Consider the following 72,089-nt stretch of genomic DNA (forward strand, 5'->3'; position numbering starts at 1 on the left):
TTGGCTTACTGAGTCGAGGGAGTATTTGATAAAATTTGCTGTGCAATATTTTTTAATTCATGAAGTATTAAATTTCTCTGTAATAAATAATACCATGCAATTTTCCCAGAGTGAATAGTCTGCAGTCTGTGACCCACATCTCAGTGCAATGAACTGCTTAACTCAGGCTGTTGTTTTATTCAGTGCACTGTCAACAGACGGGTGAGGAGGAGGCGGAGAGGCGGGTTTGACACTCACCGGTCAGTGTGATTGGATGCTGCATTCGACTCCTCTTCCTGATTGGTTACTCGCGCTGTCAGTCCGTATCTGTTATCGCTGCTTCCCGCGCCATTCGACGTGCACGCGCAGGACAAGGCAGGCACGTAACCGTTGGGAGACTGTCTGGAGTCTGTCTGAAATTGATAAAATTGGAGATGGAGTTTTGCGTCTGTTTGAACGTTTACAGGGAAGCCGCCCGCTGGAAATGGGATTTTTTTGCTCTCCTCCTCAAACGCCTTCGCCCAGGAGACGCCAGGCTCAACCAAAAATATTTTTAGATATCCGCCGTGAAAGTTTTTTCTTCTGCAGTCTATCAGCAGACAGCTCTTTATGTACAGGTAGGTAAGGCAGACGCCGGAGTGCAAGTTAGCTAGCATACCGTTAATACTGCGGCGTTACACATTAGCCAAAATATGTGTGTTTGTGAATGATAGCCGCGCGTTTTTCCTTAAAATGGACGGTTTGCTAGCTTAAATTTTAAATTATCCTGCTCTACCGCAACAAACTGTAACTCGCCCTGCTTATCCCTGACATAAAAATTATGAATACGCTTGTCGCGTTGTGTGTTTGTTGTCTAATTAGGAGAATTTCAAACAGTAGCTATCTTGTTTCGGAGGCTTGACCTCATTCACACTTCTTCAGGAGGTTGCGCAGGTGACGCACCTTTGCTGACGTGAGGTTGTTGATTAACCCCACGCGCTCTAAAGCTACCTGTTACTCAGCAGATACCTGAGGGGACCCCTGTCTTTAGTAGACTTCCCAGTTCTGCCTTAAACCATTTCACCTTTGCATTTTTACAGTTGAAAGAAATCATACACACGTGCAGCTAATTAATATATGTAAATTAATTAATTGTGCCCTGAGGTAAGCTACAATTTACCGTATATGATATGTTTATGTGCCCTTTTCTGTCCTTGTTAAAGCTCTGCGGGGAAGCAGCCATCAGCCCTGGAGTTCAAGAGGAGTGCACCATCCTGAATGCAGTCTGCACCAGCTCAGAGGTTAGTTGCAGTACACTTGTGGGTTCAGACTGGGGTTGTCTTTTCAATTTTAAAGGGTTTGAGTGATGAAGGGAGGATTGTTTAATGATGCTGCGTAGATTGCGCATGCTTGACAGACCATTGCATTTACTGTTTTTGCCACGATTAAGAAAATATTTTTTTCCCTTGAACACTTGTTTTTATTTTTTTCCTTTCAGTGTTTAATGATGATGATTCTGATAGTGTCTGATTGCAGGGCAAAACTTCCTTCAACATACTCTGACAACAGCTGTATTTATAGCTATTACAATCTTTGTTATGTATTTAAAACATGTTGCTGCAGTGTTACCTTAAATGAAAATTCCTTGGTGTTTTGTGCATTGTTTTCTACTTGGCCTCTTTTAACAAGCCTGGCTTTTTTTGATATAGTTTGAAATGTTGCTTACATCACTGGAATTCATTGTGAGCAGTGTTGGTCTGCTCTTATTTAAGAGTTTAAATCATACTTTTTCCCATCCAAAATACTGAGATATTGTTCTCAGTAAGAATCAATACATATTGATTAATCTCCATTATATTTGAAAGTCAAAGTTATATTTGACAGCCCCAGCGTACCTGATCGGCCACTGCTTCAGACCCGTCTAGACGCTTTCACCCTGTCACTGCAGTAGTCTGCAGACAGTGCAGTCATATGACATGGGGGGAGCCTGCCTCCCTCCTCCTAGTGTCTGCTCTTTTTGGCCAAGATGGCTGGCTATAGCATTGTTGTTGTAAACCATGACGTATATAAGTTGATGTGATCAGAAAAAAACACATAAAGCATGGCAGTGCATTGTACGTGAATGAAGCAGACCACAGCTGCTTGAGTCCATTGTACACATAATCAACAGCGAATTTTAACTCTTATAGGGTTTTCGGGTCTAATTTTTTTTGTTTGTAATGGTTGGATGAATGCTTGATCAATAGTTGCATACTTTTGGTCTACACATCCCAGGAAAAAAATTATTGAAATGCTTTTATGCAATACTTGGCTTGACTGACATTCATTCCTGTCTTGTTTCTGTATCGCTTCATACCTGTTTCTTACTAGATCGGGTGGTAGCCATTTTGTCTGAATCATCACTCTGAGGGTATTCCAAAAAATGCTGTGAGCAGCTTACTGCATCTACACATTATGTAAATTCTAGCAGGGACTTATGATGATTGAATTCATGTTGTTTTATAATTGTTATACATGCAGTATTCCCAGAAAGACGGCATTTTATTAAATATGTGCTCCGTTTTGTACAGTAGATAATAACCCCGTTTGAAAGAAAAGAAAATACAGCCCTTTATGTTATAACAGATTTTTGCCTAATATGTATTGGTTTTGTATATTAGTTGCATTCTGGATTAAATAATAGTCCGTCGCTGAATTTGCAAAATCCATCAAATTATGATACGTTGTGTCACAACAAAATATAGGTTACTGTAGTGTGTGACATTTAAGGCACTGATATCAGATTTGACAGCCTTGTTGCTCTTAACCCAGTTTTGGGATGTGATAATAGGAATGGAAACTTCTATCATTACATCTACGGCAGTAGTCAGTGTGATAAGCCTCTTATTTTCAGTGGATATTCCAGATTTGGTTAAGCACTCTTTCCCTTAAAGTAATGAATACAATTTATATATTTTTTAAAGTTTTAAAATATCACATGTATTGCGCCAAGCAATACAGATCATATTTTCTTTAAGGAAAGCAGCTGCATAACTCAATTTTTTTGAGCTGGAGAGGGTAAAGATAATATTAGCTTAGGCTTCCCAAAGTGCCCCCGGCCTCACACTGACTTTACAAGTTACTTTCACTCAGTGAGTCTGTGATGTTTATCTGTTTGCTGTATCAGTGACCAGCCTGGACAGATCTCTTCATTATCACCTACTTAGTGCATACTTGTCTTCTCTCAGACAGCTTCTTCACACTTGTAATTGTTTTTGAGCGCCTGTTGATTTTTTGTCTTTAGTTTGTAGGGTTTTTACATTTTTCTATTTGTTTTACTGAGGTGTTCAGCAAAATATAGAATATGAAAATGTCTTTGCAGGCATGTCCAGAACCTGATCCAGCACATGAAAACTGATCCAAAACGTACTGAAGAAGGTAAGAAAACAAGGCAATAAAGTCTTTTGGTCAAGGCTATTTGTTGGCTTATTATTTTTTTTTTTACAGTTGTAATTGTTTTTCAAAATTGTCATTTTTCGAGAATATACTATTTGAAACCATAGAATAACTATTATGCATCACAGTCATAGCTTTAAAAAAATGTTTTTAAATCTTTGTAGTACTGATCACAACACTTTGTGAGCCCTCTGAATGCAGCATGTATGAAGCAATGCGTCTTCAGATATCTTGTAAGATTATATATAAATACTGCACAATTTGCAAAGAAAAGTGTTCAACCAAGGTGTAAATTTTATTCATTTTTGTAACAGTAAAGTAATGATAACAATTTGAATTATTTCATGTTTAAAACTTTTAAGTGATTTATCTCCTTTTGCAATATCGCAGTATTTATTTAAATATTTTAAGTTTACTAACACGAAAAAAGCTTTTCGTTATTAGCTCAATGTGCGTATTTATAAGCAAAACAAATCATATTTTAACTAAAGAAGTAGACTTTTAGTGTTCCTTAATTTTTGTCTTTGACAGCACCTTATGCTTTTTGCCAAGGTATACTGTTGTCTTACGTTTGTTTTTTTTTCCTCTACAGGTGATCTCTGGATTCTTGCAGGCTGTCATAACTTCATGTCTTAGACACCCAAATGGTAAGATCTGTGTTGACCTGTTCTTTAAAGCACACTTGGGCATGTTAAAAGTTGAGAAAAGTAATTTGAGGAATGCTTTAAGGTGCTGCAGTGAGAGACTGTGATTGCCTGAGGGAAATATTAGTCTGCTGCACACACTAGTATTTACAGAGGCTGAGCTCTGGGCTGCAACGCCAGTTCTACATGATGTGATGGTAAAAAATGGTTAATCACATTCAACGCTGTCATTTACTCGTCAGCTGCATCATTTTTTATTAACATACATTTGTGATCTCTTCATAAGATAATCATGGATATGGATCTCGTAACTTTCACTTGAGGCTTAGCTGGAAAATGCTGATGCAAGATGGGCTCTGCTTCTTCATCCTGTGTTTCTATTGGCTCATTGTCTCCACCCACAGTGTAGTCACGAGGTCTAACATCATGATGATGTCTGGTGAAAACAGGCTTTCATCTGGGCTCTAATGCTGCCTGAGCTGTAATGAAAAGATTTCTTGGGTTATTTCTGTGCACATACAGAGTAAAATTTGAGCATTTTTCAAAGCATTGTTCTGTACCACAGCAGCACCTGCCATTGTCTGTTTTAAACGCAGGGTTGTTTATCTCAGCAACCTCTGCTGCGTAATGACGCAGTTTCCTTTGACATTGGTGTGGCATATTTTAAATCAAGGCCTTCGCTGTATTTTAAGGAGTCTGCTGGCAGAGTGCCAAAACATGGATCCATTTGCTTCCCTTCTAAGAGCACAACTGCACAGCTGTGACCCTTAGCCGGTCCTAGCATCGATAACTCAAAGCCAGCAGCGTCCATTTTAGGTTTAAGCAGTGGCGAAAGAGATGATCTAAAGTGTGAAAAAAGAGATCTGAACTCTTAGCGAAAAATACTGTTGGGAAACGGCACAGCTTGTGCATCGCAATAAATGGTTTATTGTGGATATTTAATTGATAGAAAATAAACCAAGAAGATGTGTGAATGAAAAATGTCTGTATTTAATGACACTTTATATTGTTGGCACAATTTTTGATAAATGCTCCGCGGTTCCTTTTAATTAGGATGAGCATTTTTATTTGCCAATTGCGAAATGTTTAATTTTATTTTATAATTTTTAAAGTGATCTTACTTCAGATGCGAATTGTCTAACTTACTTTTAAAGGTACATGGATAAAATATAACATGAAAGCCATTAATTAATTTAATTTGTATAAATTTTAGAAACATAATATTTACCGTGTAGAGCAACATTATTTGCTATTAAAATTTTTGTGCAATTTATTAAGTAAATTTACCTGCAAATAATAATGAAAACTATAACTTATCAGAAACGCATGTAATTGAGCTCTGCAGATGAATTTTAAAAATGAATTGCAACGATTAGGTAATATTATGATAGGTTTTATTTTGAGGTTTGAACTATTGCCATGCTGGATAATAATTAAAAATGGTAAGTTCTTTACGTAGTTTCATTATGTTTTATGTAATTTAAAAAAAAAATTAACTAGAATGTATTAATTTAAAAAATAGTGAGACGGACATTTTAAATATTAGTTGAGACAAATTTATTTTATCTAACTTAAGCAATAAGAAAATATGATAAACATTATGCAGCGTTTATGTGACCTTTTTTTCCCGGTCATGTTAAACATTTTTTTTTGTAAATTATTTAATTTTCCAGTGTTGTCAAGTTGTGCTCCATGCCATTTTATTTATTAAAAGTGAAATCCTTATTTATTCATTAAAGATCTAACTAATAAAATGTTTTTTTCAGTTTTTGTATTGAACACCTAAAGAGAATTAATGCAGTTAAAGCAGATCATATTACATATTACATCATACTGTAGATCATATTACATTAGTTCAACTTTCTAAAAATGAATAATTTAATCTCTTTGATAAGGTTGCATAGGACGTTAATGCACTTAACATTTAAAGTCCACCCATGACGTTACTCAGGAGTACAGTATACAGTGGTATAGAGCCTGACCCATTGAGAGGTCTAGGTGACCTTTAGCATGGTGAATACTTGTTTTGTGCTCTGTTAAGACCTTGTGTGAAAGCCAGACTGTGTTCTGATGCCACGTTAACACAACAGTGGCTGTCACTAACATATTAAGCTGGGCCTTTCTCTTGCCCTAAAAATAGAGAAAAAAGAATAAAGCAGTTGTGCTCATCCACGTGTTGCAGGGGCAGGTCAGAAATAACAAACTAATTTAGATTTTTGATTTAATTGGTGTCTGTTCACACTCAACCCTGTTGACCTTTTGTAGTTGAACAACTCAAGGAAAAGTTAACTTTGCCTTGGTGCTGGTTTCAGACTCATAGATTGAATATTTTCTAGTAGTAATCATAGTAACGAAACAGTTTTAGCTGTTGTTGGATTTCTAATTGAATGTCTGATTACATTACATAGATATTAACATTGAAACTTTAGTCAACCGCAAACACTTTGATAAGATGATATTTTTGTTGTTAAAGACTAACGCTGCTGCCGATCAGTTACAGCTGAGCATGTTTCCTTTATTTCTGTATTCATGATGCACTAATATTAGGATAACGACATGAGTGACTTGTTTATCGGGTGGATTTTACAAACTATCTTGTTCTCTACTCAAACACAGTTTCTGAGGTATGAAATTGATCTTTGGTGAACAGTAAGATCTTTGCCTGCAGATAGCAGACCTTTGTTTATCATTAACAAAACCACAACACACCACTCACTGACTGAGCAGAGATTTTGAATCTCAGGTGCAGCCTCAACATCAATACAAACTTCACGTTTTAGCTACTCTTTAGAAGAGGGTAACCATCCTGAATCAGGCTGTGTTTATACTGCAAATGACAGATGTTAAAGTGCTTATTTTTGGGCCTTTTGAACGGTAAGTAAATAACTTTATTTATTTGGCTGCTGTATTGTGAGAATGTCGTATTTGTTTTTCACTGTTTGTGGCACAGCAAGTCTAGAGATGGAGATGTGCACATGCTCCTTGTCTGTTCCCACCCAGTTGTGTTGCATTTACAGCTTCAGCAATACTTCCTGTTTTAATTTGACTGTAAATCCACCACTGACTTTTCAATGGAGCGTGATCGTCTATTACACCCTCATAAACGGTACAAAGAAGGCTGTAGGCCTGGGTGACCACTGTTTGACTGCAGTGCAAATCTGCATGCCCACTTAAGCTCAACAGCAGCCTGAACAAGCACTTACTTTCTGGAAAGAAACTTTTGGCCTGAGATGAACTTCTGCTATTTTACTCTTCTCCCAAATCCTCAGCACATACCGCTGGGTCCAGGCCTGGAAATGAAGAGAAGTCCAGTTTCAGAGAATCATTTTCTAATAAAACAGTCAAACAGTTACATATAAGCAGTATGCACATTGCAGGGCTTCTTTAAGAACTTGTTTTTAGAAGGGGAAAAACCCCTTCAGACAAAGGACAATAGCGGAAATTAGTGCACTTACTCTTGGTTAGCATGAATCAGTTATCCACTGCATACTGATATTAATATAGTTCAAATTTCAGTGAGCTGTATACTATTTTAAAGTACATAGTGTTCTTGAAACTCAATTTTTTCTCTACAAATGTAGTATTTTAGAGCTTGTAAATCATATCTAGTTTTACAAAGACAAAATTTGTTTATGGATTGAAAAGAAATTATTTGAAACGTGGTAAAATAATCGTTTTATGCTATTCTGAAAATCAAGTTTGATTTATAATGGAACACTGTATGTGATTTTGTTGTCTGCTCAGAAATAGAATATTCCTCTGATAAAGGTTTTCGAATGAAAACGTAAAATACAGCACATACTTAAAGTTAGGAAAACAGAAAAGAAACTTTTAAGTTCTGCATGTGCTGTCTGAATGGTTTTGTTGAATATAACATTGCAGCAACAGTTGCAAAAAGTGTTAAAATCTCCACTTGTTGTCTCATAAATTTGGACAACCAGCTTTGTTGATGACTATTAGATTTGTGTTTAAATAATGTCTATACAAGCGGTTTGATTGTAAGTTATTCTTTCCATGGTTCACATTTCTCTGTTTTTATGTAAAACAGTTCTGTTATGTTCCAAAGTATAACAATTCCCCCAGTTGAGGAGCTTTACTGAAACTTTTCTTACAAGTTGGATATGTGAGTCTTCAGGGTGTGCTTGCATTTTTCCCTAATTGGGGCTTATTTTAACACACCTGGAATACCTGCTTTCTTTTTGCCATTTGACCTTTTTGTGAATTAAGACAGCAAGGCATAGTTTGAGCTCGTCAACCTCGCGGTACATCATAGCGAAGGGAGGCTGCACCATGACTAATTAGTAAATCTCACTCCTCTCTTAGGTGAAAAAAAATGATTTCCTTTGCAGGGAGGTTGGGGGCTGATGAGTAAATACCCACCTGCACATAGTTGCAGTAACCTAATAAGTCTCCCTGGACTTTGAAAGTGAATATTTCATTTTTCACTGATCTCTAACAGCTTTCCTGCATGTCTTATACTCCACTCTCCATAAGCCATGTAAGATGGGTAAAGGGGAAACTCAGACTGCAGGGTCTCTTTCCTGTCACACAATGGCGTGGAAAGGTCAGGCCTAATGAAGTCGGGGGTGTGACCCTAAGTATTCAGTGACTTTGCATGGGCCCCCATCCTACCGCTGCAACCATGCCAGTTAATCCCTTTTTGATCCTAATTGATAGGCATTAACATGATCCTTATCCAGGAGCTGTGTTTTGTCTTCCACAGCCCTCCTCTCTGGGTGTCAGTGACACAAAGTGTGAAAGCGTTAAACCAAATGTGAAATTGATATTTTTCATGTTTGTGTGCTGTGTATCTAAACACTCACACAAAAGTGGTCGATGCTCAGTGTTTGCCCTCTGAGGCTCTTAACAGGACTTAGCACATGACCTCTAGAATCCGACTGTGATGTGAATGGTACCAGCCCATTTCCACTTTGTTTACCTCTCACTCCTTTCATCTTCATCATGAGGTGATTACTGCCTGAACTGTGAACTAATTGCCCTCTTTAAAATGTTTGCACTGACTTTAAGTCTGGGCCCTTGCTTTTTTTTTGGGAAAGCAAGCCACTGCATGACTTCTAAAGGGGAGATTTTGTACCAACTCCCAAGAACTTTCCCTGAGTAACTGTTTAAAAGTATTTGTTTACAGTCTATTTCTAGGGGAACCTGAAGATAAAACAATGTGTGGCCCCACTTCTCCCACTGATCGCAATACTGCAATCACTATTTCACTGTTGTTGATGAAATGAATGTAAATTACTTAGCAGTGTTACCAGGCAGATGCTGACAAAGATTTTTTATTGCTTATTATTAATATTGCAGTTGTGCTAGTTATGTTGTTTAATTTAAGCTATTAAAGGTCACTTAACAGTCTAGGACCTTTTATTTTGCAACATTTAAACTCCACTCCTTAATGACCGTCTATCGATTATGGTTTGTTTTGTATTTTAACTAAAACCAGCAAATGCCTGAGTTTTTAACAACAAAAAATATGTTTTTTGTTTATTTTGACAGATTCTCTCGTCATGAAGTATTTGAAACTTGGACAGTCCAAGTGATGAGTAAATGACACCAATGCAAGAGATAGTCAAACATTACAATTTTTTAAAATTAATGTGATATAAACTCTTCATATTTGCGCCATCATTTTATGTAGAAATTGTTTAATTTAAAGGGGAAAAATACTCTTTTACTCTCTACTTTTTATTAATCCTTTTATGATTTTGAAAACAACCTTGGTATTGAACCTAGACAGACTTTGGAGTATACACAGTTCAGGAGTTTGATTTTTTAAACTTTAACTTAAAGAAAGAAAAAAAAAATAAATGAGAGATGGACCTTTTTTTCATGTTTGACACCTACAAGAAGTGACTCAAGAGTGGATTGGTTTTATTTCTACTTCCTTACTGTAGGTACAGTATGTGCAATATTACTGTAAGGCAAATTGTAGCTTTTATATTTTTATGTCATGGCTGTCAGAGTTGAAACATTAATCAAAATTAATTAAGGTCTATGAGTAGTGCATATGTTTTTTTAAATCACATGCTTTATCTTAGTGTGAGGCAATTAATCGAGTTTAATTTTCAATCATGATTTTAGCTTCCAAAGGTCATGAAAACAGGAGAATCATGATTGAATGACTTCTGTGCTACATGCAGTTTTGTCCACAGCATTTGTCATGTGAGAAAAGTTCATTTTTTTGTTGTTAGACTTTGGCCATAAAAATATATTTTTTGTCGATAAATTGTTATAGTATATATCAGAACTTTTGCCAATTTTTAGGGATTCAGGTTAATGTTTTTTTTTTTTTTTTGCCGATATCTGATATGCCCAAAATAGTTTAGGACAATGCTGATATAAGTACTAATATATGAACGTTAGTCAGACCAAAAACTTTACTCTTTAAAACACACAATTTAAAGTTTGAGAATGAACAAATGAACAAATTTCAGTCCCTAAAACACACTCTTACGTGTAAGAAATGTCAAGGAGTAAAGTAGAAGACTTCAGCTGACATAGGTCTGTTGGTCTAGCCTAAAACTCCACAAACTTTTTTGTTCCTATGGCCAGTTTTATGGCTGATATAGACTGATTTTTATATCTAAGTAATCAGTTGTAGATATGTTGATTTTTAATATGGCTAATATGATAATTCACTTTTAAAGCTAACATCTGCAGATGCCAATATCACATCACTAGTATTGTGCGTCCCAACTATTTGAGTTTTTACTGATTTATTTTTATTTTTATTTTTTGCATTATTTCAGTGGTTAAGAGTGTCAAATCCGAGTAAGTGCACATGTTGCTGATGTTGTGAAATCAATGAGTAATTTTGTTTTACAGTTGTGGTCCCAATACCATTCAGGAATAATCGGGATGAGAATTTTTGCCATAATCGAGCAGCCCTACTTTAATGTCCCCTTCAGGACACCCTGTTCAAACCACTGCGATGTCGCCCTGTAAGGTCAGTGGTGGAAAATAAGTCCACCTGTGCTTCTTTGAATCTACATCCACACTATTGATATTTATTGTTTTAAAACTTAGACAGCTCAGTGGACAAGTCAAAAGTCATTTTCACCATGTGATATTTAACATATACCTTTTTACTGTTCCCTTAATTTATTCACAATACACAACAAAGTGGTTTTTCATGGTTTTGTTTATGTCCTAATTTCTGATCTACCCAATGTTCCTTATTTTCTTCTAAATGAATAGCAGGTTTGTATCAAAACCAGAAGTCCATTACCCTTAGCTCAAGACAGTAAGAAAATGCAAAATGAAACACCTAGGCAATAGTTTGATACCCACAAAAAATAGGGCTGGGTGATATGGACCAAAACAATAATACCTTGATTTTAAAGGGGTTGCAATATATTATTGGCATATCTGTAACAGCAGATATCAGCAGAAACAGAGAGTCATCACTGTTGGCGGATATGAACATTTCTGCTGTCATTTACAACTGATATATCATCTGTAAATTAATGCTGCACAGATAATCTAATTTCAGTTGGAGTCCCAATGTCAGGCTGTGCAATTACATAATTGCATATAAGGCTGTAATTGTTTTATTTAATTAGTGCTTAAAAGGTTTACAAAAAAATGCCTGTGGAAAGGTCTTTAAGTTTACAATAGTGCCACTATTTCACTTTGTAGAAGTCCTTCTATTTCCAAAAAAAGGAAAACCTTTTTTTTTAAATATTAAGTTACTTTGAAAACAGTACTGTAAAAATGTATTTTTTTTGCCACTTAATATTTGTATGTTTTGAGGTGAGAAATACAAAGCTATCATTTCTGTGCATTTTCCTTGATAATCAAGCAAGTAGACACCATTTGTGCTATATTGTAATGGCCATCACAGATCGCAGTATTGTCCAGTATAATCTCAAGTGCACATGTTTACCAAATCATGCAGCACTACTGTGAGTAACTGTAAATATCCTCCTATACTAACTGTAAATATTGGCTTTATGTACAAAAAGGTTTGTGGAGTTTTAGGCAGGGAAACCAGACTCAGGTCAGTTGAAGCCTTTTCTATTGTTCATCATCTTTCCTTAAATGTTTAAGTTTGATTTTAGGAATACAGTTTGAGTTCCCAACCTCATTTATATATCAGTATCAATGTCTGTATCTGCTGAGTTATTTTGTAAATATTAGTATATTGGCAAAATTCAATACTAAACTCCCAACCACTGTCTAAACTTAATACAGTTAGCAGCATTTTTGTATATTGATGCTGTCAAAATTCTCTGTTCCATTAAATTCCATGTGTTAAAAACGATAATGTCCCCATTCGTTATATGATCAGTGGTGTAATCGAGTACAGAAACTTAAAGATCTTCAGTCATTTTAACCAAAAGATAGAGAGAGAGAGAGAAAAAACTGTATTTATAGCACAAATACGTTGGAAAAGTTTTCACATGGTTCTGTGGTGCAACACATTTATATTTAAATATAAGCCAAATACCAATACCAATCAAAAAAACACCAATAAATACAGACATTTGGTATTTAAAAGTCTCAAAATTAATGACAACCTCAATATACTTAGATGTTACAATGCTTTCTTGTATAATTCAGTGTGCAGGAGATCGCCTGCAATATTTGATAATAAGAAACAGAAATGAGAGACAGAAATGTCGAGGACTTCTAGTTTTGCTGCTGTGTTATCAAACAGATAACAATATCATCTGATTTTTACTTTTGCAAATGCTCCTAAATGATATAAAATATTAAATTCCCAGTTAGACTGAACATTGTAAATTAAGCATGTCACTATTAGTGGCTCTTGCTGAAAAAATTCTGTTTAGTGAGCACCTATTTTTTTCCATCATCAACAATATAAACTATATCAACATAAATGATACTACATTGCATTTGAAGATGTACCAATATATGATTAAAACTCAATATATTTCCCAGCCCTACAACACAGCACCTAAAACCAGGGAGAACTAATGTCTGTTCCTAGATGAACCTTACAGTGGCAGTGACGGAAAATATAAAATATAAATGTTAAGGTCTCCTACAAAGGAAAAGTGAAACTCTATAATAAAGGAACTTTTCTAATATAAACCGAGCACAATAGTTGAGCCAGAGAGCCAATGATTGAAACTCCTTTATTCTGTTTACATATCTTAGTCTTTGCATGAAATTTGCCAATTTACAAACTAATTTGATGCTTTCTTTTGCATCTGATTTTAAGGTTTTGTCTGTATTTGCGTTGATCTTCTGAAATGGTTTTTAAACTATTAATTGTTGTTGGGTAATGACTTTTTATGGAGTGATTACTGTAGGCAAACACTGACTAGACAGCTGCTGGAAATGGCAATTATTTACAAGTGAGATACCAGGGCTTTGAATTTACAATAATCTTACAGTACAGTAACTACTATTACAATATTTTTTGTACAACTGTCAAAAATAAAGATAAAAATTACTTCTTAAATGATTTTAATCAAAATAGTGAAATAGTTTTACTGTTCCTATGGCATATGGCATTATCCGGTCATATTCAAACAGTTAAGCAAAGGAAAAAACAAAAGTGTGACTGGAGACTATTAATTTAAGATTGACGGGGTGTTTTGAAAACAAATAAAGTAATACAAAACATATTTTTTTGTGACATCTGTTCTGTTAGTATTTTCGGTCAGGTATAACCTCGAAATGATGCTCAGACAGTAACTTTTATGGTTTTCTGTGTGATCGGGTCTGTTTTCTCTAAATTTCCTTTTTTATCAAAAACATCTTTTATTTGGACAGCATATGTGCATTTTCCCCCCATAGTATTCTCAAACCTGTACAATTAAGAGGCCTATCTCACCATTGTGCTCAGCAGTGTGCAACAGCCCACTTTAGCTGGAAAATGCCAGGTGTCGTGTTGGTTCTTGTTGGTTTCACACGGCGACTCGAGTCCCTCCCAGGAATGCCGCTCTCAGGTCTCCATAGGATTGAATGTTATTTCCAGCTTGTTTGTTGCAGTGAATAATGAGTTCTCTGGAAGGCCTGATGACATTATTTGGAGATTGCTGTGAAAAAATAACTAATTATGGAGCTAAGAAACTACAGATTGGGACTATGCTTGTGTACTTCACTTGACTGCCACCACCTGCCCTCTATATGTCACACTCGCTTCACTCATCCAGCAGTTGTGCCAGTTATGTGCATCCCCCAGCAGACACAATGAATCACTAGAGGGTTGGACTTGATAATGCTTCTGTTATTCAGATTTTAAACTAAAAACCAATAGTAGACAACTTATAGGATTTAGAGTTTTGTTGAAGAAAGACTCAGTAATAGTAAGAGAAGAACTCCCCTCAGTGCTGCTGTTTCACTCAAAAAGTAGGAAAGTTTGGAAGTCAGAGCATTGGAGAGAAAGTTCTGAAAATACTGCATTTATTTCCAAGCATGTAGTAGTACATGTGGACCACTGGACAATATTTGTCAGATGTGGCTCGACCTGCTGGTGAAAGTGTTTTGGCTTTCCTGCATTTCTTCTAAGATGTTTTGGGAATCAACATTTGGCAGGGGAGGAACCTGATGTGTAACACATGATGTGTAGCAACACTGTATGAAGAGGTTGCCTCAACTCTAGCTGGGGTTGTGCATCTTCTTTTACTCAACACTACCTGCTGGAAAAATAAATCAAATTTCATGAATATAAAACACGTTTCTGTTTGTTTGTAGTTCATTCAAACAAGAAAAGCTGCTTATTTACTTTACTTTTCACCTTTGCGCTGTTTAAACAAACTCAAATATGTTAAAGGGATTTTCTAAAATAAAAACAGTTACAACATTTCTGACCCACCATGTGCATAAGACTTCCACACACATTTGAATTTGTACAGTTTACCAGTAAATTGCCGTCTTGCAGCATTTTAGCATTTAACCTTGGTATTTTTCTGTTCTCTGCTGGTGCACTTGTTTTTTTTTTTTTTTTTGTTTCTGTTTTTTTTTCGAAGCCAGGATCTACAAAATCGAAAATATGTTTCAGGTAACCAAGAAAGGCAATGGCAGTTGCATCAATTTTTGTTTGTTTGTTTTTTCTTGAGAGGTTTAAATTTTATTGAGTTGATGCAAGTGAGCAGAATCAGTACAAAAGACACCAAATACAACTGACAACAGTTCGTCCAAACTTTGTTTATACATGTCAACCCCTGGTTGAAATTCAAGTCAATACAATAAGCCTTCAGCTTTATGGAGCTGTTTTTGACTCGTCTCAAAGGTTTGGAACTTGCTCTCTTATTGAAACTTCAGTTTTTTTCTCAAAAAGCAGAGAGAAGGTCTAAAGCACCTCACCTGCTGCAGTTTACTCTCTCCATAGTGTCTCTAAATGAAGTGCTTCTCCTGGAGTTGACATGGCTGAAAAAAGTCAGATGTAAAATATTTCTTGGATGTTGCTGCATCACAGCAAGCATGAGAGGAGCTTGTTTTCATGTCTTTTGAGACAGTGAAGCCTTCAGTAATTGCTCCTGTTTTCAGGATTTAGCTGTCAGGAATCAAACCAGACTGTCATCCGTATTGAGCTTGTTAATTTATGCAATTTAACTGTTACTGGCCGCTAAGATGTAAATCCTTTATTATATGGCCACAGGTCTTAGCTGATATGTTTGGTGCATGCTTCTTGCTTGCATTCTCTTTTACTCTGTGTTTTTATTTAGGAATAAAACAAATGGAAAAATACATTTAGGGCCTGTGTTTGATTTAAAAAAAGAAAATGAAACAAAAATGCCAGTAGGCAGATGGTTAAAAATTGTTACCTGTGGAAAATCAAAATTTCCAAGGTAAGTGCTTCACTAAATGTATGTGAAAGTCTCAGCTGGGTTACTGTATCTTCAACACCAAGGTAAAATTTGATTAAATATTGAAATTAAATAAATTTCCGTTCTTGAAATCAGTTTAATATAATTTTTCATCAAATTAAGGCTACTCTCAGAAATACCTAAGGTGCATGGTTTTACCTTGGTTCCACCAATAATTAGGTTTTATCTTATGATTCATTTAAGCATCAATTTGTTTCATGACTATTAATCAGGTTTTATTGTATCCACCATTTGCACTCAAACTAGTTTGATAGATTTATCTGAAACTTTGTTCACACATTTGAAGCTGAGTTCTTTCTTGTGGCTGATTTTTTTTTTTATTTGTGCAGCTTATAGCTAGGCAGAGTTTAAAAGAGGACTGAGAGTAGGTTCATGTTCCAGGCATTACTATTATGATTGTTGGTTTAAAACATTTGTTAATTAACATGAACATTTTCACAGTAACTTTTTAAAACAAGAATAGGACTACATGAAATTTATCCTTGAGACTTTTAGCTGTTACATCATGTGTGCAAACTTGAGTTTTTGGGTGGTTTTCTGCTTGTACACAGAGCTCTACACATCATCGGTGCTTGGCTAATGCCAGTCAAGAGCTGAATTCAGATTTGCAGCTTTGTTAGTTTTCATAACAAAGCTGGTAGTCCCACATGGGCAGGCTACTCAATCCAACTTCACTTCTCAATGCTGCACATTCACCTTTCTCCTGACAAAACCATTCAAGATCAAGGGCAGCATCACCTTTGCCACTAATGAGGCTGTTTATTTACCAAATTTCCTTGTGGACTGCGAGAAGAAAAACAAGCCATGCATAGCAGAGCATATAATCAGCATTAGCAGAATAGAGCTCCAAAATCCCAAATTTCTACACTTAGTAGCAGTTTAAAACCATGTAGTTTACCTGAAGAGCAGACACTTCCAAACCTTTCATAAAGGCAGCTGAAATTAACACTTTATTTTAACTGCAGCAAGGTCATAAAGGCTTTTAAGAGGAAGTCATCTAAAAAAGGAAGAATTTAAGATTAAATGTGCATCCAATGTCAATTTCAATAACCTATTAGGACCAAATATGAAGTACAGATGCTAAATTCAACCATTAGTTTGACAGTCATGTTCTCTTTTATCATAACACTGGGTTGCTTTTCTGCTGTGCCAATGCACTGGTTATACTAAAGATACTGCAGACAAAGTAGGTACAAACTCTTCACTACAGTAAATAAATGACTGGGTAGGAATCTCAATCCTAAAGTAGCCTCATCACAATTGCAAACAAGGTTACAAGTACTAGTAATATTACATGAAATACCAGTTTGCTGCATTTTTCAGCTAAAAAAGAAGTCTAATAATTTTGTGGGGCTTTTCAAGGCAACATGAGCTGCAATTAGACCAAATAATCTGTGCCCAAACAGCAGCTGCCTTGGCTTAAAAAAAAAAAAAAAAAAAAAATCATGACGCTGTGAGCAAAACACTGACACGGAGCTTTGGCAAAGACAACTAGGCACAAAATGATACCCACAATAGGGTTATGGCAGATGTACAATTTGCAGACTTTATAAAGTTGCATGTGGTGTTAATTAGTGTCAACTTGATACGTTACTACATTAAATTTATAATACTTTTGGCTACCTAATACAGTGGTTTTAATACGAACACATTGTCTTATTTTCAAATTGCATTAAACTCCAGGCTATCCAACATTTGTTGTTTTCTTGTCCTTTAAGCTCACAAATCTATCCGTCTGGTCGGTGGAAGTACAACAGAGATTAGTTCAGACTGATGGAGAGCCTCTAGGCTTTGATAGCTTGTGATAATAATGATGTATGTGTTGCACAGTTTTCTATTTGGTGCACAGCAAAAATCCATTTCTGGTTAAATCTGTCAATAGTTTGCAGACCTGCTCATCAGAGCCCACGCACACCGCTTTATTTGCTGATTTAGATTGGGTTCCAATCTCTGCGTAAATGTGCGAGGCTTTACTGTATGTTTGCTTATCTGTCCAGCCATCCCATCTATTCAAACAGCAGCCCTTTCATTTAAGGCTGGGTGCTGGCTAGGCTTATTTCTCCATCTTTTTTTTTCATGGGACCTTTTCTGTTATTTTGGGACCAGATGGTGAGGGGCACGGAAGCGCCTCTTTTGTCCGGGCGCCCCAGTGAAAGGAGGCTGTCCTCCCTAATGTAATCAGTGGCACCGGAAGGGTCCATTTTGGGCTGTGAAAGAAGACAATCGGGTCTGGACACGTCTAGATTACAGAATTGCAGAGTTCATCTCCCTAGCCTGCCCCCTTTGACCAAACCCCTGGCATGGAGGATCCTCAGCTTTGATCAGCGGAGGGTGGAGGTGCTGATCCGACCTCACGGGGGCCAAAGGCCACCCTCCTCCTTGCCCTGTTTACCCTGCACTTGGCTGCTGCTGACACCTCCTTCCGGAAAGAACCAGGGGGTGCTGGGTTTGGTTTGGGCACTTGGGGGGGCGGGGGGATACCATGACCTGTCTAGACACCGTTACTTGTTGCCCTGGTGTTGCCAAGGGGACATGATGTGCTTTGACCTCAGATGTAGTTGGTTAGAAGCCACTCAGGTCATCCCAGGAAGTCCTTTTTTTTTCTATTTTAATTTTAAGATTGGGGGTGGGGAAATGAGGCGGGGTACGGATGTGACCCACATAATACACAATCTGCTTTGAGGGACACAAGCATGAATTTGATGGCGAAACTCCCTTTTTTTAACTCAATGAATTGTGTGACATTTTCTGTCAGCTTACAGGACGTCTGGATGGGTAGAGAGAAAACAAAAATAATCTGAGGCAACAAACATTTTCTTGACAATTTTAAAATCTGGTTTGGTTGACCTCTTCTGATCCATGGATGACCTTTTTCAAGGACTGATTTTGAATTTGTTTTACCAAAGAAGCAATGCTGTTTTTTGTACATGATTTTTTTTTTGTATTTGTTTGCTTTTTGTTGTTTTGCGTATTGAGGAGAATCCATTTCAAATGAGCAGTAAGTAATGCCTGAATTTTATCTGCTTTAGTTTGTCAAATATGAGATTGTTTAGGCAATTTGTCTGTCAAAGTAGTAAAAAAAATAAGAGATTTTTGATAGATTCCTTGACATTGCTGAGCAGTCTTTGTCAACATGAGATGTTTCATGCTGCTTATACTTTTTATTTCCCTTCTTTTTTATTTTTGGCCTTGTTAAACCAAACACCAAGGACAGATTTTAACCTTGGGTTGACATACATTCAGTTTTTAATCTTTTTATCCTTCTATTCAATGATTTATATCTTTTCATTTCCTAAAAAACTGTACTTAAGTCCCCAAGAATACTGTAAAGCCCTTATAAACAAGCTTTTTCTTTTAAGTCAAATTTGTAGTTCGAGTAAGTACAGGTTTGAAGGTGGAAATTTGAAAATACATTCCCGTAACCCCAAATTTAAGTCGTAATATTGGTAAAGAAAATAAGCTGACACTTGCGCCTACAGTTTATATTTAAGCCTGTACTTTCTATAGGAAGTGATTTAGATTAAAAACATAAAGGGTTGTAGATGTTATGGACAAAATTATTTTTTACAAGGTTTTCCAAGAGGAAAAGGCTGATTTTGTCTCTTATCGTCCAGAAATATTTAGAAAAATTTGCTATGTGTTTATTTTTGAGTCATGTTCGGTCATGTTTGCATTGACATGTTGTTGGTATCGTTCTTATTTATCTCATGTCGTAATTTGCCCTCTGCCTAGACTCTCCTGTTTTGGCCTGAACCACAACAGGGCAAAATATATGAGTTGGCTTTGATGTTTAGGCTGCTCCTCAGGAGTGGGTGTAGCGATTTCACCATCATGGCCGCCGCTCCCAACCCCGCCCTCTCGCCTGCCACTCAGGAACAGTTAAAATGGCAGCATGCAGCAAAATGAGTGAGAGGGAGAAAGAGAGAGACGCCCACTACTGCAAGCTAAGGCATGGTCGACTGAGCTGCAGCTCGCCTTGTATGCCAACTCAAACCCAGATGATTATTTTTGGTGTATTTGTCCGTCTGAAAACAATGTAACATCTGAGCAAGTCTAGACAGGTAGACGCTGTTGAAATCAGTGAAGAGTTAAATGCTTTTGTCACCACTTTATTCAAAATCAGCAGCTCTAAATAATACACTATTTCAGCCACATTTGGCCTACATAAAGAACTAAATATCGCCAAATGTTTCCATGTTACTTACTTTTATCTTAAGAAAGGAAATATATCCAAACATTGTAAGCGAAACCTTGGCTGCAGTATTTTCATCGTAAAGTGCAGCCAAGCAGAAAGCATAACATGCAAAATAACCTTTTTTAGTTTAGTATGACCCTTACTACAGTACATTACCCATGCTTTTACTCTTCACCTCAGTCTTTGGCGTGCGGCCATTTTATTCTCAAATTTTCACTTCCAGTCCAGCACAATGGGAGCAGGCCCTCTCTGGTTATCTCAGAATCTTCTTCTCTATAGTTAATAACATATAAAGTCTTGTTTTTTGGTTCATATACTGCCTTTTTATCTCTGTGGTAATATGTCGTAGTTGGGCTTTCACTATTGGGCACAGCATCATTTGTATCCAGAAGGGGTACAGTACAGTGCTTCAGTACTATATTCATTTTTAATGTACAAAGAACAAAGTGCTGTGATCAGTGCCCATTGGAAGCCTTTGCTCTTTGTCAAACAGCTCTATGCATGCGCTTATTATGTCATCTAACTAATACCAATTAAAGGCTGTAAGCTAAACCAACCCAATGCTATTTCAATGAGCCGGAGATTTTAAATGGATCACAGGGCAATACATGTGTGTATCCAGCCTCAGTAAACAGTCTGAAATTAAGTATCACACCCATTCATTTTAAATCCTTGCAGGTCTGGCTTCTTCTTCTTAACAACTCCATTGCAAGGCAGTCCACATCCAAACTGCAGGGAGGAGAATTTTAAGGTAAATGTCCAAAATCCTCTATTTTTAGGTCTTCCTACTCACTCTGAATGACATTTTATTATTGGCTTGTGGTGTGAATGTGTATTTTTTCTCTTCCCTCCACAGTGTAGTGAGCTGGCGGTGAAACTAGGAAGGAAGATGTCATGCTAAGGATGGGTTTTGGTGATGATGTTGCTGCTGTTGATGCAGCATCGAGCTCTCACTTTGTGCCTCTGTCAGCTATGATGCGTAACCGCAAAGTGAGTGACAGGCCAGTCCCCAGGGAGAGCAGGGGGCCTGAGGTGAGTCAGATGTATCCTTGACCCTGTCGAGCTGTGTCAGCAAGCAACACAAACTCAGTAAGAAAAGCCAGAAATGGCATGACTGTACATTGTACATCTTCATTTAGTATGTAGAAGAAGACAAACTAAGAAGCGCCAACACCTTGACTGTTTGTGTTCAAGAGTTCTCGTCTTTATGCACAAACTCCCTCAACTTATGAATAATGTAATTATAATGCAGCATATCACATTAGCACTGATACCTTTGGTGCCTTTCCTGAATTTGTTTAAAAACAGTTCAGAAAGTTGTACTTTTTCTGTGATATTATTGGGAACATGTCTCAAACATGAACTTGGTCTTGATTTATGTAGATTGTTTTTTACAGTCAGTACTTCAGAGAATAACAGATACCGCATTTAACACTCAAATCCATGATGAAACTTTGATCAAAGATGTTAGAGAGCTGTTTTTTTTTCTTGTTCTGGGTAGTCAGAACTTGTATCAAAACTTATCAAGGTTTTACTTCATTTCATTCACTTATTAGTCCTGTTTTAACAGTTTTAGAGATTCTCATAGCAGGTAGATAGTCGTCTTTTCCAGTGGTTCAAAGTTTAGTACAAAGAAACCTGAAGACAAAATTTGAGAAAATGTATCTTAGGATTAGGGTTCTTTGTGATACATGGCCGAACTGCAACCACAACCACAACCTAAGGAGTTCTGATACTTGAAAGCAATCAGTGGATTACAAAAAATGTTTGAGATAATTATTAAAACAAAAAAAATCAACCTTGCATTGGTATATTGCATGTTAAAAAAACAGATTTAATAAACTTTGTCAAATCCAAATCATCAAGAAAATGTGTGCTGAAACTGAATGTTACTTGTGTTCCTTTATTACTCGTTATGTTTTTAGATTCCCAATACATCACTCAGAGAAGTGTTGAGTCGAATGTGATGCATTTTACACAATACTTTATCACAGTATTTTACTACATTTAGTCTTAAACAAAGAATTAGAGTACCTGCTATGTTGATCGACAGGAAACTAACCTTTGAAAATTCAGGAAGTCGATGTCTATGTCATTTCACACGAAATGCAAAACTTAATCTGGCTCCATCTCATAAACCTTACTTTGTACTTTCACCTTCCTTTATATTGTTTCCTTACTTTATACTTTATTTCAGTTGTCACCAGCATTAAAAACTAGAAGAAACATGGCTGCAAACTGTGATCATCTGGTTCTTTTTATGTTAAACTTGTGCATAACTTCAGTATCTGAGTGTTTTACTGTGACTGAACAAGACAAGGAACTAGAAGATTTCACCTGGTGCTCTGACGATTGTGACAGCTCATTTTTATTTCCTGTTAACTCAGAATTAAACTGATCAATAAACAGATCAAACCGTGTCATGTAAAGCGTAACCATAGTTTAAAGAAACTCTGTTGAGTCAAAATTGTTAGAAATAAATTGTTTGCTCTGTGAGGAATATCTGCTCGTCTCTGCCGAAAAAAACACAAAATAAAGCTGAAAGTGAGCATTGTTTTTAAGGAGTTTCTTGTGATCTGTTTTTGTGGTAACAGCCTACAATTTGTAAAAACCATAATCAACTTTATCTCATAGGCTTTCTAAAGACAAGCAGGATTTTACTCCAAAACTTGATACAACCTGCTCTACTGTATGAAAAGGAAAATGAGTTTTTAATGAACAAATACTAACTATTGTAAAGATTTTTATAGTGAAGGGTTTCATACTTCTTCCTCATTACTTCCAGTTTTCTTTTTTCTTTTTACAACCCATCTTAGTTTTCAGTCTCTGTAAACAAAAAGTAACCATGTTGTAAACAACTTTGTGGAGTTTAGGATTCAAAATTTCATGTTTTTATTCATCCCTCGAAGCAGAAAACATTCACTCCTGAACCCAGATTTGGTAGCTACATGGGAAAAAGTACAAGAACACTTGTTTTTCCTGAATTTCGTTAAGTGAACAAAAAGAATCTTCTCAGAAAAGTCTTGCATGTCTCCTTTTTTTTTTTTTTTTCAAGGAGGTCGCTCAAACACGGTGTGTGAAATGAGAGTTGCCTGGGTGTGACTTTTCCAGAAAGCATCCGCTTGCTATTGTCTGCCTAGTCAACTTCTGCAGGCCCCAGCGCCCTGACTTCCATACATGAGAGATCAAGGGTTACCAAGGTGCTTTTGAGAAAGGAGGGCTCAATGTGAGCGGGGACAAACCAGTCCACAAAATACTCATTTCCTTTGCATGTTCGGTGCCCTAGTGGGGCTTCAGACGGGGTCACTGACAGCCTCTGGGGAAGAGTTTTTCCTCCCTTCGTTGTTCTTAATGAAAACTGTTGCTTGCCTTTTCAGTGGCTTGCTTTCTGCCTCCTGTGTACAGTACGAGGCTTGATAATGTGCTGAGTTTGTCCAAAAGAAAGTTTGTTCAGACTCTGGCTGTTTATCCGGAGCCAGACAGAGGCACCTCATGTAGAAAAGGTAAAAGTAATTCTGTCCACCTCTCATTCTTGCCGAAAAGTTCAGTCACTGAGCCACGGCATTAACTTGTATTCTAACAAGATTAAAATATATTCGTCCTGGGGATTAGCATAGTTAGGTGTCCTTTTGCCTCTTTTTTTTCCTGCACTGGTGCGGTGACAGTGGGCTTTGATCTGTGTTGCGAGGCAAGAGTCCTGGCTTGGACCTAGCCATTCGAGTGCCAAGTGTGAAATTGGCCTGATGTCATCCCCATTCTTCACCTTTTACATCTTTCACCACTTTAATTATGTTTCCGCCACAAAGCCCGGGCACCTCTGAGCAGATTCCACTCTGGCCGGAGGAAGCATTTAGAAACTGTGGGTAAATGACACAGTAGGGGGAGGAGGGGGAGGACGGTGGGAGAGGTCATAGCAGGATGGGGGCTCTTTTGTGTTTGGAGGTAGACATTGATACTTTGCTGATGTATCCTGTGCTCACTTCCATTTTTACAGCAAGACAACTTTTCCGAATTTGTCTCCAGAATGGAACTTTTATTCCAGACATTTTTAAAACTTCTGCACCCAACCCAATAAGATTTTTGCATTTATCTACACTTGTTATACTTTTATGTGTAGATTTTTATGCAGAGCAAGACTTTTCTGTTGCAGTTAAAGGCCAAAATGATCGCTAGTTATGGTCACTCGGCCATGAGGCTCACTTCTAGACACAAAACAACCCATACATCTCTGATCAAACAGCAGAATGTGTCCATGCATGCAACTTTTTCAAGCTTCAGCTGTTGTTCATGCATTGGTGTCCCTATCTGAACTTCAGCGAGCTTCGCTTCCCTGTGAATATTTTGATGAAAGTTTCTATTGATGCCCTGAATGAAGGACCAAAACAACAGGGGTACGTGCGCATGTGAGGAGGCACAGAAATGAATGAAGGGTGTGGGGACATGCGCATGCCAGGCCAGAATGAAATAAAACATTGATAGTAAGTTGTGTGCGTGTGAGTGAGAGCGTAAGAGTTGGAGAGTGAGAAAGCTGTGTGTGGAGAATGGGTTACTGAGGGGTGGGAGGGGGGGAGAACCAGCCACCTGCAGCCATGACAGGCTTTGACCTTCATTGCTCTCTCTCTCTCTAGTGTCTCTCCTTCTCCCCCCTCCCCTCCCTCCCTACTCTCTCGCCCCTTTCGACTCTCATTTCTGCCCTGCGATAGAAGCCCAGGCTCTTTTCAGAAGCGGCGAGGAAGACTGACCGTCGTGGAGACAGTGCTGGGAGCAGCCCTATCTGCTCCAATGCTAGTCACTGGCCGTTAGACATGGCGTTCAAAGACTAGCGGTGCAAGTATGGAAATGCAGATCAGGCATTGTTGAGGAAACATGCCTGGGAATTGTTCAAGGCTTTCCTCTGCATAATGTTTGGATGCTTTTGCAAATGTTTTAATCTTAAAACCCATGAATTTGATCCTCCATGAATATGATCCTGAAGGAGTGGGCGTCTGCATGGAGGGGATTGTCATGCTGTGCAAAATAATAATGTTTGTCATTACATTTGAGAGTATTTGACACTTGGCAACATTTTTTTTTCTATTATTGTACAGATTTCTTGTTGATGGACATTCAGTCTACTAATGCATTTCTTTTTTAATGCAGTGAAGAGTCGATTAAGGGACACATTTCTGGAACAACAATAAAACTGCAAGAAACTTGTTTGTGTATAATCTTCAAGGTTTATTTACTCTTCTTTTGCAGTTTTCAGGAGGCAGTTAATTACACAATTAATACATGATACAAATTATGTACATTTATACCAAAGAATACTTCCAACATAAAATAAAAAATAGCATTGTATTCTACAACTCTGTGTTGTAATTTCATTTAAACATGTTCATATATAGATAGATATACGCTGATGAGTAAATTCAATATGTCGTACCAGCAGTTTTCATAAAGGCATTAAACTTGAATAGTCTGCATTTGAAGTAATACTGCTTCTCTGATTCGGCACAGTCATGTTTCAGAAAAAAAGTTCACACCTGAACTTTAAGGCAAAGTGTGTTTCTGTTTGGTGGATTTTAATTCACACACACTTTTTGCAGATACACAACAAAAACACTTTGAAAGGCAAAAAAGTCCACAATTTGGTATGGATACAGTCTAAAACTTAGCTCGATCATACTTTCCTGTCGATAAAGACCAAAGTTTATAAACACAGTTATTTTTGCCCCAAGTACAACAAATTGCAGCTTTCATGCAAAGGCCCCATAAACTATTTTTCATTCACAAAAATGAAAACAAACAAAAAAGTTATTGCAAGATAAACAAGCAGTGTAAACACCTCAGATATCTACTCTAAAGCAACACTGGTCATTGGATAGATTTTTTTCTCAATATAATCTATATAAATACACATATGAAGTCCTTTCAACAACGATAAGAGATTTCCAACATTTGTAATACAGTCACTGACGGATTTGCCTTCTTTTATGATATATGGATATGTAATAAAACTGTATATAGAGAAAGATTTGACAAGAACATCCAATAACCTGCATTTAAAGTCTATACTCAAGAGTGCGCAAAATGGTTGTCATCATTGTCTTTATGCTACAGAGTTGTTTCTGTGACTTTAAAGGCAGCATTATAGCCTTCGATGCATTTACAGCTACAAAACATGATTCATATTGCTATTTTAAACTATAATAGCTGCACTGATGCAAACGGATGAAACACGCACATTTGTTCAAAGGCTAGAGACGAGCACATACATGTAAGCAAAAAGCCTAACTTTTACTTCAGTGGCGTGTTAGAAAAAATCGCTACCTCTCTCAATCACTTATAAATTGTTCCTGTGAATTTATTTTTTTTATAAAAGCGTATCAAAACTCCAATTCTGCCCGATTGCGCCTGGCCCTTCAAAATAAAAGCACCGTTCAAAAAAAAAATCCTCTGTCCGTTTTTACACAAACACAACAAAGGAAAGCAACAAAGCGTGGACATAAACACTCGTGTTAGCATTTATTTAAATTCACAGTAGCCTGGATGCAGCAGAAAAATATTCTTTGGACTTCAGTTTGTTCAGTAGACTGACAGGTCGAGGTGTCAGTCAGTTTTTCGATGATGACAATCATGGTTAGCAGTAGGCCTATAGAAAAATGAAGGGTGTTAGCATGTGAAGCTACCTCTTGGAGTGGGGGGACGACAAACAATGAAAACATACCTTTATACAACATCTTTTATAGACGTGATATTGCAGAAATATCTCTGTTATTTTTTAAAACAATTTATGCTGGTATACTTTACACACTGGCCCTTTATTCGATGAAATTATTGCATTGTAGGCTTAACAAAACCTCCCGTATAACGAAAAATCGCTATAATATTCCTATAGGAGCCTTAAGAGAGCTGTGGTGCCATTAAATATTCCTGTTGGGACTCTTGCTGTAGTATTAAACTGTTGTTCTGGGCCCTTGGTGTATCTGTAGTGATAGTAATAGATTTGTATCTGCTGTTGTATCATTAAATATTCCTGTGAGTAGTGATATCTCTGTATAATCTATCATAGGATCACTATAGGTCTCTTTCGTCATGGAGGCTGCTTGTGACTTCTCTGGATATCAATCGCTGTCTGATTTTTCGTCCTTAGACGTGACGGTGGCGTGATTGTACAGTCCTTGTGCCATCAGATGCAAGGCCAGGCTGTTTTTGGAGCCGCTGGCCTTCTTGATTTTGGCCCTCTTGTTCTGAAACCAGATCTTAATCTGGGACTCGTTCAGGCCCAGCTCCTGCGCCAGGTTCTGCCGCCTCTGCTCGGTCAGATAGCGGTTTGTCTGAAACTCCGATTTTAGTCTTTGCAGCTGCTCTGCTGTGAAGGCCGTCCGTGGTCGCTTGTCCTCTTTGCTGGTCGTTTTCTTCTTTGGTTTGCGAGATCTGGGCCCTAAAGGATGGGGTAGGGGGTGGGAGGGTGACAGACACACAGATTGGGTCATTTGCTGCCAAAGTTGCTTATTATGTGCAAAAAATGAAAAGTTTTGGCTTTTTATAAATGTGCTAATATTCTTAATTAGATTTCTCATTTAAAAACACACCAGTCTAATACAGCATTTTAAAATCTCATTATTTTACGCTAAAATCGTCCAATCAAATCTAATTTATTTGTAAGCCACATTTTAAAGATCAGAGAGCTCGTGCGTAAAAGTGTAACTGAGCGAAAACAGCAAATTCCAAATGAGACAAATATCTAAGCAGGCATGTTTATCTGTAGGATTTCGTCTTTAAAATCGTTTTTTCCTTTAAAAATCCACCAAAATAAGTTTAATCATTGTCCAACATTTTTGGCACACTTGTTTAAAAAAAAAAAGTGTGGATTGTTAAATGTTGACACATCCATTGGGAAAAAAAAAAAAAATCACCCAAGAAGCAGAAGCCTCCCCTCCCTCCCTGTGTCTCTTTCTCTTACACACATGCGTACATCCACACATACACCACCACTGTGTGTGGAAATGGGCCTATGGATTTATTAACCAATAGGACAACAGCAGAAAAACCTATCAGCAACTGTTTCTGGTTAAATCCAGGAATCATTTGCGCACAGCTACTTTACATTTCACTTTTTGTGGGTCACTTGGAAGAAAAAAAAAAAAAAAAAGCTCCTCAATGGGGCAAAACGTGAGCAGAATGTGAGCAGCACGCATTAGATCCACATTAATTTTCCATCTGGATGGAGGCCTGTTTGGAGGAGCTTTGGACCGAGGGCTTGTTTTCTTCCTCCAAACAGAGAGGAAGACACTGGTGGAACAACATAGCCAGGCCTAAGCCCTATACTGATGAATCAGCGTGTGTACATCAAAACTGTCCAGCTACAACTCGTAGTAGTCGCCTACGCCACTCCATACAGCGTTACATAATGCATGAGAACAAGTTGTACTCCACTTTTGATGGATACTAAGTTAAATCCACGACACATTCACCCCCCTCCACACTGTCGAGTCGTGTCATTTGTTTTCTTATAAATAAAGTTTAGGAGGAACTCTAAATCTCTGCAGCACATGGATGGGCTGTGCAGCGGAGGCATCCATTGCTAAAAACGTGCATTTTTAATCCATCCCAAACACAACTCAGTCTTAAAAGCAGAAAAGCGCTTCAACACGAGCGCCAAATAAATGTTCGCAGCTGCACATGGCGCAGACGACGTAAAAACTGTCAGCGTGCACATGTGTAGTGTATGCAACCCCCATTATTACTCTGTGCATTACCCCGAGTACATTTCCACAAAAGACTTTAAATAGAAGCATTTTTGTGCAGGAAATTTCCGTGCGTAAAAGCTCATAAAAATGGCTATTTTGTGTATTTTTCCTGATTTGGTCGAACTTGAAAATTTGGCTAAGTTTGGCGATTTTAAACTGGACATTTTTGGTTCCTCAGAGCGAAACAGGCCCAGTCTGAGCGAAAGCCAACATTTATTTGATTTAATTTATTATTTACGCATTTTTCTGCTGTGATTATGTTCGTGTTTTGTGCGTAATTTACCACGGGCTGTGTTGTGCGTCAAACATTTTTATTTAAATGACAGCTGAAATATTTGGTAAATAGTCTGTTTTCACGGTTCGCTACTCTCAACACGGGGGAAGTCGGTCAAGGCATCCGGGGTCAGTGTTACGGGGTATTTCAGGTTACCGAGAATAACGAATAGAGTAAAAACGCGTGCACCAACCTGAAGAAGGCCTGTCCGAGTATCGGGTGCAGTAGACCCAGGCCGGCCACAGCATGGGCTGAGCCTGGGCCGGGTTTGAGCTGGCTTGGGAACTGTCTGAGTCTGAGCTTAGGCACTGGTCTCCGTTCTCCCCGCGGGCTTTCAGGGGCTCCTCGGCGGCTATAGCCGGCTTCTTGGTCCCGGTTACCGTGTGCGGGGTGGAGGTCCCTTCCGCCGGCACCGTGCTCCCCACCGGCTCGGTCTGAGGGGCGGCGGGACTGTTATGGCTCTCCCGCGATGCCAGGCTACTGTCTTCGCGGTTTGCGCCCCCGTCCTTTTTCCGCCCGAAATCCGGCCGCAGGATGTTGTCGATGAAGAAATTGGTGACCCGGTGAGGGATCTGCGGGTTCCCCGGTGCCTGTAACAGGGGAAGGATGGCTCTGTTGGATTCATCCGCCGACTCCTGCCGCTCCACCACGTCTCTGTTGCCGTGATCATTTTCTTCCATACTGATTCCGCTTTACTCTCTTTAACCCCTTTATCGCTCTCTCTGTTGCAATAAAAAAATTGCAAAGAACTTCGGGGAAATAAAATCGTAAAGGAAAAACTGCACGCGTAAAATAAATAAAAAAATAAACTCAAATTCTAGTAAGTGCCTTGGACACCATGCAAAGCCTTGCGGTAGTGTCCTCTGAGAAAAGCATACTTTTTCACATATATCCCCTCACTCTCGGGTTACAGCTGCTATCGTACGGATAAAACGTGCCATTTGCGCACCATCCAGTTTGGAGTTACCCGGTTTGAGTGCGCTCAGCAGTGCCTACGCCTAAACTAAACTAAGGGTAAATAAAGAGGCTCCTAAACTGATGCTCTAATACTCTCACTCTGGAGTTTTGTTCTTATTTTCAATACGAGCCCCCCGAGTGACGTTTTCCCACCGTCCTCCCAGACACGTGCCTTGGACCAATAGAAGGGCAGAAACTAGGCCACGTGACGCAGACTCCAGAGCAGTCCACAAACGCCCATCCTCGTTTTAGTAAAGGGAAAGAGTCCTACACTGACGAAGAAGAAGCTTCATTTAAATCCAGCGCGAGCGCTCAGATATTCCCAATAATTCATGTGTGTTTAAGAAGCTGCAACTTCATTTTTTGGAGTTTTAGTTAGCAAAGAAAACACGATGCGCATCACATGTTTTAGTGATCGCAGTAAAACAAAGGCAGGTTGAAGCATCGCTTGTCAAAGTGGGCTTTGGGGACCCCCGGGGTTCCTGCTTGGAGGGCAGGGAGGGATTCCCAGTAAAATAAGGAATAGAGCATGTTTACAATGTTCTAAAGCAGACTAAGTCATCTGAGATGTGCAAACGTTTCATTTTGGCACTCATCGGCACAGACACTGAGGTACAGGCTGAATCAGAAAAGCAAATTATGAAGGCAAATTACTCAAAACCCCTTAAAATTTAACGGCCTGTGTTGATGCATATAGAAACCTTCAATGTGGACATTTTCAGGATACATATCCTGTAATAATGTGTGGAAAAACCCCGAAATGAACGCGCTATAACTCCTGTGATTGCATGTAAATCTATCAGAATTAAAGGTTGTTGGGCACCTGTAAGGACGCATGAACGAACTCAAGTCAGTTCGTCCTATTCAAGGTTATACGCAGAAATCAGACCTGCTGCATGTCTCCATGCTCAGTATAGCAGCACGTGATCATGCACAAGCATTTATCTTCAAATGTGAATTTAATCTATTTTTCTTTCCTTTATTTAACCTGGAACAAACAACACACCCTGGCTCCTCTCATGAATCATAACCTCTCTGTTTTTGCACATTTTACTTCTGCCGCATAATGGCATCAAAATGCGTAAAAATCCAAATGTGCCATCCAAAGATCGCCTCCTGTCTGGGTTTAAACTCGTTTAAAGTCATTTTCTTACATTCTCATGCTCGCCTGTCGTGACGCTGCGCTCGGCCAAGAACTGGGTTCATATCCCTTTAAAAGAAATCAGTGATGCAAACAAACTGTTTTGTGCACGGTGCTCAGGGTACCGAGTCGCGCCAAAGACAAAACTTTGAGTAACTTTGCTGACCAGCGCGAAGTTTGTGTTTTCTACTCCCAGGACTCCGGTGAGCTACAGGGACGGGATGAGGCGCTCCTCCGGCCGGCGTGCTGCTTCAGCCGGGGCTGTGCGTAAAGGAGAGGGGGCACCGAGGAGGACCAGAGGAGCTGCAGGACTGATACTGAGTGAGGAACGCTCGAGTCAGAAAGTCACTTTGCTGACTATTTTAATGACCAGAGGAAGCATTGTTGGATCTTTGTGTTTTTGGGGAAGATTTGGAGGACGTCCAAATATTTCAAATAACCTCATGATGCTACCTTATTTATTTTAATGCCATTTTCTGTAGGCAGAGGCAGATTTTCGACCATGACATATGGGCAGATAATTCCGGTTTATTGCAGCTACAGTGAGCGTTAGAATGAAGGTTTATTTCTTATTTTTTGACAGTGCGCACACTGTTGTGCCAATTTGATTTTTTGGCACAACAAACCTCAAATGCAAGTCGTGGTCAGGCATTGTCTCACGTAAAATCCTCATTCCTATTTTTCCCTTTCTAAATGCAGGCTTTGTGCAAAATTTGCTAAAAAAAAAAAAATGAATTCTCATTGGCTAGTCGTTTTTTGGATTTGGTTTAGATTTTGCGTCCAAACGCGCGCTGAAAATGACGGCTCAAATGCGCAATAATCCAAAAACTGCCACATCACAGACCCAGAGCTCATTTCTGAGCAGTCATTTACACATTAAAAGTGAATTTTATTCACCCTGCACTGTTGCTGTTAAAATAAGCCTTGCATCCTAAAAATCTACCTGAGCTCCAGCCTCCTATCTGCTCCGAAATATCTCCCATGTCCACATCACAAAAGGGCCCATCCGAGCTCTCCTGTCGGCTGCTGCAGTCAAAGTTGGGAGTGAAAGATGTAATTAGACAGGCCACTCTCATGCTGCGATTGTTTCTCACTTGTGAGGGGAAGCGCAGATTAATGTTGGGCGCTAAATAAGCAGCAGACAATGGAGGCACAGACAGGCCGCTACCGCCTGGGCTTGGCCTCTAACCTCCCAGCAAAACAGGGGCTGTCTGGAGGAAATGACACCATTTCAGCCTCTGAATTATAATCAGAGAGTGTGCACACTGCAAAAAAAAAAAAAACAAAAAAACTGCAACATCTTAACGCATAATGCAGTCTGTGAAGACAGCATGGCATCATATTTGATATGAAAGTGGCATATGTGGCATTTGGCTCATTCTGGCAACAATAAGACAGATTGGATTGATCGAGCATGGCTGTTTCTGAGCACATGACTCACCTTTATGAGAACACTACCACACTGTGCACCATTGGCTCACTGTTCCGCAGGAAAACAAACATCTAATACATGACTTAGTAGTGTTTGTGCAGTGCAAAAGCAGCCTTCAAAGACCACTGTCTATCCATGATAGTGATGTTTGTCTGCTCAGTTGTGGGTGGCTGCTATTCGAGAGATAATGGGTGCAGGTGTATTTCAAAGATCACCCCTGTTACTTCATAATGCTGTAGTTTGGCTCGTAAGTCAGACTTTTCCTCCCTATAGGACAGTATGTGCTGGCTGTTTAAGGGTTAAAATAGTGCTGTAGTAGTCAGCTGATTTGCATAATACGATTTTGGTTATTTCTATTTTTTAAACAAGCAGTCAATCAAAACTGAGATAATGGAGCTTTTGTAACATCTGATTTGTTATCCTGTGTTATTATAATATATTTTTCTTTAGTAGTTTTATTGTGTTGTTTTTTATCAGCCATGGCTGCCTCAGCTGTTGAATTCATTTCATATTTATTCTTGTGGATGGTTGTGGTGTTTTTGGTCATTTATGCTTTATTATAAGGAAAAGTGCAGTTTAAAGGTGTCAGTGATGATCAGAGCTCTCACTGACACACAGTCATTTTTAAATCTGTGTCCTGGCCTTCCCCGTGCAGGCGCGCTGATCTGGAGACATGGATCAACAATTTATACACGTAAAAATATATTTGAAAATGTCTTGCTTAAAAGTAATAAAGAAGATACCAGTGGCTCTGTAACACGCATGCTCTTACCTATCAGTACTGTAGGCTTTACAGTCACGTGCACTTCTTATTATAGGTGTCAAACATTTACGCACAGTCTTTTCACAAATATATTCTTCTAATCGACCTCTTTCTGATGATTTCTGGTTTCAGATGTGTGCAGAAATCGAAGCCTCTTCTGCCTGCCTTTGCACGCGCTCAACACAAATAGTATTTTTAAAATATTGAACATTATTAGATATTATTTGTTATAATTTGCCTCCCAGTAGCCCGTCACGTTACCTCCAAATAGCCGGCAGCAGGTCCACGTCAATCGATGATGTGAAGTTTTCTACAATTCCTCTTATAAATAGTTTTAATGTGCTCCCACGCTCTCCTTTTATCTTTAAAGCAGATGTTATATTTACCATGTAAAAGTTTAAATGGACAGCAGAGCTTCATATTGAAACGCAGACGATATGCAACATTGATTTGTCATTAATAAACTCTATTCCTGTTCAGGGAGGCAGGAAACACTGATGAGCTCACATACATGTGGCTAAAAAGTGAATCCTGCACTCTCCCTTATTGTAATCTCTAAAACAATGCATGATCTCCTGCCTTTGTATTAAAGGGTTAATCCTCGGCTTTTACGCACACTTTGTGCTTTCTATTTAGTTTCTATGCAGCCTATAAATCTGCACAGAATCTATTTCATATTCACTTATAGCTCCATACCCCCTCCCTCCTCCTCTTCCTCCTCCTCCTCACACATACATATAATACACACCCCCTCCTACTACTATAATAGATCGTGCGCATTGTGCGCATGTGCCCTGTCCTTGAGTTCCTATAACCTATTTTCTTGCTCTGTATTTTCCTTGGTAGGATTGTCTTACACGTCACCAGCGCTCAGTACTATGGAGTACTACAAAAGGTGACGCGCAGAAGGAGGATTTGTGAATGGACGCCGTGATGTGTGCCAGCTCACAGATCAGAGGGCGGTGGGACCTCTGCAGATGCACCCTGAGCCCCCTCCTCTTCCTCCTCCTCTACCCCACCCTTACCCCAGTACTCCCCCCCTCCAGCCATCCCACACCACCCCCCCCCCCCCCCCCGTCACATCCCCTCCCTCCCGATGAATGGGGGTCTCTTAGATATCAGCCCTGTCACCATGCAGGGGTCGCACCAAATCCTCGAGCTTCCTGTGCCTTTCAAAACCTGAAAGCACGTCCCTGCTATTTGATGATCCTGTATGATTTTTTTTGTTGTGCTTTTGTGGGCCTGGAAGCTCGGCTGCCCCCTGTTTTTCCCTTTTTTGACCCGGGTCAGCCAACAGCACGGCAGCCAAATAAGTCAAGATTAGAAGCAGGTCTAATTGCGCGCAGTCTACACTGCAAAAAGTCAAAAGTTTGGGGGTAAAAACTTGATTTTATAGTAAAACAAATAATTTAATAGCATGCTTCCTCTATTTCCTTTAAAATTACATTAACCAACACACAGTTTGAGTTTTGATGAAGCTTAATAACATGTTAAACTGAATTTATGTGCAAAAAGCAGACTTTGATTGCACTGCAGTATTTGTGCTAATTGCGCAAAGATAAGGATAATTTTGCAGGGAAGATGCGCTGACCTCTGGCCGCTCCTGGTCAGTTTCGCTTCACTGTAGAGCAGACATACTGTCACTTCCACGTTTATATTTACACCAGTGTGATGCCCAGGCTTCTACACGGCGTCAGAAATACAAGAAACTAAGAAAGTGTGTTTAGATGGATTTTTAAGTTCAGTTTCTTTACTTTTGTCTCTTTGAACCAAGACATCCTCCCTCCTTTATTTCGTCATCTCACACAGCTATGTAGATGATGTCTATATAATTTTTCCTTGTTGTGATTTTTTTCCCAGAGAAATCCTCTTGGTCTCCACACAGCGGACTTTAGGGCCCACGGAATCTTCTGGTTTGAGCCCTTTATAGGTTTTAATAACTCTTAATCCGTCTGATCGCTCTGGCGTAGATAAGTCTCATTTGAATTGGGATTGTTCTTCAGGAGCGGCTCGTCTCAAACAGAGCTGAGCACAAACAAACTGCATGCAGCCACCCTGAGCGCAATTAAGGCCTCAGCTAAATGAGAGGATGCTAATTGAATGCAGCTGAGTCCCCATCAGCAAACCCTGCAATGCTCCACCAATAATAACAGACGGAAGAAGGTCAGTGGGAAATCACTGATTTTTTTAGACGATTTTTATCAACAAAATATTTCTGAACTCCATAACCGGACTCATTTCTCACAAAGACAGCACATGTGTGAATTCTAGATTATATTAGTAAGAGGGAAAGACACGAGAAGTTGGGTACAGGGGAATAAAGTTCATCAGGTCTGCAGCGTTGTGCAGGGTGCTGAGGAAAAAGCATGGAATAAGGTATTTTTACACATTTTTATGTTTGTTATTAATCTCATAATATCTCCAGTAACACAACCTCTCTAGGTTTTTTTTTTTTTTTGCACAAATCAAAAGAAAGCTAGCGCCAAACTGAGCTTTTTCCATTTCCAAACCCTTTTTGAGGCTTAAGAAGCTTAAATTGAACAAAAGAGAGAACCCTGCCTAAAACTTGACAAATAATATTTCTCAAATGCAGACTGGCCAGCCCAAAGACGAATCAAAGTGAAAATAATAAACCTAGAATAGAAGAGGAACAAAACGGCGCATACGTAATCTTTACGCACGAGGATGTGCATGCGCAAAGTGAAAGTAAAGTAACAATCTTATTTATTTTGCAGAGTTGAAAAATATATTTTAGCAGTTACTCGCTGAGTAACATTGCTTAAAGAAATCCGGGATTGAAATCTTAACTTAAATGATTGGGTGAAATTTGGACATGCGTTAAATCCATGAACCAAACGTCGCCAAAGTTTGCTCTTGTTGCGTTAAAACTACTTTAAACAAAAATAAAAGACTTCAGGTCATTCAGGACTTTTATTTTCTCACTGATCACCCCACATAGTTTTTAATCAGGTTTTTAAAGCCCCAAAGTCTCTCTTACGCATGACGCAGGTGGATTTGGTCTAATAAAGCCGCGTGTCACACCCTCAGCGTTACTGTAGTTCCCCAGCTGCTCGCCTGCACTTTTTCTGGACGTCTTACTTCTGAGAGCAAAGAATAAACCGCACGTGGTGGTTATTTCCGTCAACTTGATGGTTTTGCATTCTCAACAGAATAAATGCTCCACATGCAACATGAAGAGGCATGAAGGGAGATAAAGGGGCTACATGTGAATAGAAATGTCACATATCTCAAAGAGCAGCCTGTGTAATGTAAAATACCTGATGTTCACCTAAGTTTTTGGTCTTCGATGCTCTTCCTGTGCATCCAGAATGCTTTACAGGGTTTGCATGGTCGAAATGCCTCGTGCACCTGTCTCGAGCTCCTCCTGCGTGCGTTTAAGGTGAACAAGTGGGAGAGAGAAACAGGTGGAAAGCACTTGCTGCAGGGTAAACTTTAGAGCAGGTTGCAGGAAGGGCAGGGACATTTCTGAGACCTTTTAATCTCCAGACAAACAATCCTGACCAGGAATAATCTAAAGATTACTGCATGCGTTAGTTTGATTTGTTCTTATGCAGAGAGAACCAAGTTTGCAGCTTTAGTTAAATATGAGTTAAATCGGACCAGTTGTTGTAGGTTTGAAATTTTTCATATGCAATGTAAGCATTTCCGCCAGTGACGCAGCAGCTCGGGGTATATTTTGTGCGTAAAAAAGAAGTCAGAGTTTTAAAGTATGCCGTCAAGTTTATCCTCCCGTTTTATTCTAAATGGAACAAACAATTCATGTTATGCATCCGGCCCCAGCACGCAGCTTTAATTATAGTGGGCGGAGGTCACTCATAAGCGGTTATCCGACCCCTCTCCCTGTGTGGCATCGCGCCCTGCGCCGTTTAAAACTCGCCAAAATAGTGCTGGACTCCCCTGAACGCGCCATGTGCACCGGACTCCCTTTCACCCCTCTGAGCACCTGAGTTGTTTTTACCCCCCAGCCCGCGGGTATGTTGTGAATTTGTCACTTATCAGGGGGGGCGGCCAGTCAAAGGCCATTTTAGGCGCAGTAACTTTCCCAGATGGCTTCAGCCTGCCAACTTTGTGCATCTCTCAGCAGCGGCGGACGAGCTACATGCCTGGTGCTTCACAGAAATGTCCTGTCTTATGCCTGCAACTAATTAAAACATGAACAACTTTTGGTGGATCACAGAAGAGGCTGGTGACATGATGTGGATCAGGATTGTCATGATACCAGAATTTTCAACTTCCATATGATGACTTGATACTGATATCTGTTTGATACCAGGGCAACAGTAACGTGTGTCCTAGGCACATACTGGGCAGTTTCTTGTTTCTGATCACCCAAAAATTGCAAAAGAAATCCTGAATATTGTCAGCATTGCACTAAAACATTTTCTACGCAGGACTTTCTTTGCATTATTTGATGATGCAGAACTCCAAAACACACAAGTGTCAAGAAAAAATGTAGATTTTGAAATGTGTCTGTCACTAATGATTAAAATTACAGTTTTATTTTTAATGTAGTATCCAAATAGTATCAGAGTATTGAACATTTTGGTACCCTTAATTTGGATTATGCAGATGAAACCACTATCATCTGACAATATTCCTATCAGCGACTAAGGACATTTTACTTTTTTAAAGCTCAATTTGTGTAAGTTTCGTGTAGATTTGAGATTTCTGCAACACAACAGGTGTCTGGACTGTACATTTTCAGATTTATTATCTGTTTTTCATGTCTAATATTTGGATCAACAGCTTTTTCTGCTCAGGGGGATCAATATGTGGAAAACTTCAGCTGCAGAGCTCAAACTGGGGTCATTTTAAACTCTGAAACAGCCTTTAAAAAGGGCTCAGTCATGCAGTCATGCGTGATCTTGTGCTCCCTGTTCTTTGCATGCAGCCTGCAGTTTTTGTTGTCATTTCTCTGTGTTGTAGTTAACACAGTTCGTATCATTTCTTGTGCAGATTTTAAAGGCGTATCAACACAAATTAGCTTTGGCTACTTATGTTAGTGTATAGCATCATCTTGCATTAAGCAAACATGTCCTTGTGTAAATAATCATTGACAAGAAAGAGAGATACTCCAATAAATGTTTATATGACAGGATTTAAGCTTGATAAGCAGAGCCAAGCTTAAATCAGTAAGCAAATCTTCATATTTTAATATTTACAGAAACTTTGTAATAATCCTGCGGTGTAGATTGTATCCCTCTATCTGTTAGTTTCCACATTTTCTTCCTCTCAGGACAGATCATGCTGCTGAAACGCTCACCTTGATTTATTCCATTACCTTCCTTATTATTATTATCATTATTATTACCCCGCTCGATTTCCAGACTCTGATCTGTGCTGTGAGATGCACGGTGTGTGTTTAATTTACACTGGGAAGGATTTGTTTGGATGGCGTGCATAATGTGCCATCACCTCAGGTTTATGCTGTCATTTTTATTATTGCCCTGCTTGGAGGAAGAGGAGGGCATGAACAGGAATGGCACACAAGGCTGAGCATGCTGACTGAACTGATAAATCCCACTGAGACACTGTTATTCCCTTTGTTTTAGGTTGATTTTGGGCTTTAACTCTTTTGTTTGTGCTCCGGTTTCTCCAAAAGATCTGCAGGAGGGTTCTCAGATATATACATGAAGGAAAGGTGTGCTAATTTCACCCCAGACAAGAGTGCGTGGAGCAGCCTGAGTCTGCCATTTGAATGGGATCTGAGAGGTAATTTGAGCTAAAATGGAGTCCACTTCACTCACTCAGCCCCCCCATGGCATCCTCGGTAATTCATTATTCCTGGCCGGCTCTGGGAAGAGGCAATGAGAGAGGGCAGAGGACAGGAGTGGACCCAGCTCTGGTGTAATGAAGACTCAGTAGACCTAAACGGCCCCCACACACATAATATCTTTCATTATATATCACAGGGAGAGCAGGACATTAATGCCACTCAAGACCTTTTGGCACAGAAATAAAGAGTGTGCAGTGATTTTCTCCACACCCAATCCATTTCATTGACCTTTTCTATCATGCATGTGACTCTGCCTGCTCTCTGCAGTGTGAAATAAATATTCCAAGAATAATATTCGAGCCGCTGTTTAATAAATTATCTTTCCAAAATCTGAATTTCAACGCTTTCCAGTTATTTAGCATTTTAAAACATACCAAAATGTTCTCAGTTTTCCACATTTGCTGGTGCAACCTGCATTTGTAAACATACACATGTTGTTACACCGAATCAAAACTGCTCATATATGCCCATTTATGTTTTTAAAGCTTAAACCTCTTCATGTGATTCAAATTTCAGTCTCCATTAAAGTTGGTGGCTTTAAGATCAGACACTGCCAGACAGTGCAGTGCCCTGTCCCTCCACTAGGGGTCCATAGATGTCATGGTGATAATGTCCAGACAAGCAGAGAGGATAAATACTGTCATCTGGTGGTAACAAAAGCAATCACTATGGAGCAGACAGATCTCTTATCTCATCACTTATTGCTTCCAGTGTCTTCCCCCTCCCTGCTTTTTTGTGTTTCATTGCACTTTTACAACAAGGTACTAGGGTTAAACTGATGTCCAGTTAAACAGGATGGAAGAGTGAGAGCATGAATCAAAGCAAACACCTGCTTGAGATGTGTAAAAGCACCTGAAAGACTTTTAAATGTGTGTTACAGACGGAGTGAGGCGAATCAGAGGAAGTAAGAGACCCTGGATCTGCAAAGTCTGACTCAGAGATGTCTCAGTGGCCCAATGGTGAGAAAAAAAGTCTTTATCCCCTTGTGGGATTTTGTTTTAGCAGTGTCACAATGTTAAAAGTAGGATGTTTTAAGTCTTGTTTCATGTGTTTGATATATGGCATTAAATTTTATGTTTTTATTTAAATAAAACAGATCACTGACTTGTAAAATCCCCTCTTTCTGTTCCTAACGTTTGGATCTTTATTCCTTTGTGATTATTTTAGTTCTACCTTTGTTCTTTTGAAGCTGTGACTAATTAAATATAGAGAGATTTCTTTGTAGATTTATTTAGCTGTGGCCCGAATAATTATTTCATAAAGCTGATTCACAGATATTTTCTGATGTCCTTTTATTTTCTCATGCATGTAAATGAATCAAAAGTAAAATGTGAATGCATAGTAAGATTTTGGATTTTATTGTAAATATAAGGACTAGGACAGGGTGGCAGCAGAGTCTTAAAAACTATTAAAAGTTCAGAATGTAGTTTAATCACATAAGAGATTATTTTACTTTTAGACCACTTAAGTAGAAAATTAGACTTTCCATTGTCAACTACTTTATGGTATCAAATCAGGGTCTTTTATCTATGTCTAACTTTAAAATGCCCCATAAAAGCTAAAATAAATGATACAACCAGCATTTTCTTTCCATCTTGTAAAATTTTTATTAGGGCTGTCAAAAGGTAAAATTTATTTAATTGCAATTAATAACACCCTATTTATAGTGTTTAAAAATTCCACTATTTTTCATTCAAAACTTGTTTGTGTCAGTATGGATTTTTTTACCGCTCTCTTGCCAAGGGTAAGAGACTTCTATTTTGGATACAGACTTGCTTTTTTAGGTAGACTGAAGATATCAACATGAACCTAACCACAGAAAAAGGAACTTATTATTGACTGAAAAGAAAATTAATGAGCAATAGAAATATAAAAGTTTGATAACAAATGGTTCTGATAACTTTTGACTTATCCACTGAGCTGTCTGAGAGTTTTTTAGAAAGTGAAATTAGACATTAAGGAGCAGTGGTGGACTTATTTTACATCACTGTGTCTGCAGGGAGAAGCTGACATGGATTAACCAACGTTCTTGGAAAGCGACAATAAAGCCTCTGATTAATCGCAATTTTAAAAAATGATTGCCCCAATTGTGGATCGTAATTAATCCTGATTAATGCGATTAATCTTGAAAGCCCTAATTTTTTATCTTACAGTCAGACAGAATGCATCTGTGCTGCTAATGTAATCAATTAGGAGTTAAAAATACAATAGGGTACTAAAATGTATAAAGAGGGTCTTTGAAACGGTATTAAAGATTATTAAATTTACTGTCAAATTTCTATTTATACCACATAGGAATTATTTGCAATTTAACTGTTATTTGTATATGAGTATTTTTAGTAAACACATTGCAACAGGCGTTTTTTTTTTTTTTTTGCAATTTATCCTGTGTTATTTCAACGTAAGTAAGCATGTGTACATTCCATACTCATGACATGACACCTGTCATTCACATGAAAGAGGCTTAAATGCAGGGTTATCAACATGTAACATTCAACATGTAAGCGGCTACATAATACCTTGAAGTTCCCTCGGATTATTAAAGTTTCTGCCTGTCTGTTGGTTTATTTTTTCAATCCATAGCAAGCTCATTTTTCCGTGATTAAGATCATGTCATAATTTTGATCTGCCCTAGGTTCCTTGTTTTCTTTAAAGATAAAATAAAGTCTGCATCCAAACTAAAAGTCAGTTAAACTGAGGCGTGGATGGCCTAGTGGTGAGGTCGCGCCCCAGGTACACGGGTGGCCCAGCTTCAAGTCTGTCCTGTGGCTCCTTTCCCACATGTCATTCTCCTTTCTCTGATCCCTGGTACTGCCTCTATCCACTGTCGTTCTCTCTGAATAAAGGCATAAAAGTCCAAAAAATAAATATTTTAAAAAGTCAGTAACCCTCAGTTTAAGACTGTTCAGAAATCCTGACATTAATTGCCATTAAAGAATTTTATCATCTGACAGCTCTATTTTTTTTTCTATTTTTACAAAAGTTAACAATGCAGTGACACACTGTATTAAACAAAAGCCTCTCTGAAATTTGTCACCTCATTATCAAGATGGTTCTGTAGACAAAAATAAAAAATGTGAAACCTGCACAGACAAAACATTACAAAACAGTCATACACCACAAATACACAGATAGCGCTCCTCACATCCTCCAGCCCTCTGCTGCTGTTCAAGACAAATCAAATGCATGAACACAAATTACAAGATTGTTACTTCTGTATAATAACCAAACAAAGCAGCATGTTTTTAGAGTTTTGGAGCACAAATACACCGCACCATGTAAGCACAGTTTGTAAAAGCAGAGATAGGTTGTTTTAAAGAGGCCCTGAAGCATAGGAGAGAACAGATCTGAGAAAAAGAGTTTAGTCTTTTTTGCAGTTTAGATGTAATAAATCAGTACTTTGATTTAAGCGTTTGTGGTAGGGTTAGAGATTCTGCAAACACCTCTTAAAATAAATATTGGGAAAAGTTGAATGGTTTCCTATTATGGTTTTACTGTCAGATGTTTTTTGCCTTTGTTTTCTATGTTTTATGGCTTTAGCTTGCTGCAAATGGGTTTCCCTTTTAGGTGGGTCCCAGTTTAAGCTTGAAATCCAATACATTAAATTTAAGGTCACACAGTTTTCCATAATGAAATGAGTCCATTTTGTATTTAAAACTGTTACTGAGCTTCTCTGTTTGCTGTAGTAGTTGTAGTTTTTTCAGTTATAACAAAACTCCAAACATTTCACACAGTATAGACATAAAAAAAAAATCATGTATTGAGTGAAGACTGAAAATACATAGGCAGAAGCAATAAATGCAATACAAGCCTGTCTTATCAAATTAAGCTTCCAACTTCTAGAAATGGTTATAAACAAAAACAGATAAATCAATCACACTGGTAAAGCCGCAAAAAAGCTTTACATACCATTTTCTTGAAAACCAAAAGTGAATTACATGTTTTAAAATGTATGTGGACATAATTCCATAGTTTATCTCAAACAATAGTAACACAGCTCCTTTTCACACCTGTTTTTTTTTTTAGCCTTTTGTAGGGTAAACTTAGGAACACCTCTTGGAATATATTGGCTTTCCTGAAATTAGGGGAACTTTTGTACAGGCTGGGGGTGTCTTTGATTTTGCTCTGAACATTATTTGCATTGTTTTGTAGAAATACAAGTAATAAAATTTCTAGGGCTGTCAGAAGATTACATTTTCTTAATCCTAATTAATCTCAGAAATTCAGCAGTTGATCAAAATTAATCACAACATTTTTTATCACACTTTAAAATTCCTATTTGGGCACAGCCCTGCTTTTATAGGTAGATCAACGATTTTAACATGAACTTTAGCACAGAAAAAGGAGCTTGTTATGGATCTTAAAGGAAATGAGGGAACAGTAAAAAGGTAGATGTTTGTTAGCATGAGGCCCAGTTGATGTTTGACTTGTTGACTGAGCTGTCTGTTTAAAGTGAAATTAGATTAAGGAGCAGTGGAGGATTTATTTTACATCACTGTGAGTGTAGGGAGATTCTGGCATGGCTTAATCAAAGTGTGTTGAAAGAGACAATGAAGCATAAGATTGATTTATTTTAAAGAAATGAGTGCATTAATTGTGGACCTTGATTAATCACAGTTGTCTGGATTAATTCTGATAGCCCTACAAATTTCATAACATGAGAATTTGGAAGAAAGGGGTTCTGTGTTTGCAGAATAATCTGCCTTAGTGATAATATGTGACTTGTTTTCAGAGTTTTATTACTGAATTTATAGTCATTTTAAAGGTGGATTGCCAAAATTCTACACAGTAAGATATGAAGGAACAATTAGTGAGTAACAGATCAAATGCAAAGCCTTATATTAATGTAAAATTTGTTTTATGTACATTTTGCTATAATTAGTGGCCTGTCTGTCTGTCCGTCATGATTTGCATGCCACACCGTTGCTCCATTATCCTTGATATCTCTCAGAAGGCTTCTTGGTGTACTGGTTTGAACTGGAACCATTAAAAAATCATAAATATGTACAGAATTACCAAAAAATCCTGAGTCATCACTCAGGGACTTCTGCTGCGTTACATTTAGCTTGAAAGTCAGATGTCGGATCTGGGAATGACGTCAGTTGAATGCATTGGATTTGCTAGGAGCTCATTCCATAAATTGGAACGATGGATAAAAGTTTATTATTTTGCTAATTCAAGCATATTTGCATGAACATACATTGTTTTTTATGTTGATTAAGGTACAATGTCTTCTTTCAATAAATGCTTTAAATGTCTTCTTCTTTGTACACCTTTGAGACTCCCTTAGGGAGACGCCAAAGGAGGGCACAAGGTTTTGTCTGCTCTGAGGTTGTCAAAATAAATTTGTCTCTGTTCAAAACAATCATTATGACCAATCTTTTGGTAGAAACAAACGTCAGTAGACCTGATTTTATAGGGATTTTATTACCAAAAACCCTTAAAGTTTGCATACATTTTTGACAGCAATGAATCATTTTTCATAAAGGTCCTGGGGGGAGGCTTTTCTAGATGCACTATGACGTATTTGGTGCTTTCTTGTGCCTTGACACCAAAACTAGACCGTAAGAATGACCAATATTTGGCCTCACAGCATAAGTTCATACTGATAGACCCACTTTTTGTCTCCAAACAGGTTTTTGGGAAAGCCAGAGCTGTAAAATCTCATATTTCCATCAATGCCTTCATATTTTGTGGCAGTCAGCCCGCTGCAGTAATTTACACCCAATAACATAAAATTTAAAGACATAACCAAAACACAAAGGTGCTGCACAAGAAGGAAATTGGACTGTCTTGCAGACAAACCAACTGCATAGACGGCTCAAATCAATAGCTCAGATTGGCCTGGGCCTGTCTGCTCGCCTTGAAGGAAACGCAGGGGGAGAAAGAGGAAGAGCTGGAGAGAGGGGGGCGGAGGGTAGGGGGTCTTTTGGCAATAAGGAGGCGCTTTAATGGAGTCTTTCAGTTTGCTGTGGCTGGAAATGAAAGGAGGTTGAAGCCCGGCCAATTATTCTGCCCGAGAAGAGGAGGAGACTGAAAGAGGAAGGAGAGAGGAGAAGTGGCGTGTGGTGCCAGGTAGTTGGGCTGTCATAGAAAGATACACAGATAGATAGAAAGATGGGTATATAAGTAGGTAGGTGGATAGATGGATAGATACATAGATCATAAAGAGATGTACAGAGAGCCTCTCAGAACGAGGGGTTCATTCAGAACAGCCCACAGATATTGGCCCCACTCCCAGAAATTTCCCCCAGTGCAAAAGGTTAACTGTCAGTCCCCCGCTAGGTATAAATAGAAGTCTGCCCTCCAGAAAGGCGTGTTCAGAGAAGGGGTAGACAGAGGAAAAGGGGGGGCTAGTTCCTCATGATCCCAGTGACATGCAGGGGGTTGTGAGGGGAGGGGGGTAGTTTGAGGGTGTTTTTTGAAGGAGGGGCAGGGAGGGGAAGATGCAGCCTAAGATGTTCAAATGGCTCTGGAGACTGACAGAGAGCACGGACAAAAGAGAGTCCTCGTCTATTCAACTTGACCGTGACGGCAGACACAACAAACTCCACTGCCAGCACCCCAGAAAGCTCGGCTGCGATTGAGCTGCGGCTGCATTTGACACTGAAATGTAGAAAATCAGAGGGATAACGTTCAACAGGAGCTGTGTAATTGGGCTAGTGTAAGTGAAAATGTTCTGTAACACTGCAAAGAAAGATGAAATGTTCAGTTCCTGCTGTCACTTCTTGACATGATAGTCTCAAAGTCATACATGCGAGTCTTTATAAGGTTTAAATCCCAAAATCCAGCAGCATAAAAACGTCACACGTTTATCCTTGTCAGGTGTTTTTATTTTCACTTAAATCCATGGTAGCAAAAATGATACACAGCTGAAATATCAGACACAAAAAACTCTAAAACGTCAAACAAAAGGTGCTTCACCACCTCAAAAATAAAGCTTCCTCTTCAGTTTAACACACCTGAACGCTGGCAGATTTAACACTGGTGTGATCTGCCTTGAAAAGTATTTAGAAAAATAAATCAGGTTTCCTTCTGTAATGCTACTAAAATGAGTTTTTTTTAAAACAAGTTTGACACAATATATATTTAAGATGAGAGCCATTGGTCGACTCCAAAGGCATGTAATCTCTGACAAAAAAAAAAAAAAACCCTTGTTCACATAAAACAAAGATGTTATTGCTTCTGTTTGAAGAATCCACACTGCATATTGTCACAAGAAGTTATGTACTGTTTTTAGCCTTTGTCAGAAATAATAAATAAAGAAGAATCGGCTCATGTATACTTTGATTGCACTTAATCCTCTAGACCCCCAAACACTAACTAACATACTGTAAGTCTAGCATGGTCATAATACCTGTCTGATTACATAGGCAAGCCATTATACATACAAGCAGTAATGTCATTATGTTTTTACAAATGATAAAACTAAATTGTTATAGTGACAAAAGCACTACATTCTATAATACACAGGCAATCACAGATTGCAAATCTTAATAATAATGTCCTTGTCCTCTCCTTTAACCATGAATGTTCCCAAACTCTGTTTGAAAATTAAATTTGAAATGGGAGATGTGTACCTCACAGAAAAATATTCAGACATTTAACACCTGGTAACAAAGGCAGAAGGGGATCGTTTTACAATCGTTCATAATAACATCCATCATTGTGACTTTCCTCAGCCTGACAGTAAAAAATACTACATATGCACACGCTGGCATACTCTCAACAGCACGAGTGCTTTGAGGTCTTACTTCCTCATGCTTCCCTGCTAAACAATCCTCAGTCTGCGAGTCTGACTCTCATCAGAACAGAAAATAAAGTACTGAAGGTCTTCAAGTAGCTCTCTATAAAATGTGATCTACACTGGCAGAATAAGACCCTATTCAGAGATGAAAACAACTACAAGTCATTCAGGAAATACAGGTGAATTAGAGCTGTCAAGAAATCCACATTTCAATGCGATACTGGTAGAAATCAAACAACATTAATACCTGTGTTGATACCACAGCAAAAGAAATACAAGCCCCAGGCACCCACTTTGGGCTTCTCTTGTTTTGGAATTACAAAAAATGACAAATTCCTGCACACTGTCAAACTTGAATAAAAACTTTGGCATAGAAATGTTACCAAAGTTTTTGTTCACTTTAGGGCTGCATTTACACAGCAAGCCAATGACCTGAATCAGTGTTAAGTTTGGCAGCTTTGTAAATGTAGTTTTAGTCTTTAGATCTTTTAGTTTAAGTCATTTCTATCCTTTCTAGTTTTAGTCTGGAAAAAAAACTAAAACATGTTTTAGTCCATAAAAAGTCCTCACTTTTAAGACAAAACTTAAAGTCAAACATTTATTCTATCTGCCTGTTTTACCTCCTGGGGAAAATTATTATTGACTCTCCTTATATAGAAAAATAAAGGAAGAAATGCACATCAATGAATTTGTGCTCGATGAAATAAAGTAAATGGAAAGAGGTCTGCACACCTGGAGGCTCCTAGTCCAAGGTTTTAAGGATAACATGTTTCAAGCAAACATGTCACTTGGACTGGGAGCTTCCTGGTATGTGGACCACTTTTCTTTTTCTATAGATTCACCCTACATAACAGCTTGTGCTCTCTCATATCAGGGATTTTTAATGTCTGATAAAAACAAAATTAGATTTTAGTATCCCTAAAGAAAACTAAACTTACTTTTTGTCATCAAAGACCTGTTTTAGCTAGTCTTAGTCTCGTCTTCCTCACAGAAGAAGGGTCGTTTTAGTCAGAGTTTTAGTCGACAAAATCAAAACTGAGCTTCTATGCAGCTCAGACCTTATTTTTTCGTTCTTGTGACCATTTGACAGTCACATCAACCTGATCTTGTCAACCCAGATTGGGGCATTTTCATGAAAGTGAATGGAAGAGTCTGATATGTGCTACATTTCATAAAATCATGTGAACAGACGTTTAAAAGAAAGTCAAAAGAGTTCAGGATTTAGGCTTGCAGTGTGAACTTAGTGTGCAGGAGTTTGCATGCAATTTCTGATGGATTCACTCCTCTATTTAGCACTGAACTCTAGAGAATGGTGCAGTTGGTCTAAAGATTTGCTACTTTTCAATGCTATCACTATTAAACTCACTGAGATAATGTAGTGCAGGTGGTCTAGCAGTTGGGCAGCCTGGGTTTAGTTTCAACCCGTGCCTCCTTTCCTGCATGACCCCACTCTCTTGATTCCCAAATATAACACCCTATTCACTGCCCCGTCTTTAAATTAAAGGCATAAAAGCCCATTACTAAATCTATACCAAGACTGTACCCATGGTATCGAAAAGTATTCAACTTTGACAGCCTTAAAATTAATATAAGTCGGTGGTAAACTGCTTGGTACTCTTGAACACATCCTGTTGCCCCTCACTCAATCCAACACTCTGTAGGGTAAATATGTAGCTAGAGCTAGTTAGCTTAGCTTTTATAGTTTGAATTAAGCAAATAAGATGCACTCTATTGCTGTTTAATTAGCGAGCCTTGAATGTAGGTTGGCAGATTGTGCTAACCTTGTAGCATATACCCTGTTTCCAGTCGCTATGCTAAGCTAACTGGTTGATGGTGTTAGCCACTACATTTACCATACAGAGGAGTGCTACAGCTAGGATAAGCTCTGTACTATTTTTGTGCTAGCATTACAGTTAACTTTAATTTTTCAGCTTTATCTATGGAAGCCCTGAGGGGACATGCATCCAAACATTTTATTTTACCCCGTTTTCCCAGGATAACAAGTATATTTCAGTCTTCTTTTCAAGATCTAGAGAATTTGGGTCTTTATCACAGAAACATAGTGTTGTTCCGAGGTAGACTGTTATTACAGGAAAACTTAGCAACATGAAATGTTTGGATTTATGTCAGCTCTTGCACAAGATGTTAATAAGTGGACTTTTCGGTGCTAGCAGGTGGATTTTGGTCCATTCTGCAGAGCAAGACCAGCTTTTTTTCCTGTGTCCACTCTTAATGCTAAGCTTAGCTGCTTTCTGTGCTAGCTTCATCTTTACCATACAGACTTTCTCCTTTACCTCACAGCAAAAAAAGCAAATCTCTCATCATAATGGGAACTATCATTCATTGTCAAACATGCAGTATATTTGGTTTGGGGTCTTTAAAACTTCCTAAATAAATACTAAATTTGGTACGACTGGGAACGTTCATCTCCCCAGTGCTTCGGTGATGCAACCAAAGCCGCTGAACACATTTTTCCTTGAGAGTAAAGACATTTTCTAACCCACTCATACAATATATCCCTTTATAATCATATTCAGGCTAAAAAATAAAAACAGAAATTATAGCAACCCCTCTCATGTCCTATTTGCCAAGATAGGGACACATTCAACTGAAACACACACAAAACCTTCCAGTTGGAACATAAACTGTGGAAAGAAACATACTTCCAGCATGAAATAAAACAGTTCACTTCAGAAAAACAAAGAAGGCAAACACTGTCCTCCAGTTTAGAGAGAAGGAAGCCTTAACGCTGATGGAGGACAACAGGGCTGGAAGGAGGAGGAGGCTGTTTTGGTGAGGTGCAGAGGACATGGCACATTAGATGAGGGGCTTTTCTGACCCACACTTTGTTATGAGACAAAGGATGAAGTCAAAATGAGTCTTTTTTCTCCTGTTATTCTTCTTCATGTAACTTGTCCATGTTTACATCAGCTGTCCTTCACCTGTTGTGTTATTTTAAGCTGTTCAGTCCATGTGAGGCTTCTCGACTCCACCCTGAGAAGAGACAAAGAGGAAGGAAAATGAAAAACTTGGTATGAAGTAAAACTCAAATAGTACTAATAGCTGTTTTAATGCCAGGGGAACAAGAAGAGAAGTTTTAGAACTTTTGTTGTTGTATGTTTGTTTAGAAACCTTGCAAACATGTTTCTACACAGCATGTAGGAGTTTGTTCAAATTTTGATGATTGATTTCTCCATTAAGCATCTCTCTGATAAAACAGGATTAAGTTTTTGAAGCTTGGGAACTTTTTGACTAAACTGTTCATCAAAATGATAGAGAATATATTGTTTAAACAGAGGTTCTCAACTGGTTAGGCATAAGGACCCACTACCACCTTTTTGTGACAAATCGTGACCCAAATTATTCAAAATGTTCAACTGCTTAAATGAACTTAATGCAAAATATTATAGTTCCAACCAGAAATGGAACAAAAAGACAGAGCAAAAGAAACAGGTTTTAAAAAGCAAGTAATTACAGAAGGACAAGAATGCATATTTTATATTTAGCAACTTTCCGCCAAGACAGCATAGAAATTTGGCAATTTCTCAAAGTAATTCTTACATTCCAACATTGTTATCCAGGAAAGGGAGATCAATAAGTTGAAATTTTGAGTAAAAGATTGAAATTTACTTGTAAACACAAGAAAACCTAAAAAATGCAAAGGTTTGTAATGTCCACTTAGGACTTTTAAACATCATAAACTTTTTGCTGCGTTTATTTTCCTGGCACATATTCGTGACCCAATGGAAACACCTTTGCGACCTTCTTTGGGGTCCAGACCCCACAGTTGAGAACCACTGGTTTAAAACACATACTAAAAGTTCAAATAGAATTAAAGTATTGAAAATTTTGACAACTTTAATGAGATAAAAAGAGATCATTACTTTTCTAAAGAGCGGGAGACTGACAAAAGATGATGAACACATTAGTGTCCAGCAGACTCAAAACCTCAGAACTGCTGCTGAATGCAAACTCTGAGGAATATGTTCAGAGCTCTTTTAACAATTAGATGATCTATGGTAAATGACTTCCACTTTACATTAAAAAAAAGGAACTTTTTTTGTTTCACTTCTGTTTTCTTTGAAAGATTTAATCTTTCACAGAAACTGCCCTTCTTGCTCAGCTTGAAAACACTGCACACTAGGGATGGGACAAAGCATCAATGTGTCTCTACATTGTAGTCTTTCTAAGGTAATCATAAACACTGTCTGAATCCTCTCCGATAGGTTCTAGCTTGACTTAAAAATTCCTATCAAGAAGCCCTAGTTTTGTGATTCAGAGTAACTCTGACCAAGGAGAGGACAGAGAGTTGATCTTAGAAGGTGTGGTTTAACCCTGTTACTTGGTATGATATGCTTTTTCAAACCAGCACTCTACAAGGTTTATTTACTTAGCAGTATACCTGTTTTCCTTATATGCAGGATTACGACATAATGAGGGAGAAAAGCTTTTAAAAAGTTATGTAACCCCCCGTGAATTTGCAGTCACACCAGGTATGGTGCAATGTTTTATGGTGGCAGCTGCACATGCAGTCATCACAGTGAGTCTCATTATTTCATACTAGTATAATGGTTGCTTTAGTAATATTTATTACAGGTGCATCTTATACAGCAGATATGATGGCCAAATGTGAAGTTCACAGCAGTATAAAAGAGTTGGGCGTGATGCTGACACCATACTGCAGACAAATAATGCTTTGTTTTCCTTATAATATATTATAAAAGGCAGTTTGTGTGACATTCAGCTCTTTGCACACTGATTCAAAAATGGGAAATCTGTCTGTAATTTCTGATATTCTTGTAAAATTAATTACCATCCAGCTTTAAAGCAGATCCAATCAGAGCAAGCGTTGGACAAAGCAACACTTGCATGGCTAATGCTGCCAAACAGATTGTTTTGCTGTAACAGACATGATGCAAAAAAAAGAAGCCACCAAAAAAGAGACATGAGGGAAAGGAGTCTCATGTTCCTCCAAATCCTCCTCATAAATGAGTCACTGGAGCGAAAGCGAGAAAAACAAGAGAACAAAACCACGAGTGCAGACTTGTTGCCAACATTCCTCAGGCCTCATCACAAACAAAAACAACGAGTAGCAAATGACCCTCTGGTCAGCCGAGTCCTGACTGGCTCTGTGTCCCGCCACGACTGTGAAAAACAACAGCCCTTAATCTGCTTTCACGCTTTCACTGAGTCAAACTGAGGGAGTGACGGGACTCTTACTTTACAGACAGAATGAGGTGAGGCTTCTGGGCACGGGCTTAATGGAGACATCAAAGCTGACTTGATGGGATAATTATGAAGGAAGGAGGGCGTCCAATGCACTTTCAGCAACTTTAAACCTTTTGACAATGTTATCAGCTGTCATGGTTCAGCTGAATATTAGCAAAGAAAGGCTGAGCGGGGCAGGGGAGTCTACTAAAGTGATCATTTTAGTCCTGCAGTTAAGACAGGATGCAGAGGAGTTTGACACAGTGTTAATTTTAGCACCTATTTTAAATTTAGCCTCAGTATTCAGGTTAAAATGACTTAAAGTTTTAGACACGTTTGTCATTTCCACAGGAAGTTTCAGTGGATGAAAACTCAAAAGTCCAGTGTTACAGGATAAAAATTATTGTCTTTCTAATGTATTTAGCCATATTGAAAAATTAATATGAAAGTAAAACCTTCTTTTGATTGCAGGATCAATGCTTAACAATGCTTAGCAGAGATGAATGCGCTCTCACCTCATCTCTGCTTGTGTTTTTACCGATTATGAGCACAAGGGAGAATTATAATACATTTTGACAGTCCCAAAATCCAGCGACTAACATTTCAATCTCATTTTAGCTTCCTTGACGCAAAAGAAACTCACTTCTTTTTGTCAGTTTTTATAATCAAAGATCTATTTTTAGCTGTCTTAGTCTCATCTTCCTTGCTGGAAAAGGGCACCACTGACATTTGTAGTCATATTTCAGTCTACAAAATTAATTTTGGTTTGAAGACTAGATTTTGAAGGCTAATGGTGAGAAATCTGTAGATATTTTGTGCAAATATATGGAAAACATTACACAAAATCACAAGTATTTACAATTGAAATATAGTCTTAGCAAACTTGATCAAACGTTTTCTGTGAGTCAGCGGTCTCCCTAAGACTTGCAAAGTTCTTTTTTTTTTTTGTAAAAGATTTTTTATTGCCTGTATTGGTATAGAACAGCTGAAGAGAGACAGGAGACAGGAAATATAGGGAAAGAGAATGACGAAAAACATGTGCCGAGACTGGGAATTGATCCTGGGACTAGTGCGTTGAGGACTACAGCCTCCTTACATTGGCGTCTGCTTTGTCAGCTGAGCTTAATGGACAACCGCAAAGTTAAATTTTAAGACTTTAAAGTTACTTAAAATGAAATTTGGTGCAAAAACTATGCCAGCACTGGGGGGCTTGACTAGGATGTATTTTACTTAAATTTACTTAACAAAAACACAATATTTATGCTATAAAGAATATGAATCGTTTGGCATATGGATTAGATCAATACAACTTTTATCAGCATGGTTAGTTTGTGTTAAAAGAATCTGGAGACTGCAAAAGGAACTAGTTTCTCACCTTTTCAATGAATAGTTCACTTAAAAACTAAAAGCAGGAGTGCGAAATGTAAAAAATGTGTTAAATTATATGATTTTCAGATGTTAACCAACATATAGAACAAGAATAAGTTATGAAGTTTTTTCCACCTTTGTTTCAGTCGGGCATCAAAATTCTTAACCTTAAAATAGTAGCACATCTGTTTTGTTCAGTTTATTTTATGTAAAGCTGTATAAAAGACTTAAAGAAATAAGCAGCAAAAGTCAGTTTCACGATGCCCCCAGCCTTCTTCAGGACAGTTTTCACAACTTTCCAATGGTTTCTAAGATCTTAAACTTTAAACAATTTTCACAGTCATATTTGAAGCAGCTCATTCAAGAGACAAACCATAAACATTCTGTTGGACCAGTTAAGCACTGCAATGTTTTCCTCATCCACTGCCATAACTATCTATTTCATTATTTACATACAATTTTTTAAAGATGTACTTTTGGGCTTTGTATCACTCTATTTGGAGAGGACAGTGGATGGTCAGAAATAGGAATGAGAGTGGGGGAGAGACATGCAGGGAAGGAGCCACAGGCTGGATTTGCACCACCAGGTTATCTGCACCCCACCCCTTTTTTGTGGTCATTATATTTTTTATTCTGAATATCTTCTTGTAACATCTTATAAAGAATGCAGGGGCACCCAAGCTATTAAGGTTGTTTTTCTCCTGCACATTTTGACCCTCAAATTGTTTTTTTTTTTAACCTACAAATGATCATGTACCGCGCCTTTAGGTTTCTTGGTCTGTTGTGTTTTGATTCTTTGCATTTCCATTTCTTTTTTATTGCACATTTAAACATACATCTCACAGTGTGACATTATCCCTATCAGATATGAGGAGGGTCTCAGGAATCGAGACATAGTGTGAAAAGAATGATGTGTTAGGGTGGCAAATGAAGCATCAGAGTCTTCTATACAGCACAATGATGAAAACATCTGTCTATTCATCGATGCTATGTGTACTTCGCCACAATGACTTTTTTAACTTAAGAGTGCACCAGCCGCATATGTAAAACTCAACACTTCCTCATGCTTAGTCCTGCGAATTTTTCTTCCACATTTCCTGTTGGGTTTTCATCCAACTTCATGTGGGGAATTCACCAGGGACAGGCAGGAAAAGTCTGAGGAAAAGACTTTAAAAAAAAATCTGGCTGTTTGCATTCAAACATGCAGCTCAGCCTGAAAATTTCAGGCAGTGCTCAGGAGTTTTGTGCTTGAGATTACAATGCAGCAAAGGCAGAAAAAATATTCTTTCTTAAATAATTCTTTATTCAAATTAGAATAAAGAATGCTTTTAAAACTGATGGGTTTTTGCCAAGTATTGATTTTAAAGAGTTAACTATTTTAACTAGACAGAAGCAACAGTCCATCATGTGGCTGGCTTCACATCTTTTGTTCATTTTTGATGAGCGTCACTGACCACTTTGCTTGTTTTTTTAACATTATATCTATTGTTCATTAAGGGGTTTAAGTTTAAAGTTAATCTTGTGGGTTCAATCTTAAAAGCTTGTGTGGCATCCCTCTTTCCCTATGATTTAGTCTTTTGGTCTTTTTGGTTTGGTTTGGTGTTTCTTAAAGGTCACATATTAATGCAAAACACACTTTTTCAGGCTTTTCTAACAAAAATATGTGCCTGTAGTGTGTCCACAGGCCGTCCAAGAACCAGAAAAATCCATTCCCTCCTCCTCTATCTTTTTCCACCTTTCAGAAAATATGTGCTGAAACAAGCTGTTCTCAGATATTCCTCTCATGATGTCATGTGGGGAGTTAGCTCCACCCCTAGGTTCAGTTGGCCCTCTCCACTTGGAAGAAAGTTCCGCCCTCTCAGCTACCAGCTGAGAGGAGCATCAGGAGAGCCACATTCATTGAGCCACATCAATTTCCTGAGAGGGGCGGAGTCAGACAGCTCAGTAACATTTAAAAGCACAGACACAGAAACAGCTTGGAAACAGAGGGGTTTGTAGACATGCAAAAATCCAATGGTAGAGGTTTTTTTCAGCAGAAAACTTGACAGGCATGTTTCAGGACTTCTGAGACCCATATAAACTTGTCTTAAAGGGGTCAAATATGTGACCTTTAGGAAGAGTCAGATAAAGACTGCCATGTTTTGCGTCTAACTTGTTCAAAGTTCCATCTTTCCTTTTAAGGCACTGGTATGCTGATGCCTGAATTCAACATGAAAGAATGTAATCAGCTCTTGAAGATGCATACAGCTTAGATTATGGGTTAAAAATATCTGCAAGAGTTTACCATGGCAAGTTGTCGTCCGATGTTTCCCACTGTGACACCTCCTGAGAAGAATATACACGGGAGCCAGGAGCGTACATACAGGAAGTCTGGAGATGTGTACCTAAAGGAAGAAAGGCACAACAAATAATGGTAAATAATCATTTATCATATTGTAAAGCCTTTGCTTTTCAGTAGCTTTGAAAATGAAAAGGCTGAATAGGTTACTGTATGATGCAAAAACTGAAATGTTATGACCGAAAAAGGAACAAATAAAATCATTAGTATCATCTCCCCTCATCGAGAGAGGCATGCCAGGCTACGAGCATTAGCTTCTGCATTGGTTCAGGGCTATGTGGGCCTATGCAGAATGTGCTCCATTTTCAGAATATATTCATAATTAGCTAACTCACTGGTAGACTCCATTGTAGACCAGCAGCTGTGTGATCACAGTTGCTAAGAAGGCAGTGGTGATCCCCAAACCGAAGCCGCTCCTGGATCGGTCGAACGTCCACCACAGGCCCAAGGACAAGGCTGCCAGTGTGAGGGAGAGCTGCACGTTGTTGTCGAAGTCTAGTTTCTGATGAACAAGACTGTTAAGGACAAAGTCAAACATGTATGACGCTAGGATGGGGTAAGCAGTCGTGCAAATATTTGAGCTGAACTGTTTGCACTGAGTTCAGTTACTTCATGAAATAAAGGATGTGTTTTTGCTTTAAATACTCTCAAAAACAGTGATGGAATGTTGTAGTTTCCAGTTTCAGCTACAACAGACTAGCCAGCATGATATAATCTATCTTTTTAAATGTATAAGGATGGTCTTTGGGGAAAGGATACAACACTGGCGTGGTTGATGCCGACAAACACTGCGATGCACCTCATGACGCTGGCCCACTCCCTCTTGAACTTGTGTGGCTCCCCCAAATGGCTGTCGAGGCAGGGATACAGCAGGCCGACGACAGCTGTGGAGAGGGAACAAACAGTGCAAAAATACCGGAGATAAGCAGAAATCTTGTGAAACACCAAGGGGCAAATTGTGTCACAGAGCTGCAATGTGGGATAATTTTATTTGCTAAGCATGAGCTTTCAGAATTAGTGACTCATTTAGACACAGGAATTCATGTAAAACAACCAATAAAAGAACATCAATTATCTCAGTTACACATTTCTTTTAAACTTTCTGTCCTCTAGGGCGTCTTTTATAAGCTTTTATATTAACCACGGGATAGTTAATAAATGCTATTACTGACTGGTAGAGATTAAATACCTTATGATTTGTTTGATGATAGTTGGTTCACGATACAATTTTATTGTTTTGGGGCTTTTTGCCTTAATTTTGGAGAGGAAAAGACAGGATAAAGAAGAAAATCAGGCATGAGAGAGAGAAGCCGCAGGTCTTATCTGAACCTGGGACACCTGCATAGAAGACTAGATTCTGTATGACGGGACAGGACCGATCCATTAGGCCGATGGCACCCTTGGGTCAATCAAAGAATTTGATTTGGTGAGAAAATATTCTAACTGACTAGTAGGGATTAAGAGATACAAGTAACTCATAATAAAATCATATTTTAAGGTGTTGTTTCATGATTTCTACGATTTAACAACTTTAACAAGGGTCAGTGCTAATAATGAAAGAACCCAGAACATCTGTTTAAGTTCAAATGTGTTTATGTTTGCCATTTTGTCTGAAAACCCTGAAAAAGAAAACAAGAGAGATTGTTGAACCCATTTAAACCAGATAAGCATTTTGGGTGATCCCACTGTTTTGAAGATGAGAAAGAATTACAGCAATGTGATTTGCTTAAATACACGTGTGTTAGACATTTAGAATAGAAATAGATTGGTTTCGACATCTCTAGCCTTATGGATGAAAAAATTTCCAAGGTCGATACAAACAGGCCAGCTTTAGTGGTATTTTAGACAACAGGAACAACAATGAGTTAGAGAAGAATGACAAAATATGAACAATGGCCCAATATGATGTGACTGGTAAGGTTTGAAGATGTTGATGATTTTGATTTTATTGATAGCTGATTTTAAAAATGTTAATGATCCTTATGTCATAGTAGGGCTGCATTATTTTGACCAAAAAATAAGCTGTGATTATTTTGATCAATATTGAGATCACAAATATTAATCATGACTATTAATCATGACATTTAAGGGACTATTTTTCTTTTATTTCAAGGCCTTACATCCTGCCACTGAGCTTTTTCCAGGGCTAAACTGGGATAAAAATTCTGCTCTGGCATTTTGGCCCCTAGCATTTAGTCAAACATGACCCAGGAGTGGCCCCTAAATGCACCAACTCCTCCACTATTAGGCTGCACAATGTATGTACTTAAAGTAGACTTAGTAAGAAGGAAATATCAAAGAATAAGACCTAATGTTCAGTATTAATCCTCATCCAAGAATGGATTTTATGAAATAGTACTAATGTTTTAGCAAACTATGAATGCTCTGGTTCATAACTCAGTTAATGTTGGTAACATTTTATCAGAAAACAGGTCTTTACTGAGCTTGTTTTGTCTTCCACACCATATATTAGTCATTTATACTGGCTTGAGCCTGATTTATTTTACTCCTGGTTTGGAAAATGCTCTTGTTTTGAAAGAGAAAAGAACTTCTGGTGATTTAAAGAAGATAATTTATTAAGTTAAAACATTTTAAATAGACTGTCACTCTGAGTTTTACAAGAGTGCAGCATGTATTCAAAATGAAAAATTATTGCCAACAGTTGTGTTTCTCTGATCAGGGAAGGTTAAAATCATGATTGCGATTAAAATTCAATGAATGCAGCTCTATGGCATAGGTAATAATTTAGCATTAGAAGATGGATTTAAGCTTTCAAATTATTGTTTTCATGTTTCAGTCTGCAACAGAGGCTGAGAAAGCTTTAAGAGTTTGTTTTCAATTATTCTTAGGTTTTGAGAGGGTAATTTCTTTTAACTGGCCTAAGATCTAAATGGGCTAACGTATTTTTTCTTCTCTTCTTCTGTTTATGACACTGAATAGCCCTAAAGGGCACTTTTATTGTGGATAGTTTAAACTCATGATGCAATGTAAGTCCACTCTGGGCAAAGCATGTGATTGTAGTATTTATGACATAATAATAAAAACTTCAGACTATTTAAAAATAGCCTATGCCTTATTTCAGTCTTCATAAGTAGCACCTTTTAAGTGATATACTTGCATACCTTCCTTACTAAGAACACTGAGAATATATTACAAATTATCTTTTAAATTTCCTTTATTTCAATAAATTTTAAAAGTAATGCAGGGCATTGTTACAGCCTTATAAATTAATGTTAATGTTTATGAAGAGAAAACGTTAGCTCTGTAAAAATAAGGTCACTGCCAACCGGATATTGACCCACTTCAGCTCGTTTATACAGTAAAGCCACGAACATGCCGTAACACAGCACTAACAGCCATTAATAATGCTTCACCTCATGTAAACACCTCTACATTCATTTGTTTTCTCGCCCTGCAGCACATGGGAGGAGGAGCCGACGACAAACGCGGTAATTCCCCCCCCAACCCCCCGCGCCTCTTCCGGGTTCCTGGCCTTAAAGTACCTCCCTCTCAGCTCACCCGTTATGACACAAACCAATCAGCGCACAGCTCGCCTCGTGTCTTGCTGTTGCGGCCAATCAGAGCTCGAGAATCACATCCATCTGTACCAAGTCATATTTTTTTTTCATAACTGTGCCAGACAAAACCATCAAGACTATTATAGCTGTGGAGAAGAAGGCTTATATAATAAGCAACAAAAACAAGGCCGAATAATGAGTCATAACCACCTGATCGTTGAGGTGTTGATAACAGTGATACAAATAGAAAACAGTCTGTTTCATGGCCAGAATACTGATAAAATGCGTTATTTTGCTGCCTTATTTGGTATGTGAATTGACTCTACGGCACAAAAATGATTTAAAAACGTCCAGTCCCTACATATGATAGATAATTATTAGTAAGTGAATACCTTTTTTGTTGTTAATGCCTTATTTTAGGGATAAAGCTAATTCCTCGTACCTCCTCCCCCCTCTGCATTCCTTTGTCCCAAACTTAGCACCAAACTGATAACCAAAGTCTGCCTGCTTTACAAAACCTCATATTGAAGACTTTATTAGTAGTCTACTCACCAGCTCCTGTGCCACAACACGGAGGGATCCACCAGGCAGACGAGAACAAAGTTGTCATCACCTCCTCTGGAAACAGGGTGACATTTCTTTGTATCTGCAGCAAGTTGAGCACCAGGGCGAGAAAAGCTCCCACGGTGAAGAGGACCAGACCCCGGCGGATGAGGTTGGCTGTCCGGACGTCGTGCAGAGAGCCGTATGCATTGCTGAGCACCGAGGTGATGATGGACATCATTTCTTCAGCTTTAGATGCCAACCAGTTGGCTCCAGATGAGTGCTTAGTTTCAACCCTTGATGCGCAAGAGCAGCTCCAGCAGTGGTCCTCCAACCTGGGCATTTGGCACTTTTGGGCTACGGAGGACAAATTAGGACATAATTAATGACAAAACCTATACTTTTCCTGCGTATAGAGTGAGAAGGCTGCGATCTTTACCTTGATCTCCAGGCGTATTCGGGGTCTGGTCCAAACAGGAGCCTGCACTCCTGTTCATTCGCGCCTCAGCAAATAATCTACCCAGGATCCCCCTCCTTGTTTTCCTGCTCGGCACAACAAGCACTTCAATCACGTTGTTTGATCACATCATCGTTCGTAGACACACAGTAAGAGACAAAAACACACAGTTGCTGCTCCATTCCTCAGCACAGAGCTCATACCAGGGGCAACAGCTTCCTCTGCAGAAAACAATCACAGCTGTGTCGGGTGAGAATCGGCAGCCAATCAGAGCGCGGCGGCTGATATGACGTAGCGCCACCCCACCGCCCCCTTGGTCCGGAACAGACGCGCTGAGTAGAGCAGGAGGCTGGAGAGCTGAAGTGAAAGTGGAAACAGAGAAGTACTTTAAATGGAAGCAGCACATAAGTAAGCCCTTATGTAAAGAGCATTTAAGAGCTATTAAAAAAGCATGAACACAGAACATGAACGGATTCAATGAAACTCTTTTGCAATGGATGAAATAGATTTTGCAGCCCAAAACAATTCTATAAGACACATATATAAGGGAAAAGAGAGCAGAAAGTAATTGACAAACACACATAAACAAAACAGGATCAAACTATTCTGAAATTGCTTTAAGTCTTTACAAAAAACAGCCAAATGAAGCAATAAAACACAACTACAGCAGACAATTCATCCCATCAGGCAAGACTGGTCAGACGCTCTGCTTTGTTTACAAGCAAGGTATTAGGCCCCAAAGAGCTGAACAACTTTAAACCATAGCAGTTGCTCAAAATGTGCAAAGGTGGAGTGCAGATGACCTGGTGGTGGGGTCTTGCCCCATGTGTCCTGGCAGCCTGTGGCTGTTTCACTGCATGTCATTCTCCAAAAATGTTCAGAATTTGCAACAACAGTAGGAAACCTCCCTAAAGAGGCCCCATCTGACAGCACTCATATATAAAATCGTAAATGACTGAATGTCCCTTGTCTTACTCTAACTATGCTCAAGGCTGCCCATAAGGAGGACAAAGAGGAGAGCTTTCTGGGGACCAGCCACAGGTGGGGGCCCAATATCAAGATTTAGCAATTATTAGGCTACTAACCTAGACCAGTAACAATGTGGTTTGTCTATGCTTAGATCCTGCAAAGCAGTTCATTCATCCCAACTGCAGTGGGAATCCCTAACACAAGGTGTGACTAGTGTTTACAAACAAGGCAAGCAACTGCTTGGGCCCCCAGACTAGAGCCCCCAGCGGGATGTAAAACAATGAACCATAGCAGTGTCTAGAACTGTGCAAATTTTGCAATGACTGTAGGAAACCTCCTTAAAGGGGCCCCATCTGACAGCACTCATACATATATTTGTAAATGACTGAGTGTTGCTAGTCTTGCTTTAATAATGGGCAAGACTGCCCATAATTAAAGGCGGGAGGGGTTGTTGTTTAAGGGGAAAGCTTTCATTACAAGTTCATTTTTTTCTGTGGTTTTAATTCAAACAGAAAGTTAATTAACCTTAAGACATTACAAAAGTCCAAAAAACAAAACAAAAACAAAAAACAAAACAGTTTTGCATGCAAAATAGCACCACAAAAGGGCAGGCCATCAGGGCATATAATAAATGACATATGAAACATATCAATGTATTACACTATTGTAATGTGGATCCATCATGGAAAGTACTGTGTGTGAAAGAAGTGATAAAAAAATAGAAATACATATTTTTTTTTTTTTTACCAGATTTTAAGTAGATCCCTCTTGGATGGCTTCGGTCCCAAATAGCGAGCACTTGTCTCTCTCCCAGCAGGCTGCACCTTCAAAAACTAGTTCAAATTTCCTGCACAGGTCCCTTTATATAGGCGGGCGTTGGGAAATGGGATCAGTGGCACAAACATTTTTTTTTTCCCTCCTGCTGTTGGTGAAAAGTTGTTGAACTTTCAGCTTGGAGGAGGCGTGGTGCGCCAAGAGGAGTGCACAGAGGGGGCATGTAGGGCCCCTGCACGTCACTCAGAGATAATGAAATCTCAAAAGGTTCATGGCCCCGACGACATGGTGTTTCAAGGGCCGACAAAAACATAGAGATGTTTTGCAAGAACATGTATGAGCCAAGTGGGTTTATGTAGGGCAGTGGGATAACAACCCTCCTCCCACATGTCTCTCAGGGCATGTTTTGCTTTTTGCCGCATCTGAGAACAGGCATGGAAATAACACTAAAACAAAACATTTTATATAAAATGTAAACTTTTTTTGTAAAATACAAAAGTCACATCTACTTCAGCTGCAGAGATTTCATAAAATAACCCAATGGATGAGTCATTTTTTGTCATGCATTTTAGCTTGCAAAATTAAGTGATACTTCATGACCAACAGCTAGTTTAGTAAACAAAAACAAAGAATGTGTCAATCAGATAGCATTTCTTTGTCAGTAATTTTAATTAAAAACCTTTATTTGGTGTAATTATCTGTGCTGCCACTGTCCGAGGGTGTCATATTTATTGGTGTTTGGGAATAATTTTCTGCTGAAATGCTAAAACAAACAAACAATAAATTCCTCACTAAATGTGATAAGGGAGTGCATTCTGCTTGTTGCTGTTCAACTTCAATGCTCCAAAAAACTGAATTTATCTCTTCTTTTGTGGCTGATTTCATGTGCCATTGGGGCGGGAAACAACACACTAAATACTGGAGGCACTGACAGAAAGAAAAAAAAAATTCACATGGAAACATTTCAGACACATGAAAGACTTTTTCTTGCTAAACCGCTCTTGAGGGCAATTTCTGTCTGTTTGTTGGTCCACCACTAATAGAGGCTAAATATTTTAGCAACTCCTCCATGGATAACCATACAGTTTATTAGAAAACTGTGATCCCCAGAGGATGAATAATATTTTTTATGGGGATTAACAGGTGAAAAATATTCACCATTCTACCCCAATAAGCCTGTCATGATCCCTTGCGCTGATTTTAATAGAGATTACAGATTTTCATGATTAAATCAAGGGATGCAAATTTTATTCATGATTACCATCTAAAGTACACTTATATCTTGCTGAAAATAAAGTGATTTCAACACTTTTAACTGGTTTTATGACAAAACATTCAATCTTAGTTTTTAATATATTTAAAAGAAGACATACAAAATACACATGTTCAAGATTTTCTATCAAAACTATGTGCATCAGCCAGTTCACAATCCTCCAGGAATCAGACCCCCCCCCCACACTCACACACACACACACACACACAGAGACACATTTCAGAAAACAAGCTGTTCTCAGATTTTCCCCTCATGATGTCATGTGGGGAGTTAGCACCGCCCCCAGGTGTGGTTGGCCCTCCCCTCTTGGAGGAAAGCTCCGCCCTCCTCTCCTGATCATTGGGAGAGCCCCATCCATTAAGCCACATCCATTTCCTGAGAGGAGTGTAGTCAGGGGCAGGGTCAGACGGCTCATTAAAATTTAAAGCCACAGACACAATAACAGCTCATTCTGAACAGGGCTGAAACAGAGTGTTTTTTAGACATGCAATAATCCAAGTGTTTTTTTTCAGTTTGAGGTCCTATTTTATTTAATATCTACATCAAAAATGCTGTTCCTCCTTAACAGTCTGTAATTTTGGTCTTTATGCTGATGATATTATTTTACATTACTAATTCTGCACAGATGGCTGTAGAAAAGGTGTAAATTGCTTTTAAAGAGGACATATTTTACACTTAGAAGACAAGTTTATATTGGTCTCAGAGGTCCCCAAAACAAGCCTGTGAAGTTTATTGCTGAAAAAGCACTCCAGTATAGGATTTTTGCATGTCTAAAAACCCCTCTGTTCGGGCCATTTCTGTGTCTGTGCCATTAAATGGTAATTAGCTGTCTGACTCCATCCCTGACCACACCCCTTTCAAGAAATGGATGCAGCACTTGTGATATTACAGACACTTTATTTTCCAAAGTTAAGACTGGGATTTGAACCATCAATCTCCCAGATCATAGTCAGCAGGGTAACCCACTGGGCTATCCAGCATCTCAGCTGGTAGATGAGAGGATCAGTAGAGGAGGGCGGGACTTTCCTCCAAGTGGGGGAGGGCCAACCAAACCTGGGGGCGGGTGCTCAGGCCTCTGGTGAGGTCACTAGATGTTAAATCTGAGAATGGCTTGTTTCAGCACATATTTTCTGAAAGATGGAGAAGGGGGTGAAGACACACAACACATTCTGGTCTTCCTTGCTGTTCTCAATAAAACCAAACTGGAGATAGCTGTCATCATATTTTTTCAGTTTAACTGGTTTGGGCCTAGCATCAATTGATAAAGTGGACGCACTTAAATATTTATCCATTTTGCTAGCTGGACCTGCACACCAGATGTGTCCTGTGCAAGGAGACTGATGTGTGACGAGTGATAGATTTACGTTATATGTCATGATCATATCTGAGTTTTTATTGGCCCTAAGCTGACTTATGTGGGAGTCATTGGTTTAGTATGGTTGTTGTAAGACACTGTGGTCCCTATATGTATTTATTGGCTTTTTAATGACATGGCTTTACTTTAATAATCCACTCTGAATTATTTTGCAGACCCCCAAGCTGTGAATCGTGGACCCCTAAGGGTCCCTGCACCCAGTTAGAGAACCACTGACTTACGGTAGACAGTGCAGTGTTAATTTTGTCAACTAAAACTATGACTAAAAATGTTCGTCAACAGCCTTTTTATCCATGACAAAAACTAGACTAAGACTAACAAAAATAGATCTGTGATGACTAAATCTGACAAAAACTAGGTTTAGTTTTTGTCAAGATGACTAAAACTAGACTAAAATGTAATGTAGTTTTCGTCGGACAGTCAAATCTGTGATATTTCTCCACTGTAGGTGAATCTGTCAAAAAACAATGCAGCTGTATCTTCTCTGCCTCTCAGCTGTAGAAAGCAGGGACTCCAGGTTTGGCAGGGTGCAGAGAACACACTAACATGATTTGGTACCAGATTTAGGAAAGAAAATAAAGCTTGGACTAAAAGTAAAGACTAAAATGTGAGGACTTTTTATGGACTAAAAATGTTGGACTAGATAAAAATGTTTTGAGTTTTCCTTGACTAAAACTAGACTAAAACTAAGAAGGATAGAAATGACTAAAATGTGACTAAAACTCAAATGCATTTTATTTAAAGACTAAAATTAAAAATAGTTGCCAAAATTGACACTGAGGCAGTGGCATATCCATCAGGGATGAAATTTCATGAACCATCTTACTGCAAAGGTGGCATCCATCACAGTGCCACACTTGAACTCAATGAGAACGACCTGTTCAGAATCACAAATGTTTGCAAATGAAGACTGCATGGCTGATTTTATAGACCTGGGACAACTGGTCTAACTGAAACACCTGAATTCAATAACTAACAGTTGTGGCCAAATACTTTTGTCCATTTCAGATTTTCATGCTCTTGCTTTCAATGTTGAGGCCTTTTCTTTGTATTTTTCCTGACTTTCTTCTGTGTGTTTATATCAGCTGACTTATGGATCCAACTCTGTGGCAAGTGTTGAGCTTGTGCCAAATTAAAAACACCACAAACATCTTATGAATATGCTGTATGTTGGATTTTTAGGTTGAAGCCCTGTTGTGTCTCCCAGTCTCACTGAACTGCTTGCATGGCTGAACTTAAACTACCAAATGTTGTGTAGGAGAAGCTACTTTTTCCAGAGACTTTCATTTTATAGGTGAAAAAACCATGTCATCCTATAATATAAAAGATAAAGAGTCTTTTTAGTCCCACAAGGGCAGGTTGAGAGTGACTTTTATGAATGTGTGTATTACATATATATATATATATACGTAAGCCATGTTTAAGGTATTACAGTTTCCAGACAGTGCCTTCAAATTGAGCGAGTTTGAACCGGCTGCACCTGAATAGAAAGAGAAAATGCCATTCCTAAAATGATAACTGAATGCTTAAATAAAATGTCACAGCTGCACTCCACTGGAGCCGTTTTTGCATTTTGTGCCAAACAAGTCAAGCATGAAAGTATATTGAGGGTTGAAAAGTTTGCATTTGTTGAATTTTGTGTTGGTGTCTGCAAAAGGCTCGGACAAATGCAGCGTGACTCATTGGATGATAAGACTGCAAGAGGAGCACTGTGCTCTTAAAGCGCACTTTCTTTCTTTCTCATTCATTCATTTCAATGCTTTTTTAAGGGTGCTTTTGATATAATGGCTACATCATCGCTCACTGACCTCTTCACAAACACTGTGGTGGTCTTAAACGCACATTCAGACATCCACTTTGCTGCAGTCCATAGATAATGACATCAATCATGTTTACTTTATCCTAATTTCAGTGGGCCGTGTGGTTTAAACAGATAAATCACCAAAGCTCCACAGTTTAAGAAGGGGGAAAGGAGGTCAAACAGAGAAGGCTGCACCCACAGTGGGCTCCCAAAGGCCTCGAACCACTGCACCACCCCAGTGATCCCACAATAGTTTTCCTCTCTGCCTCAGGACAAAATGTTGAAGGTTTTTCCCTAGAAAGGAGCGTTTGTATGTTCCCCAAATGAATAAGTTTCTCCTATGTAATTCTTGGCAATCTAAGTGCCTGAGGATAAAAGCCTACAGCAACGTCTGTAAATCTGTGCCTTTTCTTTAGCGTGTTTGTGCTGAGAGAGAAACTTACTATAAGATATGTGTGACCTGATGATTTCCACTCAAGAGGGCACATTAAATATCCTGTTTAATTAATGAAAGGAGGAAAATAAGAACAATAGTGAGATCCTATGAGACTTGTGATTCCTAATTAAGCTTCTAGTGGTGCCGTTGACAGTAACATGTGCATTAATGTGGAGGCTCGAATCCCAAGTCATGTGTTAGCTAATGCAAGGCCATAATAAGCATGATAATTACATATAGCAAATAGCTCCCAGCAACCAGCAGAGCAAGCGCTGGCATGGAGGAGGTCTCATCCACATCAGAAGATAAAGCAGGATGCGACGACACTTCAAATGAATAGCAGATCAAGCGTGTCATAGATTATGCTGTTAGACTGGGAGGGATTGAATTATGGCGAAAGGCAAAGCCTGCTGGAACAGCTTGTAAATTGATCTATCAAACCCGAGCTTGACAATTTCTCTCCTCAGCACTGTGTGGAATTATGAAGGGAAACATCCTAATCCATCCTCTCGTGGAGTTTGTGTCTAATTCAAACCAATGCTTTTCAAAGATGCTGCACATTAAGAGAAAATTGTTTAAAGATATTTTCATGTCACTACCACACCTTTGTCTCTTTTTAAACTAGATTATAATCCAGTGTTTGCTGATTTTCCCCTGCCTCATCTTGTTGATATCTTCAATAACCCAACGTTGATGCACCGTGGGTACGCTACAACCATTTCAGCAGCGCTTCCTCTCTCAGTGCCATGGAAGATGAAAGGGGATTCTGGTTAGAGAGTGTATCAGGCAGCTTAACAAAGGATGCCATAAAGGCCTTGACTCTACAGCCCGAGGGCGTGGCACCAGGATGCAATCTCCCAGCCTCTTTGTTCTTTGGTGTTCAGCTTCAAACTTGTTTTAAAGCAGCTCACCTTTTTTTTTCACAGCCAGATCCTAGAATCACTCCAGCGCTGCATGCTTATTTTTTAGTGTACTGCACCAAAACAGAGGGACTATGCAGGGCTTTAAAGGATAATAAACTTATCTGAATCACTGCTACAAACCAAATGGATTCTTCTGTTCACTGGAGAAATGTTTTTTTCTCCACAAACTGACTGCATTAAGATACAGTTTGGTAAAGGAGCAATTCAAGAGTTTGGTTACCAGCAGTTAAATTAAAATACCTTTAATCCTGCTAGGTTTACATACACTTTATGAACAAAAGTATTTGGTCACACTAAGTAATTATTGAATTCAGGTGTTTCAATCAGACCGGTTACCACATGTATAAAATCAGTCACCTAGCTATGCAGCCTCCATTTACAGATATTTGTGACACAAAACCGGTCGTTTTAAAGAACTCAGGGACTCCAAGCAGTGATGGATGCCGCCTTCGCATAAGAGGTTTGTGAAATTTCAACCCTGCAGGATATTCTATAATCAACTGTCAGTGATATCATTTGAAAGTGGAAGCATTTAGGAACAACAGCAACCCAGCCACAAAGTGGAAGGCAACGTAAAATCACAGAGCAGGGTCAACAAGTCACCAACTCTGCTGATTCCATAGCTGAGTTCTGGACTTCCACTCCATTAATGTAAGCACCAATACTTTTCATTTCATAAATTTTAAAAAAGCACAAGGTCAGCAGTCTAAGTGATTAAATTATGCATTGGCCCATTTTAGAAATAGTTACATAAATGATAGCTTAGTTCTCTTTAGCTTAAGCTTAAATAGCTATGCTAGCTACATAATTGACCTTACTGCATGAGCAAATGTTCCTAAGTTAGCTTTAACAACGTGGGCTTTAGCAACCATAGCAAGTTAATTTACCTATGTAGTTTACATAGCTGCTTTCTGCTCTTAGCTTTAGCTACATTGACTACGTAGCTCACCATTATCTATCGCTTAATTAGCTTTAGTGATGTTAGTTTCAAAAAACATAAATAAGCTTAGCTGAGCTTACCTTTAGCTACGTAGCTCTGTTAGCTACGGCTCTGTTATGTACACAGCTAGCAGAGCTGCATGAGCTACGCTGGCTGCATTAGAATTTCCTGTAAGCAGACCTTTTTCTCGGCTTTATGAAACATTTTGTAACCAGGTTTTGCAGTTCAGGTTTTTGATTTTGGTATGCTGACCATTGCCTTTACCCTTATCTTTACCCTGAATGGAAGTCTAATCCAATTTATTTCAAAAGTTTAAGCGTTAATTTCCTTTTGATATACAGCGTCTCAATTGAATGGCTTGTGAGAGGAGCAATCAGTGATAAATGGTCTGCAGCCAGACTGTCTTCATACCAAGCAGCAGCATGCAAGCCTCACCAAGTCCAATATCAAGCATCAAATGAAGTGGGGTAAGTACACAGACACTGGACTGTGGGCCAGTAGAAACATGTTCCATGGAGTGATGAATCACGCTTCTCTGTTTGGCAGTCAGATAGGTAAGTCTGGGTTTGGCGGATGCCAGGAGAACATTACCTGCCTGACTGCATTGTGCCCAGTTTAATGGAGGAGTGATAATGTTATTCAGGGTCTGGGCTAGGCCCCTTATCTCCATTGAAGGGTGATCTTAATGCTCTAGCATACCCAGACATTTTTAACAATGCTATGCTTCCAACTTTGTGGCAACAGTTTGGGGAAGGATCTTTTCTATTCTTATGTAACTTTGCCCAGGTGCACAAAGCAAGGGCTATAAAGACATGAGACATGGTTTGATGAGTTTGGTGTGGAAGAACTTGATTGTCCTGCACAGAGCGCTGACCTCAACCCCGTTGAGTATCTTTTCAAGGAACTGGAACAGAGACTGTGAGTCAGGCGTTCTCATCAAACATCGGTGCCTGACCTCATAAATGCTCTACAGAATGAATGGACACAAATTTCCACAAAAACACTCCAAAATCTTGTGGAAAGTTGTCCAAGAGGAGTGGCTGCAAAAGGGGGCCCAACTCCTTTGTAAAGAAGATTAATTTGAATACTAGCCATTAAAGCAGTTTTTGGTGTAGGCAGTTGAATACTCTTGTCCATATGGCATAACAGACAATGGCTGGTTACTGTTTTAAAGAGCAGCAGTTCTGTGCTTCCTAAGACCACCAGTACTCAATCAACACTGGCTAGTGCTGGCCCTGACTGTGCTGAAACATGTTGGAGCACAGCAACCAGTGAAACTTCACGGCTACTCACAGACAAAAAGAGGAACACTTGATCATTTAGCTGAGGAGAGCAGTACTTCAATGCAGAATGGTACATTCAGAAAGAGTGGTTAACTCTCTACAAAACCACAAAGCAAGCAGTATGTGAAATATGCAGATTTACGGCTGTCCAGCAGCCTGTAGCTTTCTCAAAATTTAGAGAAGGTATGGTAAGGTGCTTTGCAAAGTCTGGAATTAATGAAGGGAAAGTCTGCCTAGGCCTTATAGAAAAGGACGGGAAAAATTAGAGTTTACCATAGGTAAGAACATGATCCAAACCAAACAAGGGACAAAGAAGTACGAAGTAAACATATACCACTATACCAACTCCAACCTTACTACAAATGTAATACAAACTGACTAGTCACTGTATTCTTGGTTAGGAACATACTCAGTCAAGTATACATGCTACCACAAGGGATTAAGTGAAGTACTTATTTTAGAACATATTTATTGATTGCAAGTACATTACTTAAGTCCAGCTATAAGACTACATATACACTGCTGGGAAAAAGCATTTGCCCCCTTCCTATTTTTTTCTGCATATCTATCAAAATTAAATGTTTGAGATCACCAAGTATCTGTTAAAATTTAAGAAGATAATCCAAGAAATACAAAATGACATTTTAAAATGTTGGTTTTATTTATTAAGTGGAGAAAAGCCATCAAACCTCCCTGGCCCCTATGTAAACAAAGTAATTACCCCCTAAACCTAATGACTGGTTGTGCAACCCTTGGTGGCAACAACTGCAAGTCACGATTGAGATAATTGGCACTGAGTCTTTCACTGTGCAAAGTAAACTTGAAGGAATTTTGACCACTCTTCTTTGCAGAATTGTTTTTACTCAGCCACATTGGATGGTTTTAGAGCATGAACAGTCCATTAAAGGTCATGCCATAGCATCTCGATGGGATGTAAGTCCAGTCTTTGATTAGGCCACTCCAAAAGCTTCACTTTGTTGTTTTTTTTAAGCCATTCAGAGGTGGACTTGCTGGTGTGTTTCAGTCATTGTCCTTCTATATAACCCAAGTGTGCTTGAGCTTGAGTCCACAAACTGATAACTGGACATTCTCCTTCAGGATTTTCTTGTAGAGGGAAGAATTCATAGTTCTATCAGTTAAGGCAAGTCACCAAGATCCTGAAGCAGAAAACAGCCCCAGACCAGCACACTACCACCATGGTTGACTGTTGGTATGATCTTTTAATGAAATGCTGAGCTAGTTTAAAGCCCGATGAAATGGCATAAAACCTTCCAAAAAGCTAAACTTTTGTCCCATCAGTCCACATGATATTTTCCTAATAGTCTTAGGGATCATCACTTTTTTTGGCAAAAAAAAAAAAAGCCATGGATGCCATTTTTGTCTAACCTGACACGCCAGATGGATTAAACCTCTCATAGACAGCATTTAGGAAAGGGCAGAGCCTTTGAAAAAAAACTTGAAGGATGATTGGATGAACGTTCTGTTTGTCACATCTTTACGGGCCAATCAGAGCAACAAAACACATGACGTAGCCCCTACTGAGGAGTAAACTCCATAGAGAACTGCATAACACAAACCATGGCGACAGTAGACATGTCAGTACACGACTTTTGTTGTTTATGAATAGAAAACAACTCACTAATGTTCTTTGTTCTTCTTTTAACAAAGAAATGTCATCGAGTTCTGATTAAGCTGGCACTTTAGCAGCATCCTCGCTAATCTCTTCCGCCATAATTGCACCATCCTCTTGTTGCTGCTTGCATTCGTCACGACTCTGCTGATTGGTCCTGTCACTTTCTAACCGGGCCCCTCAGACAGGAGTTTTACAAGATGGATTCGCCAGTGAGAAACACAGAAACAAGCATATCCATCTGCTTTGCATGGTTAATTTTTGCCCATTCTCTTTTTTATTGTTGAATCATGAACACTGACCTTAATTGAGTCAAGTTAGGCCTGAGGACTTTAGATGTCTGGGTTCTTTAGTAATCT

The 72,089-nt window shown here is 38.7% G+C and overlaps 2 protein-coding genes and 1 long non-coding RNA gene across 3 annotated transcripts; 1 reads left to right on the forward strand and 2 right to left on the reverse strand.

Annotated features, from left to right (window-relative positions):
- The first annotated feature begins 349 nt into the window (after positions 1 to 349).
- On the forward strand, positions 350 to 23,180 carry LOC121527113. The gene is made up of 6 exons (XR_005993375.1): positions 350 to 596; positions 1,182 to 1,259; positions 3,320 to 3,375; positions 3,986 to 4,040; positions 20,730 to 20,802; positions 20,908 to 23,180. It is a non-coding gene; the product is annotated as an uncharacterized LOC121527113 (long non-coding RNA).
- A 1,595-nt stretch (positions 23,181 to 24,775) lies between these two features.
- On the reverse strand, positions 24,776 to 30,075 carry en2a (engrailed homeobox 2a). Its single transcript, XM_041813831.1, has 2 exons — positions 29,251 to 30,075; positions 24,776 to 27,474 (listed from the first exon to the last, which is right to left on the reverse strand). Exons 1-2 carry the CDS (start codon positions 29,735 to 29,737, stop codon positions 27,155 to 27,157), a joined length of 807 nt encoding a protein of 268 aa, XP_041669765.1. The 5' UTR covers positions 29,738 to 30,075; the 3' UTR covers positions 24,776 to 27,154.
- Positions 30,076 to 49,401: 19,326 nt separating this feature from the next.
- Positions 49,402 to 62,113, reverse strand: insig1 (insulin induced gene 1). The gene is made up of 8 exons (XM_041813830.1): positions 62,043 to 62,113; positions 60,530 to 60,683; positions 60,309 to 60,412; positions 59,879 to 60,226; positions 56,568 to 56,692; positions 56,144 to 56,310; positions 55,755 to 55,854; positions 49,402 to 49,888 (listed from the first exon to the last, which is right to left on the reverse strand). The coding sequence occupies exons 3-8, from the start codon at positions 60,364 to 60,366 to the stop codon at positions 49,859 to 49,861; spliced, it is 828 nt and encodes a 275-aa protein (XP_041669764.1). The 5' UTR covers positions 60,367 to 60,412; positions 60,530 to 60,683; positions 62,043 to 62,113; the 3' UTR covers positions 49,402 to 49,858.
- Positions 62,114 to 72,089: the final 9,976 nt, after the last annotated feature.

The sequence above is a fragment of the Cheilinus undulatus genome, linkage group 19 (genome assembly GCF_018320785.1).
Source record: "Cheilinus undulatus linkage group 19, ASM1832078v1, whole genome shotgun sequence".
NCBI lineage: Eukaryota > Metazoa > Chordata > Actinopteri > Labriformes > Labridae > Cheilinus > Cheilinus undulatus.

Excerpts from the sequence above, each read along its gene's own strand:
- en2a (XM_041813831.1), bottom strand. The coding sequence starts at position 29,737 with ATGGAAGAAAATGATCACGGCAACAGAGACGTGGTGGAGCGGCAGGAG. Across the intron at positions 27,475-29,250 it reads CTCGGACAGGCCTTCTTCAG|GGCCCAGATCTCGCAAACCA; the intron begins GTTGGTGCACGC and ends CCCATCCTTTAG.
- insig1 (XM_041813830.1), bottom strand. The coding sequence starts at position 60,366 with ATGAACAGGAGTGCAGGCTCCTGTTTGGACCAGACCCCGAATACGCCT. Across the intron at positions 60,227-60,308 it reads GAATACGCCTGGAGATCAAG|CCCAAAAGTGCCAAATGCCC; the intron begins GTAAAGATCGCA and ends TGTCCTCCGTAG. Across the intron at positions 56,693-59,878 it reads GTGTTGTGGCACAGGAGCTG|CTGTCGTCGGCCTGCTGTAT; the intron begins GTGAGTAGACTA and ends CCCTCTCCACAG.